The 72,089-nt window shown below is 42.3% G+C and overlaps 1 protein-coding gene across 1 annotated transcript; it reads left to right on the top strand.

Moving 5' to 3' along the window:
- Positions 1–17,594: 17,594 nt before the first annotated feature.
- On the top strand, positions 17,595–60,787 carry RGMA (repulsive guidance molecule BMP co-receptor a). Its single transcript, XM_066592831.1, has 4 exons — positions 17,595–17,737; positions 39,008–39,123; positions 53,855–54,372; positions 57,029–60,787. Exons 1-4 carry the CDS (start codon positions 17,724–17,726, stop codon positions 57,722–57,724), a joined length of 1,344 nt encoding a protein of 447 aa, XP_066448928.1. The 5' UTR covers positions 17,595–17,723; the 3' UTR covers positions 57,725–60,787.
- The last annotated feature ends 11,302 nt before the right edge of the window (positions 60,788–72,089 follow it).

Raw genomic sequence — 72,089 nt, 5'->3', positions numbered from 1 at the left:
TGACAAACAATCAATTTGGAAAATATTTCCATTTTCATTGATTTTAGGGCTCAGTCACACGGGTGCATCGGCGCCCGTGTTACTGCAGGGGGAAGACGGTCGTATTTCAAGACGGACGTCTCTCTGCAGCACCGGGAGAAAGAACATGTGACCAGCTTCATTGCCGGTCATGTGTTCTTTCTTCAGCGCTGCAGAGAGACGTCCGTCTTGAGGTATGGCCGTCTTCTTCCGGCAGGAAGGGCTCAGTCACACGGGCGCATCGGCGCCTGTGTATGGGTGCCGATGCGCCCGTGTGACTGAGCCCTTAGTCTAATGTGTATGGGCACCTTGAGATGAATGTTGGCGGATTGTGCAGAATGTAGGGTGTTATTCCATGAAGACATCATTTACGGTAACATATATAGTGATAAGATGTTTCGCAGTGGAGCAGAGTTCAAAATCAAATCTGCGGATCTAGTGTCTAGATAAAAGAGAGGGTGCACTATAATGAAGATCAAAAACGTCCCCTCATTATGGTACTTGGTTTTGCCACACAGAACAGATGGGCCTGGTCTTTGTGTTTCCTGCTTTACCTCTCTCCATGACCTTTGGGACAATTTCCCACCCCTCGTTTGCTAACAATGCAGTTTTTTCTGTAAAAGGGCGTTCTGCACAGATTTTCTGAACAGAGTAGGAAAGTAGATGGACAAGCTGTGCCCTATTTTTCTAATAGCCCCATATCATTTGCCTGGTCTGCCTCTATTCTATAAGCATCTGCGTTGAGATGTGCAGTGGAGCTCACATTGGAATATGGGCCAACTTCTTTAAAGGGCAATTCCGACTGCTTTCACATCTGCGACGTGGTGTGGGGGTTCCATCTTCTTGTTCTGTTCGGGGAACAGCCAAACGGATCTGTATTGTGATGGAACTGAACAGATCCCATTGACTATAACTGGGTCCATTCGGTTTCTGCTAAGCTGCCCAGCATTTTACTAGAAGAAAAAATTATTTATTCCGGTATTTTGTGCCGGATCTACAACGGAACCTCCGAATGGAGGTTCCAGCACAGATGTGAACCCGGCCTAACCTAAACATGATTGTAGTATAGTTGGAAAGATAGTAGGAGATGCTGGTCACATTGAAGCCCCTGACCCTAATGCTGTAAGGCTACAGTGCTAACCATTCATTCAATGTACTTCTCACTTTGAGAATACCAGTCATAGTGAAAATGTCATTCAGTCTGAACTAAGCTGAAAGTTGCCTCATAAATGAATGGGTTTAATTATGGCATGCTCATCTTGTCAGAGAGTTCTACAAATATTGCATCTGCTTTCCTTCTAATGGGGGATCTGGCTGCAAATGCATGCACCCTCTGTTTGGGTATTTATTTCATTTGGTGTTAAATGGCCTGGTAAAAATAGCAGATGCTTATTTAATGCAGAGTTTGGATTGAGAATGCACAAGTTGTAGAGCTCAGCTGTGGGCACACAACAATATACACTTTGTTCAGGCAAGTGCTTATTTCTACTAGACTAGTGGCTAATTCACAGTCTGCTATAACAGCCTGGGTCTGGGAATGTATTTTTTCAGGCTTACGCAGACAGGGCATGCAGTGGGAATAATAATAGCAGTGTCTAGTACACTATAAGAAAATGTTGCACTGACTTTACTATGTCACATTAGTTTCCAGTTTTGTCTTAGATTTGGGACAAGTTATGGAGACCACGTATGCCATCAATAACCAACCATTTATTACCATGGCCAGAAAAAGCTGAATGCAAAACGTAGAAAAGCAGAATAGAAACTTTTATTTACTGTATATAGTATCAACATATTCTACAGCTCTTTACAATCAGGGGAAGCAATGGACATACTGGATGAGGGGTGTCAAACTCATTTTCTCCAAGGGTCACATGAGCCTCCAAAGTGACAATTGTAATTGTAAGACTATATAAATGTAACTCCTCCTTAGCAGTGAAGCCGATTGCAGTCTGCCTTTTAATTCTTGGACAATTAGTTTTTCTTGAAGGCTATATCTAACATACTTGGTTCCGTGTTTGGTCTTAAAGTGCTGACGTATATTGTACTCTTTTACCGCCGACTATGTCTCATAACACAAAAGACATACCGTTTTTTCTCCTTGAAGCACAAACATGTATTTGCTTTCCAATCTTTCATTAAATTGCCTTCCTTCTGCATCAATTTTTCTCTCGTTGCACATTTTGGAATTCAAATTGTTCTGCCAGAGATGTTATGGTGCGTAAGTAAAAGACCAAGATGTCCTGTAGGACCTAGTTACATAAGAGCCAGTCCATTCCACCTTTTAGCACTGAGCTGTGTCCAAAATAAGGCCTTCCTTGGTGCCCTGCATAGTAAGAGTCAGTTGGGGAAAGGGGTAGGTGGATTGCATGGGGGTGGGTAGGTAGCCACTCCATTAGGTAGATGCCCCCAGTAGGTAACTCCCCCTCTCCAGTCTGTATTTACAGCTGCAGTCCCGCTCAGTTTATGGGACATCCCAGAGGCTGCAGCCAAAGCAATGGAGCGTTGAGCTCTGTTATTGGTTGCAGCCCCTGTAACGTCCCATAAACCACGTAGTACTGCAGCTGTGTAAAGACAGACTAAAGTGGGGGACTGAGCAGCAGCGCAGGACACAGCGGGAGAGGGGAGAGATGAGTATATCACTATTTGCTATTTTACGGCATGGGGAAGAGGTTGTCCCGAAATCTTACAACTCTGCCAACCCCTTAAAGTAGGTGCCCCCAGTGGGTAGGTAATTTCTAACAGTTGATAATCACCAATACCTATAAAGCAGTAATAATTACCCAGACCACCCCCTATGCTGTTTTATAGGTAGGTGCCCCTCAGCCCCCAGAAAAACCTACTGTTCACAGTGTGTACTAAAGTGCCAAATTATGGAGATGCCGACTGTTCTCCAACGCACTTAGTGGCTCCCAGCTTTTTGGCTAATCCTCCCACAACCAGAGACGAAAAGATAATGACGCCCACACGTTGATGACAGCAGTGCGCTGAGGCTCCAGACAAATTTCTTGCTTCTGTACACTTGTTAATCTAGTAACTAGATCACCAAGTGGTCAGAAGTAAGAAATGTATCTGATAACTAGACTTTTATGAGCAAAAGGTTTTACTTTTACCATATAGTTTTAACCCATTTCCACCCTGTGCTATAAATGTACAGAACTTACAGTACTAGGAGATAGCACTTAAAACCCACCTGCATTAATGGTGCTGCGATTGTGTGGGCACAGCGGTTGTGCCCATGCGATCACTCAAATGTTAGGGTCCATTTAGACAGGACGAATGTAGGGCAAACGATAACCGACACTGTTCCCCCCCCCCCACATACACTCGCTCCTGTGCTGTATAACTAGCTCACAGCAGGGAGGCTGCAGGAGATTTCTCTCCTCGCTCTCCCCCGCCCCTCTCCATTGACTTAACATAGCAACCGTTCAGTACTAAAGACCTGCTATTTACACTGAACGCTTATCGTTCAGCTCATCATCCATCCTTTTTTCAGCATAAACGTGTAAATAGCGGTAGTTCAGTATTGAACAGCCGCTATGTTAAGTCGATGTCATTTGCCCGACATTCGTCCCGTCTAAATGGGGCGTTTTAAACCACTGTGATGACAGGATCAACAGTAATCAGCAATTCCCCATTAATCTTAATAGATTTTTTAAAAAAGCATGTGCAAAAAAAAAACAAAAAGTAAGGAGAGGACCAATCTTTTCTCGCACGCAGGATATGCGCACGAGAAACACGCCTATGAGAATGGATCCATTGAAATCAATGGCTTCGCTTTATCTCTGCAAACACGTTGGTCTGTTTAAGCCCTTAGCATGGAGCCAAACTGCGTCCGTGCATTGCCGTACAGGCTCTGATGGCCGTGTGCACAGATATATTCTCCCCTAAAAGCAATCCGATGCAGCAGGGCATGATGGCACCTCCATATAATATCAGAGGCATACAGAAGTACAGAAGAGGGTTAATGCACATATCAAAGCTCTGTACAAAACAAAGCCATATTATGGACAAGCGCATGAGCCCTAAAATACGGCTTATCGGAGCGAGATTATCAAAAATGTATATTACAGGAGAGATACAAAAGGAAGAGAATATAGGATCTGGAGAAGCGGTGAGCAATGTAATGTGCTGCTAGCTATCATCATGTCAGGTTATTCAGCTGCTGTAAGGCTCAGCGGTTTATAGCGGTAATACATATGGATATTTCTATTAGGTTATTCCTCCTTTGGATTGCTGCGAGACACATTTTATTTTGCTTTGCATTCATTTAGTCAACTATGAAACTGATTAGAAGAACTGGTATGTAACACACAGTAACATAGTATGTAAGGCCTCTTTCACACGGTTGCTGCAGTTTTCAGCCGCCCGCATTACGACCGATAATTACATGAACAAGAGGCAGCCACGACCAAGTCGTGGCTGCATCTTCCATTTTCTCGCCCATTGAGCCCGGAATACCGTCAGCCAGGGGTAAAGAGTTCAGCTCTGCTAAACTCCTTCCCCCTCTCCGCCCCTTGCCGGCTGCCGGCAAAGGGATGGGGCAGGAGCTTAGCAGAGCTAGTCGTGCTAAACTCCCTCCCTTGCCAAAGGGAGCTGCCGGCAAGAGGAGGGGAAAAGACTTTAGCCATGCGAGCCGCTGCTAAACTCCCTCCCTCTTCCCTTTTCTGACAGTTCCTATGGGCTCCCAGAGGAGTCTATGGGAACGGCCGACGTATTCCCGCAAAACATAGGACAAGTACTATCCTTTCCTGTGCCGCGTAAAAACGGCTGTCTGGAATGCGCACAAATGCGTTGGAATCCAGTGCTTTAGATGGTCGTCATTCTTGGCAGGCGTTTTATCGTGACAATCTGGCAATCGGAATAATCCCTTGATCACCGGCTCTTCTGAAGTTATTAGTGATTATAGCATGTAATATTGTATCGCTCAAGAAAGACGTTCAGGCCATATCCCACATTTACTTTCAAGGATCTTATTAAGTTTTGCAATAGGAAACATGCATGTACAGCATTAGGCCGGGCTCACACGAACGGGTCAGATTCCACAGGCGTATCTGCAGTGGGAGACCTGTGCATGACCTCAGAAGCGAACTGCATATGGTTGCGAATGCGTGCGGGTTTCCACGTGGATGTACACTTAAGTACAGCGTAAAAACTGCATGGAAGAATGAACAAAAATAGGGAATGACATCAGAAAGTTGCCCAACCCCCTGGAAATACCCTTCTATCTTTCAGGCAACCGCCCAGGCGACATTCTCTTGTGCTCTCATGGTGAGAGCTGTTCTGAGAACGAGATACTGATCTCTAGGCTTGGCTAGTTTATACTACTTATTTTGGAAGTAGTATGAACCACTTTAACAAAAACACACTTATTCTTGTGGAGGAAGAGCCCAGAAGAATAGGCGGAGGTTGCAGACAGAAGGGTGGATGGTGTGCTGCTTAACAGACTCTGTCCTGCATTGTCTGCCCACAAAGTCCTACTTACTTTATGCCATTTGTTATCTGATCTCCTAGCAACTTGCATACGAATCCGTGTCCATGCGCAATGTAATTGCATATGAACTGCAGTTCGAACGCATCCATAGAGATCAATGAAGCTCATACGCACAGAAACTGCAGTAAAATAGAGTATGTCACAATTTTTTTTCCACTCGCAGAATCCACGATTTCTGTCCACAAATGGTTGAAGTCAATGCAGTTGATAGACCACGTATCATACACGTGGTCGGCGACTGCAGAATCCGCAATTTAAATCCGTTTGGGTGAGACCAGCCGTAGTGTACAGCATGCTCATGCCAGCAGCCTCATACTCTCGCAGGGCAGAGCTTATGATGCAATCAAGCACTAAAGGCCCTTTTAGACATAACAATTTTCACTCAAAAATCGCCCAAAGCCGTCTTCTGAGCGATAATCATTGTATCTAACTGCACTGACATCGTGCAGTTTTCGTTAAGCCGTCGCTGATCTTTCAGCATGCTGAAAGATCAGTTATCAGGAATTCACAGCGAGATACAGCTGATACTATCGTTTCAGCTGTATCCCGCTTCCTGATGACAGGCTGGGTACGAAGAACAGAGCGGTCCAGCTGTGTTCTCCATACCCCGGTCGGAGCGCTCGGCTGTATAACAGCCGGGCACTGTGAGCGGGGAACAGCTTGATGCAGAAGACAAGCGGGAACACCCCGCTTGCCTTCTGCATCCTCCACTCAGAGTGTAAGGCTGTATAATTGTCTATCTAGTATTGTATTAAGTAACTGTAAAACCCATTCCCAAAACGTATGAGCAACCGGCACGTTAACTAGATTTGCAAATGGTCTCCCAAAGTTTGGCAAGTTCGGAAACAATAGTTTGGTGGGAACACAATTTGCTTGATGAAAGACCTTTACTGCAGTCTCAACGAGAGAAAGCTGATAATTGCCCTTAGTGACCATCTCATAGCAGTGTGACCAGCGGGCAGGGTATAAAGAAATATTTAAATCTGTTTCCCACCGGGACATAAACGGGAGCAGGGAACCAGAAGGAGAAGAATTAAAGGGGTTGTCCCGCGCCGAAACGGGTTTTTTTTTTTTTCAACCCCCCCCCCCCCCCCGTTCGGCGCGAGACAACCCCGATGCAGGGACCTAAAGAAAGCTTACCGGAGCGCTTACCTTAATCCCCGCGCTCCGGTGACTTCTATACTTACCGGTGAAGATGGCCGCCGGAATCCTCTTCCTCCGTGGACCGCAGCTCTTCTGTGCGGTCCATTGCCGATTCCAGCCTCCTGATTGGCTGGAATCGGCACGTGATGGGGCGGAGCTACACGGAGCTACACGGAGCCCCATTCAGAAAAGCAGAAGACCAGGACTGCGCAAGCGCGGCTAATTTGGCCATCGGAGGGCGAAAATTAGTCGGCTCCATGGAGACGAGGACGCCAGCAACGGAGCAGGTAAGTAAAAAACTTTTTATAACTTCTGTATGGCTCATAATTAATGCACAATGTACATTACAAAGTGCATTAATATGGCCATACAGAAGTGTATAGACCCACTTGCTGCCGCGGGACAACCCCTTTAAATGTTGCATATGAAATAGAAATGTGTCCTCGCCTTGCAGGATCTGTTTGGTAGATAAATTCAAACTGAGTGGCTGTTGAGAAACCGTTCTGCAATATAATGGTTGAAGGAAAATGATAGAAAAGTGAAAGAATCCTTCCAGAGGAAAACTGTATGAAAAACATAGTTCCCCTGGCCCTCATAGTTTGTCATGGACAAAACAATTTGAGACAGATGTTAGGTGGTTGAGATCCCACCATCTAAAGGCTTCCGGCTGTAAACCTGGGTGAAATATAAGAACTGAAAGGATAGAAAGAAGTCTAGAGGCATTGGTTTGCAGGTTATACTGAAAGTAGAGAGACTTCCACACAAATGTAGACCAAAATAAGCTCCACAAAGAAAAGAATGAAAGAAATGCTGATTCCAAATGCACCCACCTCGTTGGAGAGACAGTATCATTAATTAAAGCCATCTGGGCTATCTGGTTGGCTTTTTTTCTGAAGTAAGGAGTAGAAAGACCTCCAAGATGTTTGTGAAAATGCAGAGTGGCCCGTGGGATCCCAGGCCATTTACCTTCTTAAATGAACCCAAAAATATTTTTTATGTAATCTGGGAAAATCCAAAAATGGAAAGAGGATAGGAAGGGATCTAAATAGAGAAAATGAGGAAGTGTCACTATTTTGAGAGAATGGATGAGGCCCAGCCAAGATTGCCCCGGAAAGTCTACAAAAAGTAGAAAAATTGACAAGTGTCCCCCGAATCAAGGGCTCATAGTTAAAGCGAAAGTCAGAGTCTCTAGAAAGAGTCAAATTAATCCCTAGATATGTCACATACTGAGTTCTATGGATAAGCCAGAAGCTCGATAAGTTAGTCTCTAACTGAAGGGGGCACATGCAGATTTATTAGCTTACACCCTCAGTCCGGACAAGTACCAAAATTATTAAGCAAAACAAATAGGCCAGGCAGGAAGATCAATGGTTGGGTAAGGGACAACAGCAGCTAGTCTTATAAGTTTGACTGCCCACTGGTTCCATGGCTAGGGTGAATAACATAGTGAAAGTGGGCATGGGTTCCACATCCAATAGATACAGGCAATAGGAAGATTGAGACACACGGGAAACGTACAGTATTTTACAAGCTGTGACCATCAGCCAAACTGTCTTAAAATAGAGAAAAGGTATGGCCAGGACAGACTATCAATGGCTTTCTCTATGTGTAATACTAGAGGTATCTTATGAGTGTGTTCAGGATATAGAATATTTAAATTTCACCTGATCAGATGCAGTATGTATGCATTTAAAGGAATCACCGAAAGTATCTTCTGACGTCACAGAGCCATATGAAAAGATGCTATTGTAGGGGATTTTTGCTCTGTGACACTGACAATTGCTAATTCTGAGCAGATCATCCTATTCCAATGTTTAGCAAAAATTGTCAAAAAATATCAGCTTTTTGCTTGGTGTAGAAAGGATAGGTGTGGCTTAGAACTGCTGCCTTGCAGTGCTGGGGTTCTAGGATCGAATCTGACCTTGATGCGGATTTGAACCTTGTACCCCACCACTGCAGGGCAATAATGCTAACAACTGGACTGACGGCGGGCCAGATGATCAGCTGACGGACAAGGGTCCTGAGCTGTGGACCACCATCAACTACTGAAGACATATCCAGAGTAAGGTGTCCCTGATCAACCAATACAAGAGGCAATGCAGCACCAAAAATCATTGGTGGTCAACACCGCACCGCACTGTATGAACAGATATGTGCTGCCAACAATAAAGGAACCACATGTGCCTGAACCATCGCACTAACTATCATTCAGGCACATACATGCAAATTAAACTAAACAAGCGCAGATCAACTTGTAAGGCTGATTTCTGGCAGAAAGTGTGCCAGTGTAAGGCTGGGTTCACACAGCGCGGATTTGCCATGGAAATTCTGTGCGGAATTTCACTGTGGCAAATCCGCCTGCGGCCACTAATCCCGGTATCAGCCAGCTATGTGGACGATATTTGTCAAAAAGCTTGTCCACACGGGACGGCCAATCCGTAGCAGCAAAGCCGTCATCAGCCAGCGCTGTGGCGCGGATTCCATGGCCACAGCATGTCTATTTATTTTTCCATTACGGCCGCGCTACTCTCTATGGTGGAGCCGGCCGCTATGGAAAAGCATGCCGCAGGTTTTAAAGCTGCGCTTTCCCGGCGGAAGTCTCGCGTTTTTTTGCTGCAGCCAAACATCGAGATTTCCTGTGGGATTCTGCCCTGTGAGAACCCAGCCTAAATAGACCTTTAGCTAAGAATGTTGCGTCGGATTTTCAATAAGATTAATCTGTGAGTAGTAACAAAGGGGTTTTAAGTAGCCTATTGTGTCCTATAATTCACTAGTGGTCCGAGGTCACAGACCAATGTGATATCCACACATGTGACTATGACATGTTAGATCATTTTAACTGGGTTTCCCCTTTAAGAAGATAGTTGGGGTGCAGTGATACTTTCTTTTGTTCTAGGTGTTAACCGTGAAGGTGATCTTTGTCATAGATACAATTTGTAGAACTAATTGCTGTTTTTTAGTTGATCGTTAAGCATAGGTTTAATTGTATCTTCTTCAAGCCACAGCTGGCAGAATTGTCTGTTCTTCCGCTCTCTACAATTGCATGCTGTCCATCATCTTCTTCTCTCAGCACGCCTCATTATGTTACCACAATCCTTAATAAGGTGTTACTAATTACTAATGGCATAATCAGTACTCCAAACTGCTTCAGAGATGATGTAACAAAACAATGGTGGCCCTTATGATTCACTAGAATTCATTAAATCCACAGGCTTGTAAGAGGCCTTGGCATCACTTTACACATTTTTATAGGAACTCATGACTTTGTAGCCTACGGGTTAGCAATTAATAAAATTCTGGATAAAATTCTGGATATACATTTCACAAAAACAGCATTGTATATAATACACAGACACTCTGCAATGTATAGCTTTTCTCAAATACATTATATTTTGAGAAAGTAAAGTTTACAAAATACTCAGTTCAGGGGCAGACATACTAAATCTGCCAGCTGTATAGGTACACGGGAGCATTACAAATGAGGGAGCACTGCTAACTTAAAGAAGTTGTCCAGTTGTAAACTATTAATCGCCTGTCCAATGTCAGATTGGTGGGGGTCTGCTGCTTGGTCCCCATCTGATCAGCTGTTCACTGTATCAGTGTGCTCATGCACTGATCTGATTCCTGCAGGAAGCAGACAACTCCGTTCCCGCTGCAGTGGCCAGACTTGGTATTACAGTCAAAGTTCTAATTCACTTCAATGGTAACACTGCCTGTAATACCAAGTCTGGCCATTGCAGTAAGAATGGAGGTGCTTGCTTCCTGTAGAAATCAGGTAAATGCACATCAACCTCATCAACCCAGGAACAGCTGATTGATGGGGTCCATATGATGGATTCCCACCAATCTGCTACAGTGTACAACCCCTTTAAAAATAGTAGTTTCTAGTGTCTATTAGATGACATGTAAGAGCTATGCTCCTTTCTATTCATGTATCCCAATTACTGGTGGATTGGAACAGCAGTGCGGGATTTTCAGGAGAGTCATGAATGGGCTGGCAATCAGGAAAGCTACTGTGACATTACAAATATGTTACCATCAAGTAATATGCTGTGACATCACAAGTGGATTACCTACAGTCAGGTAAGTTATTGTGGCATCATAAGTGGGTATTAGTTAGATGAGTTGTGTGACATCACCACTGTGCTTCTATAGGGTGACTGCTGTGACATCACAAGTGGGTTTTGGATTGGTAAGGCTTAATGGATCAGTCTTATGACGGAACTAAATAGCACCGAATGGACCCCACTGAGTATAATGGGGGTCGTTTGATTTCTGCTCAGCTGCCCGGAATTTTACCTGTTGTTGATTTGGCACAGTGTATCTGAACATGTGCATTTCATCACGTGAAACACTTTAATGTGTTAAAACCTAAGATTGCATATAACTGTCTTATGGTGGGATCCTCTACTCAGGATCCCTGTCTATGACCCCATTATCAACCCTTTAACAGTTTAGCCATGTCAAAGCGAAGTGGTGGCACATAGATCAGGACAAGGGATAGGTAAGTTGTAATGGTGCACTGTATAACCATCTTTGGTGGCAGCTCTCTCCACTGTAGGTTATGGGAGTCATGAAATGCTAAGCTATTACTGCAACTCAATGGTGGGTGCTACATGCATGCATGATCTCCTCTTCCTCTCTCGAGTGATGATTGGGGGATAAGGGGACCCCATTCTCCAGAAAGGTACAGCTTTCACTTCTAGGGCTCCCAACTATCAGACATTTATGGCATATACTTTTGATATGTCATAAATGTCTCAGATGGTAATACCCCTTAAAATTTTTATTGTGACCCTTCAGTATGACAATGTCATTCCTGGTTACAAAACTAAGGCCCGGTGGTTTTATTAAATAGGGTGATGGGAACGCTGTGACAGATAGAAAATTGTAGAGTAAAGGACTCTTACTGTAGTTGTCAGTTTTTTTTAAATTCTTTTACTATTTTTTTCTTTTCTGTGAAAGCAGAGGACATTACCGTATACCTTTCATACATTATCCTGACTTTGTTCTTGACATTCTGGCCTTGTCCTTCAGAGTGTGTAATTTCTCTTTGGTGCGATATATAACAAGCGAATGTCATATTAACCAATATGGCCATGAACAGTATTGTCCACCTGCTGAGCTGTAAAATAAAATTCCCTTCAATTGCATTCAACACAATGACAAATACAATATCTGAACCTACTGTATCTAATAGTAGTGTGGACATCGACTTTTAGTTAAAGGAGTTTGCAGGACATATAGAGGCTGAGACACCCACTAACCTGAAGAACGAGGGTCCCATTCCCCGTTCTCTCCACTGCAGGGTTACTGAATTCCCCTGCCCCACCCACACACAGTGAAGAGGAGACTGAATGAAGGACCAGTTGTGCACTGCATTCACTTTCAATGGGACTGTTGAGTACCTATACGGCGCCCGCTCAGGTATTTTTGTCAGCCCCATAGAAATGAATGGTGCATTGACTGCGCATGTACTCCATTCAGGTCCACACCCCATTCAGAGTGACGTCACTGCTTGGGGGGAAAACGACGCTTGGAGTGACGGGAGAACGGAACATGGGAGTTCCATTCTAAAGATTGGACAGGTTCTCAGCTGTGAGGCCCCCACAAATTAGTAAGTTATCCCCTATCCTGTGGATAGGGGATAATTTGACAGTATGGTACAACCCCTTTAACTATTGATGACCTATCCTCAGGAGAGATCATCGATAGTCAATCAGTGGTGCTCCGCTGCTCTGGATCCCCAGTGATCAATTGTTTTGGGGGCCAGCTGTCATTGCAGATAGAGCAGGAAGCTGACAGCAGCCGGGCTGGTAATCAGGCACATTAACTCCTTCCAGTGCCCATGACATACACATATATCATGGAAGGGAGAGGGTTACCACAAAAAGCCGCACATTTATGGCATATGGATTGCACATGTTCAGGAACTGAGCCTGAGTCATCCACAGCAAGAGCAAGATGTGACTAGCAAGTAGATTCGAGAATTGGAGAGTACACCGATCACCACCATTAACCCCTTATTAACTACATGCAGGAAAGATAGAGCAGGACCTATCTTCCCGCTGTCTTTTTTCAAACTCGCGCACTATAGAGCAAAGTTTGAAATGTCTGAGAAGAAAAAAATAAAAAACATAGTTGCACGTACAGCCATGTGCTTTTGCATTAAGAAAATAATGGTAATACACTGCAGAAGTACTGCATAGAGATTTTATGTTCTCTTTGTGTCTATTCTCCTTCTTCTCCTCCTCTGCAAAAGAAGAAGAAATAATAAATGTGGTGGCTCAGTTGTTAGCAACTGCCTTCCAGTGCTGAAGTTCTAGGTTCACATCTATCTAAGTGCAACATCTGTATGGAGATTTTATGTTCTCTTCGTGTTCTGCTCCTTCCCCTCTGGATAAGAAAGAATAAGTGTGGTGGCTCAGGTGTTAGCACTGCTGCTTTGCAGTGCTGGAGTTCTTGGCTCAAGTCTGACCAAGGGCAGCATCTGCATTGAGTTTTTCAAAGTGCATGCAGATGTTGTCATGAGATTTGAACCTAGGACCCCAACACTGCAAGCCAACAGTGCTAACCATCACATTCATCAAACTGGCACCACCATCACAACATGGCGTAGAGGTTTTTGAAAAATCGGCCTAGTTACTCTAGACCTGACCAATCCAATAATCGCTCATCACTACTCATAAGTACTTGTTGATGCAGAACAGTTTTGGTTCAGTAGAAGGTCTGTACCTGGAGTGGATCCTAAACAGAGGGGAAATAGAAAGACTTTGTGAACCCATTTAGATGCTTTTGTCTGCTATGGGAAAGGTCCCCCAACAATGTTCTGATTGTACCAGATACGAACAAGGACATATGAGAAGGGGGTCATCTAAATCAGACATTCCCTCTAAATTCAGACAAGCTAACTCAAGAATCATTGCCTCCATTATGGATAAGCCACTGATGCACTTTACAACATGAATTAATGTCATGAAAGTGACATTAAGGTCATGAAGTGAGGTTTCAAAATCCCACGCCTCTGAGATGGACAAAGGTGAACATTGTTCTTTCTCTGTCCAAAACCACCTGTCCTTACCAAAAGCTCACATGTTGGGCTAGACAACCATCTAACTTTTTCTTCAAGGTCCTTTTTTGTTCATTTCACCACTTAAGGACTTGAAGGAGTCATTCTATACCATACTGTAACTAAAGCCCCTGGCACATCACGTTCAGAAGATCAATGATCCTGTATGTCTTTTAAGGTTAAAAGAAGAATCGGATCACGGCACAAGTGAAACGGGGAACATTCCCTAGCTTTAACTAAGAGCATGTTTCCCCTCGCCTATAGGCCACTATCTGATCCTAATTTTGATCTAAAATGACACATTGGAAAACAGACCTCTGGAACAAGATGTGTAAGCAGGGCTGGCTTTTAGGGTGTGTGACCTTTTAGACTGCACAAGGTACATTACTCCACTAAGATGCAGGGGGTGCCGCCTGGCTCCGCTCCTGAAACGCCAGGGTCTACCAGAGGTTAACATCAGAAATATCCATTCAGGATCCCAGCTCTCAGGATCGGTAGTGCCCCTAGCAGTCAGACTCCCACTGATGTATCAGTTTTCAACTGCCCAGTGGATGGGTGAAAACTTGAAAAAACTGTTGCAGGGTAATGGGGGGTCCATCACCCCATGACAACCTTCATCAAATTTGGCTCCAGATTTGAATCTGTCAAGTGGGCTTTGTCCTCCGCTCACGGCCAATGGATGACAGATGCAATAAAACTGACATCACCCATTGACAGTTTCAAAGCACCAGGAGCAGAATCTAGTAGAGGTGGTTCAGGGGCACATGAGGAAGTGTACAAGGAAGACGGGTGGCACAGTAGCCCTGGCTTAACTCATCAGATGACATGGCAGGTCCTCTTTATAGCAACCCTCCAATTTCGGGACAAAATGGTGTCCCAGGACTGGAGGGGTATATTGCCTACAGTTGTTCTTCTCTGCAATCTCTCCGATCTGCCGGTTTCAGGTCCTGTTTTTGGCCATCCCAGATGGCCGACACAATCTACAGACTGCTTAATGCCCCACAGAGCATTGGTAGTGTTAAACTACCAATGCGCTACACTTGATCTCTGATTGGCCAGAGTTGCTCATATGATCAGCACTGGCCAATCAGAGAGCAACGCACAGTGTGCATTAGATAGCTAAGAAATTGTTGTAGCCACCTTGGACAGTTGAAAATTGGGTCTGGAACTGGTCGAATGGAGGGCAGACAAGAACAGCTTCAGGTAATATACTCCCCCTTCTGTCCCGGGACAGAATTTTGACCCAAAACCACAGGGTCGCTTAAAATAAACAGTAGAAAAGTGTGTGTGTGAAAAGCCGTACACCTGGAATCACATGCAATTTTTGTGCCAATTTGTAGTAGTTTTCGATACAGGTTTTTGAGTAGCTGGCTATTGACATGACATATTTGCAGCTCCTGCTTATTTTAGGTGCATATGCTGTAACTCAGATGTGTACGGCCAGCGCATACATCAGAGTGTCAGCAGATTTCATCAAATTTAGCTGGATCTACACATGTTCTGCATATCTCATATCTACGGTCAGTTTAAGGGACTTTGAACATAGGCAAATCTCTGTCTGTAACAAGCTCCATTTGTTTTACTCTCATTTTCACTGGCATTAATTAGAAGGCGTTGGAACGTTTGTTTCCAATCATTGTTCCGTGAAAACATCCCGTTGCTTGTTTGTCGCAGATTGCATCTTGTAGGCAGACATAAAAATGACTGCTGGCAGCATATCCCCCATGTAAACAGGGGATGTGCTGCCAACAACGATGGAAACCAACAGCCACATGAACAATTGTAACTCGTGAACGACCAGTGGCCATTCATCCTCGAAAACTGACCAAATGTAAAAGGTTTTTAACCTTTGTGCTGTTTGACTTGTTATATCAATGATGGGGGCCCATTAATTGCAATTTATCTGTCTTTGTGAAAAGGCCCTATAGCCCGTTCCTCCTTATACAAAGTGTATGTTCAGTAGATCATTAGCAATGCACAATCCAGGGCAATCAGAGCACACAATCCAGTATTAGACCCTTATGCCCTCAATGTCTCATAGATGGACCACTGCTCAGAAAAACTGGGGATCTCTGCAAACCGAGGCTGACAAGCATGCATACTAAGACTGAATGGTGATGTGGTAATGCAGGTGCTTGTCTCTCTCCACAGAAGTCTATGGGAGTTGGGGTGGCTTTATACAGGTCAACTATCAACTGAATACTCACTCGTTCAAAAGTTGCTGAAGCACACGGACAACTATTATTTGAGTGCTTTAACACAAAGTGATAGTTGTTTGTTTGTTCAATTAATCATTTGGAGCATTTACACGTGTGGCCCTAAAATAAGCCGCATTCCCTGAAAAAAAAAGGCATTCTTACTTAGCAGGCTTGGTCCGGGTCCTCTTGCTGCTGTCCGGAGCTCCGCGTGCGTCCTGCAGTCCACATTCGCCCACTGAAGATCACTTCCTAGTCGCGGGATTCAAACATCCCACCTCCAGGAAGTGATGGCTCTGATTAATTTATCTAACGCTGCTTAGCCACTCAATGCATCGCTCGCTGAACCAATGCGATGGCTGTGATTGGTTCATCCAGCGCTGCATTGATTGGCTGAGTAGCACTAGATGAACCAATCAACAGCCTGCGCTTGTGGAGGTGGGATTTATGAATTGGCTGAGCCGTGACATTGATTGGCCAATTCATAAATCCCGCCCCTACAAAGTGTGATTGGTTCTTCAAACTCTGCTTAGACAATCAATGCAGAGCTGGATGAACCAATCACAGCCCTCACATTAGTTCATTGAACGCTTCATTGATTGGCTGAGTAGCGCTGAATGAGCCATCGCTTCCTGGAGGCGGGATTTTTAAATCCCGCAACCAGGAAGTGATTTTCTATGGATGAATGAGGACTGCAGAACACGCGGCAGAGCTCTGGACAGCAGCAGGAGGGCCCAGACCGAGCCTGCTAGGTAAGTGTGCCTTTTTTTCTTCTTCAGGAAATGCAGCAAGGGCTTATTTTAGGGGGAGCGCTTAACCTTCTCATAATAAAAACTCGCAAGTTTATCGCTGGCAGTAGCAAAGCGATGCATGATTTTTCAGAAGAAAAATGCATTACTGATGTTACAAAATCGCGGATACACAGCTGCAATATCACTGCGATTCTGTAGCGGCGATATCGCTGTCGCCCGTGCAAAATATTTTTAAAAAATGTAGGGGCCAGTCTGTGTTCGGTTGGAGGCGAATGCCGAACCACCGCTCAACTACCCAGAAAATTGTTGGCTGGTCATTGAAAGCCAACGATTACCTGTTTACACCAAACGAATACTTAGTTGTTACCGGGCTAGTGGCCATGTTTACACGGAACGGTCCCTTGCTGTATGAAGCAACTATTCGGCCAACTGTCCCTTATAAAGCCTCCCTTGGGGATAGAGCCATGAAATTAATAAAAAAAAATTAAAAGCAAAATCTATAAACTGTATTATAAACTGTCCTCTATTGAGAATGCAGAGTTCTTCACTGTGTCTTATCCAGCCTTGTGCAGATAACAAACTCATCCCCACTATATTTTTCCAGCTCAGCCTTGATGCACTTGCAAAGCTAAACACTGCAGAATCAGACGAGCTCACCCCTGCAGCTTCTGCTAAACTCAGCTCTGCTGCATCTTTAAACTCAGTCCGTCTGCAGCTAACAAACTCAGCTCAGCTTCATTTGACAAAGTCCTGCTACATCATACAAGCCCAGCTCTGCTGCATTTATAGCTGTGCCGGCTGCACATACATGCAATGAAGCTACGAGCCTCTGTATGTCCAGTGAGTTATGTGTCAGCCAGTGCCCAGCTCTAGAAGCCTCTGCCAGGAGGAGGAGCTGAGGGAGTGCCCGGCAGCAGCAGCAGCAGCCGCTCAGTGTGTGTCGGGCAGACGGTGTCTGTGCTGCTGCAGCATGTGGGGGAGACGTGCGGTGCCCCCCATATGAGCGCTGGATATATCCTATGGGAGGGTGACCCCACGGCTTGGGCAGGCTCATGAAGCCGACAAGGTGAGAGACACATCCGACTTCTCATTCAGCTCCTCTCAATGTCACAGACCAGCAACTTTACTGAGAACTCCGGGCATTGCCATGTGTAACTTTCCGGGTGCAGGGCAGACACTGGCATGCATGGGCAAGGCAAAGAAGGGGTTATTTTTAATATACCTTTAACCCCTCACTTGCATTCTGTGTTTTAAGCTGGGGGTGGTTATATACTCACTTTCATCAGGGTCATCTTTGTTTGTCCATGGCATCAGACTTGACTTCACCTTTTTCATTGCTGGTAATGATAACATGAATTTTAAGGATTTGTGAAGGATTACAGAATTCACAGTAGATGATTGTGTCCAAATCAATTGCTTCTTTAGGATTAGTCGCTTCGCCTGTGTGTCACTTGGCGATATATATTTACACGTACAGATATCTGACCAATTTCTGTCCAATCTCACTCTCGATCGGTGTGTGTAAGTGGACGATTGATCTGATTGAAATGTGTCTTGTCTCCTAGAAAACTTATCTGAATGCATAAAAATCTGTCAATCACAATGATTGTAGCACCAGGAAGATAACTCCATTAGGGACCTTTCACACGTGCGGAATAATTCTGCAAGGCTCACCTAAAGATGCATCTAAAGACGCAGCTGAATCTGCTGCTGCGGATTTCTGCTCCATAACCCGCATACATAAATGTAGATTTGGTGAAGAATTTTCTGCGTCTTTGGGTGCGTCTTGCATTCTGCACATGTGAAAGGTCCCTTCTAGGGAATAGAAAGGTTTTACTTCAAGACAATTAATAACAAATGAGAAAGATGAGAACTGATTCTATCGTAACATAATATCTGTCGGTGTAAAGGGCCAGCTCTGACCAATTTCATCCTCTGTAAAATCAGTCCAAGTAGTTTTAGCTGGAAACAAGAATCAGTACTATGTGTCTGTCCTTGCCATCTCTGTAAAATTAGTCCAAGTAGTTTTAGCTATAAACAAGAATCGGTACTATGCGTCTGTCCTTGCCATCTCTCTATATATCTTTCCTGGGTTATTCTGGTAAATAAAGTTCAGCTTCATGTATGATAGATCTGCATTTCATCGCCATCATATAATTATGAATACTGATAATGTCTCAGTCCTCCTTATACCATCAGACCTTGTTGAATCATTGTTGTGTATTGGTGCATTTGTTGCTTGCCCCTAACAAGGTAGTGGCTGGAGACAATGGTAAACCATGTAATAAGTATGGCTTTCCAGGTTTCCACAATGTACTGCATATCATGCACCTGGCTGCAGAAATAGAATATATAATATATCACAATTCCGGCAAGAAGGTCTTATTTTATGCATTATGTTGTTTTATACCATATATATATATATAGAGGAATAAAATCATTGTGATATAAACTGACAAATTCAGCTCTGCTATATCTGTGTGTATACGGGACATTTTGCATACAGTATATACACATGTATATGACTTATTAGGTGTGTGTGACTTACATCATGGATACTATTGACTGTGAATAATCTATCTATCTATCTCATATCTATCTATCTCATATCTATCTATCTATCTATCTATCTCATATCTATCTATCTATCTATCTCATATCTATCTATCTCATATCTATCTATCTATCACATATCTATCTATCTATCTCATATCTATCTATCTCATATCTATCTATCTATCTATTTCATATCTATCTATCTATCTATCTATCTATCTATCTATCTATCTCATATCTATCTATCTATCTATCTATCTATCTATCTATCTATCTATCTCATATCTATCTATCTCATATCTATCTATCTCATATCTATCTATCTATCTCATATCTATCTATCTATCTATCTATCTATCTATCTATCTATCTATCTATCTATCTATCTATCTATCTATCTATCTATCTATCTATCTCTCCATCCATCTCTCCAGCACTGTACACTCATGTATCCAGTAAAACGGATGTATCTGTGCACTTGTTGCTAGTTTACTTGTGCTTATATAAACAGACCGTATTTGTCATACACTCATAATTACACACACGGAATACAAAGTAACCAGAAACTGTTGCTCAGCTGGAAATGTTATTTTACAACAGCTTTTCAAGAGGATCAGTGTCCATTTTTCGGAAATGATCTGGGTGATTACATACTGTATCCCCTCTATGCGCTTTATACACCTTGTTACTGTGTATCCCTATTATCAATCTATGTCTACTTTTGCTATCTTACAGCTAACGATAGACATAGACCCCCTCATCCCTAACAGATGCACTAGACTGATTAGGATCTTTCATTTGATACCATCATACATGTAAAGAGATTTTATTACAATCAAAATCAATTTCCCATAGTACAATGGATAAATTTGAAAAAAAAGTAATGTTTTTGCCCTATATGGGAGATTCTTGGCCAATCTACCCTCTACGGTTAGTTAATTGAGCGACATAGCTGTTGCTTTGGCACCGCTGTATCGCTATATCTATGGCTAATTACATTTTTTTTAATGTTTCTACTTCTTTCTGGATCCCTATTGCTTTTCTTGAGCTCAGAAAGCATATAAATGTCATTAGTATTCCTTTACAAGAGTTGTAATAGTCAGTATGGCTCTGCCCACTGCCCTTAAATTATAATAAAACCCTTGCCTGGGATTTTGGATAGACGTAATGACATGCAAATAATTCCTGTTCTAAGAATGCTATTTTGTACTTGATGGCTTGTGTATACATGTATATCTAGGGTTCTTGCCAGTATGGTAAGGTAAAAGCAGGTTAGGCTATAGGAGCGAGCAGTGTAGTGTCTGTGTAATGATGGATTGGTCTCACAGTATGATGGGAGCTAGCTGATGCCATATATATTATACCAATTGATTTTGGCTTTGGGTGAGCCAAAATTAAATAATGATTAATTTGCGGTATTAAATAGGTTTATCGTTAATCTGTCAGACTAATGGTGAACGCACATATGTATAACTATAGAGATAAAGTAGCACTAAATAGATGAACAGCCGCCACCTCCATTTATCTTCATATGTTATAATCAACATGTCTAATTTAATTACTGCTTGAAGATTGCACCATGGGAAGACTATATTCTATTCCCGCTCATATTTCCTATTGTTTTATACCCAAAAGCTTGAGAGTAAGAGGACGTCTGAGAATACATTCTGATTAAATGTGTTTGAGTTCCTCTTGCCCTCTGTTAATTGGTTGTACATATAAAGATTGCAGAATATTAAGAGAGATTATTCATATTTTTCAGTCACTCTTTGTTTTCCCCAGGAAATGTGCAGCAGTGGGTGGTGTCATTTGATTAATTGCATTCTGCATCCTTAATAATATGCTACGTGGAAATGTACAAGCTTCACAATATCTACATTCAGCTGTATGTATGATATTACAAAATCATAGTTTAAATATTGCAATTTGTTTCAAAGAAAGAGTATGGTTAATAGCGCCACCTACTGGGAATTATCAATCAATGGGATATTACATGTATATAGCTTACATGTTCACTAATCGTGCCACTTGTAGGTATCTGTTCATTATATAGATCTCTAGTGTTTAAAGCAGAATTTTGAGTCTATCTTCTAAAAAACCTGTTAGGAATGTCTGTAAGTAACACAAAAGGCAACATTAAGATTGTTAAAGTGCATCCAGCACTAAACATAATCAAACCAACATCATTTTCAGGCCTCAACCAATAATACTCTTTAGGACGTAGCTAATCAATACACAAGGTGCCATTGACAGCCTGTAGCAATGTCATTGCTTCTAACATGACTTGTAGGGTATATTTGCATGAATATTGATTATCCCACAAAGTGACAGCCAACACAGTGTCCAGGTGTCAAATGCACTTTAAAGATTAACGTTTTAGTCAAATGGATCGCTTAACGTATATATTTATCCTTCAAGTAGCAAGAGGAGGGTACAAACCAATCACTTGCAAATGTCAGAAGGTCATAAAAAGCCCTTAAGAATGTAATTGCTTTTGTGCTCTGCAGTTTGGATCCAATATTTAGCACTATTGCTAAGAATAGCAATTATTGGGAAGTTGTTCTCAGCCGTCCATTTAAACATACGGAGATTTAGTTAGTGGGAAGACACTAAAAATGAGTAAATTTAACTCTTGGTTTTTAATATAATCTGATCCAATTACTTTTTACACACCACTGTCATAAGCAACTTGTAGACATTTGGTAGGATTGGATCCTAGCAACACTCCTTGTGTCTTAAAAGGCTCAAAATTTACATATATATGCTTTCCTATAGGGTGACTAGGATAACTTCCAAAACAGTATTTCCCAAACTCCAGTCCTCATGAACTCCCAACAGCTCATGATTTGAGGATATCCTATACAGAGAATACCTAAAGGCATTTCAGCCTGATGAAGGGTTGGTTGATAGAAGACCCAAAAGCTCGCTATAACATCATGTATTTTTGTTAGCCATTAAAAGGTATCATAGCTACAAGATAACTTGGTTTTTCTCACCAAGAACATTCACACTAATATCTGAGGCACTGACAATAATTAAAACGCATGAGGCTATCCTGAAAGCCTGACCTGTTGGGTGGGGAGAGGCTGAGAGAATTGGAACTCAGGAAACACTGTCCTAGGAGAACCAATGTGGGGCATGCTGAATTGAAGATATAGTCAGTCTGATGGATAATAATCTACTAATATGACCAGATTTACAGTGTCTTGTAGACATCTCTCATTCTTCATATCTCTTGCAGTAATATGGCACATATGAAATTGCTCAGCTGCTCAAGTTTTATGTCACCATAAGTGATGAATTCTCTAGGAATGCCTGGGATATCTGATGTAACATAGTAACAAACTATGTAAGGCTGAAAAAAGACATATGTCCATCCAGTTCAGCCTATTATCCTGCAGTGTTGATCCAGAGGAATGAAGTAGAAGCCAATTTTCCTCATCTAAAACCTGTGAAACTCTGTTGGTTTTTATGGCACCATAGATGACCATACATGGTGCAATATTTCAACCCGACAATTAAGACTGTAGATGGACTATGCAGAACCGTAGAGCGTTTCTGACCTCCAACAGAGCTTGATATTGCAAAGAAATGATGTGATCCCTTTGGTTTGAAGTAGAAATGGTAGGATCAAACCTTTCACTGCTGTGCCAGTCATCTCATCATGGAGTTGTGTAAACTAGGAGAACTATCACCATCACACGTGACCTCTAATGTTTAAAGGCCATTTCTGATTAAAACGTTAGTCTTCATCAACTATATTATGGCATAGTAAGCTTTAGGGGTCCACCTTGAACCTCCGATAGACCTTGGACATCTAAACCCCACCCTACCTCCAATCAGTTTGTGTACAGTAGAGCTAGGTATGAAAAGTTATTGAGAAACCTCTTGGCATATACAGTAAGTACGCCTCTTCCCACCAATGTACAATTGTCATTAACAGGTATTGATTAGGTTTTGCCTTAAACTAATTTGGAGAACTGGCTGAGAAAGCCACTGACAATATTCTAGCCTTCTGTATTGCGTATTTTGCAGTTTTTCACAATTATAACAACAAACCAAGATCAGAAATCCAATAATAAACCGTAATCACATTACAGCTGTCAGGAACTGCTTCTGGCGGCATTTTACACTGGCTTAATGCCTTATCTTCATTTGAGAAAAACAAAGACTTCCCTTCCATGTACTGGAAAACGTATCAATACCAAAAGCCAGCACCTAGATATGTGAACAGATACCGCACAAGGCCAGATTACCATTCAGTAACATACGGTAGCATGCGGGTTCAGAATTCAATTGTCACCGCACTTTGAGTCAATGCGTGCTTATATGATAACCAAGGTGATAACAAAAAAAAGTGAAAATTACTTTAGTTACCTAAGATGATGTTTTTCTGCTGAAAAGTCCCCCCAAAATGCTGTCCACTAGGGGTCTCCCTTCTTTCTAATTTTCAAGTGTCAAGTGAAGTTCATCTCTAGTGAAAGACATAATAAGATGGAATACAGAAAGTGGAGGAAGATGCTGCCCATTGAAATCTATAGTGAGAAGAGGGGAGAGGAGGAAGGAGAGAGACTCAAACACAAACTTGCTGTTGGAGCTAATGGTGATTTATTTTCCTACAGCTACTAAAATTGCATCTCCACTGCTTAGTACTGCTGTTCCTACATGATGATGTTATGTCTGTGTGTGCTACAAAGTGACAGAGAGGAATATATTTTGCTATTCTGCGTGCACGGAGTATAGAAGATAGTATAACAGTCTCCTCCCACCAACTGAGAGGTAACCGAAAATTGATATTCGCAACAAATTGGGGGCTTTGGGAGAGTGTTGCGTTGCAAATGTAGTCTCCGGAGATGCTATTCTGTAAGCAGAAGCAATTATGCTATCATTTTTTTAGATGTAGAACTTTAATACTATCACCTGCACAGGCTGTCTGTGTGTGACACTCATCTGGTACAAGAATGCAGAACTGGGATGAGTTCATAGAAACTTGTAATTACTGCTTGTCAGGCAAAGCTTTTTTAATTCTGTGTATAGATAGCTTCACCCCAGAATGTGTCCTATCATCAGTAGTGGTCAACTGATAAGAGTCAAAAAACTAACTGCGCCCATGATCATTACTTCATCTCATAAGCCTCTAGTTTCGAGAGCCTCCAGAAACTGTTATATACATATGAGTGATATTCATATGCTCTTCTTATAAGCTGCACGTTGATAAGATTCATAGTTTAAGTTTAGTGGTCATTTTAAGGGATTAAATGTGGCGCTGACGACCCATTAATTCTGTGCCGTAGTTTGTATTACACGTCTTGTGATTTCAGGCAGCACAGCTCCATCTAGCGTAACACCCACACTCAGTAGGGGCCAAGAGCAGCGGCTCTTGTCGTACTTCCATCCCCTTCATTTTGATAGTGTTTTGAGATATGTTTCATGCACATATAAGGGTGTGATCTCCACAGTTCTGGCAGGGCTGACCGCTGCGTTCTGCCAAACCTTGTAGTATGAATCAAGGTACAGCATATTTATACAATATTCTGTGATCATGGAAAAACCACCGGGGTGCAGTTCCTGGAAGAAACAAAAAGTCTGATAACCTGAAAAACCTGTGCTATAATTTCAGCAAATCTGCTTCTTGAGTTTTGAACTTTTCCCAAACTCCAAAAATATTCTTTTGATTATGTAGTTTATTATGTGTGATGGAGATAGAGAAATCAGATGAGCTCCATGAGGACGGGAACAGAGGCAACTCATCTACATTCAAGTAATAAGTACTTATAAATGCAAGATCTGGAGATATGTACAGATGGTTGTAATGTAGAACATGGACCCCCAGCCTAAATCCCCATAGAACCTTATAGTAATCTAAGTTCAGTTCAGCAGAACCAATGGTAGTCCAGGTCTAACATGGACCATACCAAGCGGTCATATAAGTGAAAACAGCATAATTAGTATAGTAAGACTACCCAGAGCCAAAAAAATGACCAATTATATCTACCATTCTGCAGTTGTGATTTATGTGTCCTTGTTTCAGTATGTGAATTCGTTATCTTCGGGTATAACTATTATTACCATACGGTTGAAAGTCCACCTTATCTTTGGTATCACTGACTTGTAACTAGATCACACAGACGCGGGTCCATAAAACTATATGAGTCTGTTTCTGAAATGCTCAGCAAAGAGAAGATCAAACTTACAAAGGAAACTAAAGTGCCAAGTGTCAAACAAAATGTGACACACTCTACCTGTTCTGCTTTTATGGGACAATTAAATCCACTGTAGACTGCAATTATTTTATACATACAGTGCATATAAGACGTCTGAGCAGACTTGTCAAATTAATTTTGCTTTAAGTTGTGGTTTCAAAGATCAAGCTAGTGGCTCGAAGATAATTACTCATTTGTAAAACTCCCAGAGTAGTAGACAACCCTATCAACGCATTAGACTGCTTTGTATATTGAAGAGAGACAGACGTGCCCTAGGTGTTCTTGTGTGTAGAAATACTTTAAGGCAAGATTCTCCACCAGTTTTCATTGCTCATTCACATTCTGACAAGCGTATAAATGGGGCTAACCTCTAGTTAGTAGCCAAAAATATCTAACCTGTGTCTGGAATTTTCCTGAGCATTGACTATTCGATTCTGGGCCATACTTTATATCAGAAGTATGCCTGAGCAGTCCATGTAGCAGAAAAGTTATGGGGCCACCTTATAGACTTCTGTACTCTTCTAGCTACGCCATTGTTAGTTTGATGTTAATAACATGGAAATGCTAAATGGTGGAACTAGGAGCGTAACTGTAGGGGATGCGGTTGCACCCGGGCCGAGGAGCCTTAAGGGGCTCATAAGGCTTCTCTTCTCCATACAGGGAGCCCAGTACTATGAATAAAGCATTATAGTTGGGGGGCCCTGTTACAGATTGTGCATCGGTGCCCTGAATCTTCAAGTTACGCCTCTGGTGGAAACCCTAGGTATTTACCAGGAATGGGTTAGAATTGTCATCTGTGCTGGTGGCTATCAATAGCAAACTGATAAGACAAAGCCATTCCTTCTAAATTAGATCACTATTGCATTTGGAGGGTGGTAAGCTGCATAATATGAGTTATTTGGCTTATTTCCTTGGCTGTTGCCATTCAGCACTGTGGTTTTCAATATTTGGTCACATTTAGACTCAAAAAAACTTTTCTGAACTTTGCTGTACTAGTAAAATCAATACAAGACATTATGTTATCATTCCCTCACACTTGTTAAAATGATGGACACCATGATGAAACCAGCATTGGCGTTCTTTGTGTGATGGATCCATGGGTATCATGAATCGGGGACTGGTATGTACAATGCACCCATGTGCGTTTTATTCTGATACACTGTGGCGTTTCAGAATATCTATACTTTGATGATGCTGTCCCAACAGCATGAAGCTGGTGAGAGGTTTCCTTTAATACTGTTTTTCTCCCTATAACAGAACAGAAAACAGTATTTGCAATGTAGATGTCTATACCGACTTGACGAGTAAATTTTAAAAAAATCCTCATGAAATGTGATATTATTTGGACAAAGCTATTATCAAAAGTCTTTCCAGCAAATACGTTACATTTTCACACAGCACATCATAAATTTGACGCAACTTGCCCCTCATGATGGGGCTAGGCTGCTGTAGGTGTGTGCAACCTTTATGTTGGTGATATGGGGCACAATGTGGTAAGAAGTACGAATAGCTTACACAAATTTGGCAAAGCCAACAGCATCTGGCCCAAAAATCTGAACCCTTCCCCTCTTTTTGGATAACTGCCTTGACAGCTAGAAGCATCCAACTTTCTGTTGCCCAAGCCTTCCAACAGCCACCCCAACTAATCAGAACATTAATAGCCTCCCATTCCCTTCAGAAATAGCACATAGTCTAGGGATTTGATTGTGTGGGCAAACCTCAGGGGTGTTTAATCCCCACCGCCTTCAGTGCTGAAAACCCTTTTAAATCCTATTTGATTATGTGTGGTCCTTGCAGAATTACTGAGATTACACGTGAAACAACTTCCCATAATTTCTCAATAAGATTATCCAGCCACTGATTAAGTCACTTCTGTTTAAGAAGCCTTAGATGTAAAAGTCCTGGTCTAAATCACCCACATTCTATAATTCTTCTTAAATGCAATTTGTCTTTTACCTTTCTATTAAACAAGTTTCTTATATCCCTACCATCACAAGTTCTTGGAATGCCCTCAAAAGAGAGACTCATGTATAGTATTGCATTGCATAAAAGAAACCAGTAACATAAACCACAGAAATTATATTTATTAGTTTGTGGGAGCTCTAATCTAGAGCGTTTAAGTCTTACAATTTGTAATCGGGCAGCTAAATGGAGGCTTGTAAAACCCGGCAATCAGAAGTCATTTGTAGCCTTTCTTTGCATCTCCTGCCTTTTTTTTTTCTAGAAATAGAGATAATTTTTTTCCTCCTGCTAATATACTAGAATTCAATGTATTTTTACAAGCCTCATAAACCTCACCTATGTTTTATGAGAAGATAGATCCTGTCAAACTTCCAGATGGCTTATCTCACTTATTTTCTGCTTTATGTTTTTACAAGAGGTTGAGCGTAGGCACTTAAGGGGTATGTGCGTACACACTAATTTGTCTTGTTGGAGATTTGTTTAATTTTACACAGAACAGGACTTGCCTACACCTTCCTCTAACCCGCTGTGCTCAGTGGGAGAACTTATTAAGCCATGAAGAACATGAGACCATGAAAGGTTCCACTTATGACAGATCTACCGAATGCTTTATGTTCCCGTTCGTAGTTGTGTGATGTCAGACATGTTAATAATAATAAATAATAATCTTTATATAGAGCTAATGTATCCCGCAGCACTTTAGAAAACTTGGAGGGTACTTATAGAGACAAAGTCTGACATAACATACAGTATAGAACTGATAAATTGAGCAGTAGCAGCGAGGGCAATGTCTACAATCTATGAGGACATCGTATATAAATAGGATACCATACATAATATCTATATGAGCTGGTTACCAGCCAATAGCTTACATATGTTCATATATGCATTCATATGTATAGGGGAAGGTGGATCTTGTGATCAGGCTGGGACGGAGAAATAGGATGAATGGGAAAGAGATTAGGGGATGTGATATGCCTCTCTAAAAAGATATATTTATAGGAATGCTTAAAATTGTGGGTGTTGGGGATTAACCTAATTCGTTGGAGTAGCGCATTCCAGAGAACTGGAGCAGCTCTGGAAAAGTCTTGGAGATGGAAGTGTTAGGAAGTGCAAAACTTCATCTAAGGTCATTAGCAGAATGGAGAACAAATGTAGAGTGGTAGACATAGATGAGGGAGTAGATATAGGGAGGTGCAGCACTATGGAGAGCTTTATGGATGAGGGTTCAAATAATTCTGCGCTATATCTGCCCATGTGGATGAGGACATTCATGTCTGAGAAGAAGGTTTCTTAAGGCATGGGAAACTTTCTCATTGACAAGTATAAATGCCATGTTTTCTGGAGATTTGGAGAAAAAGTAATGAATTTTGTCTTCCTCAGAATGTACAACATTGACTAGGACAATGCTTTTAGTTAAGAATATTAGTTTTTGGTATGATTAGAAATCTTAATTAGAGGATCACAATAATTAGATGCCATTTAAGTTGTCCATATATCTTATAGAGCTGTCAGACAAACTTTATTTTATCCAGCAGACATACCTTCTGACCCTCTCATACACATCCACAATCAGCTTGACAAAGTGTGCATGAGTTTTTAATCAGAAAGGAATGAGTTGCTGCTAAATATCTCTGGTTCACGGCTTATCTCCAGTGAAAAAAAAGGATTGACCATGTTGAAATCAAACAGCCTGATCCTTCTTTACCAATACATTTGTTATCGGGGAAAAGTCCAAACTCCCCCATACAAATTGGATGGTCTGCTGGGCCACTGAAATTGTTAGGCTTGACCAACATTAGTCTAATATGTATGGCTACCTTTAGACTATCCAAGAGGAATAAATACCTTTATAGGCAATCATACCCCTGAGTCCCAGTGCAAAAATCTTTAACAGGGACATCACCTACCAAGTGCTATTTCTAATAATGTTATCTTCTCATGTGACAGTGGGACCTGTGAGGCTCTTCAAGTACTAGGGCCCAGATGCAATACTTACCTCTGCACCATCTATACCTACACCCCTGTAGGCGCTATATATGATGATATCCCCAAGAGAGAAATAGTCAAGTTATGATTCAATTTCCTTGAGGACATACAGTCTTCATCCAAATATTTTACATGAATTTGGTCCTAAAACACATTCCAATTGCAGTCGAGTGAAAGCTTCTATACCTGATTAATCACTCATGTACTTGTTAATGGAATGGGATGACATGGTGATTATCCTTCCTCACCATGGACTTGCTTTTATCAGTTCTCTGTATAACATATTTATAAATGTTTATGCTAAAAGCCTGGTAAAAATTATTCATCTTACCTTGATTTGACATTTCTCTTTGTTAACCCTTATATTTCCAAGGGGCCATGTAGGAAGATTGCAGGGATTACAAGTCTTATGATTACCAAGAAATGTTTGAAAGGAAGCTGCCTGAAGAATTGCAGTCATCCGGAAGGTTACTGGAATATGCAACCAAGTTAGGGCAATGTAAAAGTCAACTAAACACACCTCCAAAATAACAAACATTGAATGGAGATAAGATGAAATAATGTTTGAAGGGGTTCAGCATAGAAGGGCAGAGCATGCCCATTTACCTAACACAGATCTCGCCATCTGCTTTAACTCTCAGAATAAGTTTTGCTGTCACCATATAGAGTATCCTTCCATTTGCTTAAAGGGGTTGTACCAAAATTGCAAGGTAACCTCAATCCACAGGATAGGGAATAACTTGCTGATAGGTGGGGGTCTCACCGCTGAGACCCCCACTGCTCATGGGAACAGAGGTTTTGTTTCCCCTGTCCTCCTCAATGTAGGGTTACTGCACTCCCCCGCAGTGAGGAGGAGATTTATTGGAGCGCTTGGGTATTTCCATCAGCCCAATTGAAATGAACTCCATTCACATTGACGTCACTGCAGGGGTAGAGGCAACCCTTGCAGTGATAGTCAGAGCGGGTCACAGGAGTCCCTTTGTAGAGACCGGCAGGGGTACCTTAATACAGTGCACACTCAAGTTATAATGGCTCTAGGTTACAATATTTTAGACATTCAGTGCAATGTAACTTTGAATCATACACAGCCTGGATCTGCAGCACATGTGATTGACTGGAAGATTCAACCAATCAGCATGGGTCTTTCACTATAAAACTTCTGTATTACTGCAGTACATGCACTGATTGGCTGTCTAATAGTACCTCTCCATAGCACTGTGCTGTACTACATGTTCCATACTGATCTTTACTTGGCTTGGATGAGCTGCTCCTTTGGATACCCGGTGAAGGCTTTTTCCTGGCACACAGTATATCTTGTACAAGACCCCAAAGAAGCTCCTGTCGTAGAAACGTAGAAAATTGATAACAGAAAAAGCCCACATCTAGTCGGCCTTAATATTATTTCCTTTTTGTGTCTCTTTTAGGATAGATCTATGCTTATTGCAGGCAGCTTACATTAATTGATTGGTGATTTTTCAACCTCATCTGCTGGAAATTATTTCCAACTACTCTACTACTAAGCAAAATATTTCCTGACGTTGCATCTGATTTCCTGATGTTTCTTCTGTCCTCTACTTAGAAATTAATTTACACAGCAGCTCTCTGTGACTGTTTTATGTTAGGAATTGCTTTATCGCGTTATCTATATCAACTTTATGTTAATTTTTCTTCAATCCACATGTTTTCTTATTTTGGGATGACATTTCAGAAGCTTGGAAACAATTACTAATTTTCCATACAGTTATGGTCTCAAGTTTCAATTTCTCAACTTAAAATGGTTGTCCAGTGTTGCATGGAAGGTGTATCTCAACGCAGATTCTGGATACAATGTAGACAAAGAAATATGCAATATTTATTTTAGAAAATAATAGTGCAGGGGATAATGGTTAAGTAACAAATAAGCAATTATTTTTTTGCCATAAACTTTCCTAATGCTATCTACGCTAGTTAATCCTATGGCTACTGATACTTTAATGCATCATCAATAAACAAAAATGATAAGAAAATAGTAACAAAAATGCTGTACTACAATCAGAGCCATTGCCCAGAAGGTTCGATAGGTAGCATCAAAGGTTAACACTCCTATACAGCTTTGCCCCTGTGATTGAACCGGGTTCAAGCATCCGCAGTTCAACCAATATTCAATGTCTGAAATGTTAGCCCTAACTACTATAGCAAGCCTGATAACTAACAAATGTGCACAACTAATGTATGTGTCGAGGCTGGCCTCACTTACAATTCAATTGCATAGTCTTCTTGCTGGATCAATCAGCCTTTTGTCAGTTAGTCAATTCCCAAGTTCTGCAGTACTCATTCTCAGTGTCTCTGGTGCCGTCTCCTTTGCTCTAAATACTAAGGTGACAGTGATTTTCCTGATTAATACCTGGAATAAAGAACTCGTCGTAATGGTGTCCACTGGTATTGGCATTCTGGCGCTTCTAGTTCCTATTTTCATGAATGAAGAGAGCTGTAAATGTACTCCTATTTATTGCCACTTTTGGCTTAACAGGTTGCAGACTAGGGTTGCCACATTTATCACATAAAAGTATCGGCCAAGATAAAAAGGGGTGTGGTAAGGGGCGTGGCCACAGGTGTAACATGAAGCTCCTGGGCCCCAATGCAAAACCTGTAACAGGGCCCCCAACTATATTGCTTTATTCATAGTACTGCAGCTTTACACAATTCAGTTCCTCTCTGATTCTGGACTTCAATCACAACAGATCCTCCTGTGTGTGGGTCTCATCACCCGCCCAGCTAATCCAGCAGTAGCATCTTCATCAGCCCCTCTTCAAGGCTTTGGCCCACCTCATACTACCTGCACACTGTGCTCCTCTTGTGGCACTGCAAAAATTTCCCTTTTACAGGTTTCAGCTTATCACAGAACAGTTCTTCAGACATGTTCAATTCTAAAGCGCTAACATTTTCTGCAGTTTCTGCAGCACGTGGTATTTTTGGCTCAACTTTTAGCGCATCTCTCAGTCCATTGCCACAGTGAGCTGTAAACCCTTTAGGCTAGCCCTTTACACCAAAACCAATTAATATTGCTACTTAAGGGACCACCGTAGTATATCAGCTGAGCACTCTGTGTCCTGATCTTAGCAAACCACTGCAGCCATTTAGATGAATTGCCATCCATATAATAGAAAAATAGATGAAGTCCACCAAGGAATCTCCCTTTAATCATGTCTATATGACATACCGAACCTTTTCAAGCTGACTACAGCAGTAGCAAAACCATAAAAATTAAGGATTAGGCTGCATTTTGAAAGGGTTTGTCTCTGATGATACAACATAGCAAAAGTATTGTGCTGTGCTATCATTCAACGATAATGTTAAATCATGCTAACGTTAATGAAGAGAATTCCTAAATGTAAGGCTGGTCTCAGATCTGCGTTGGAACGTCCGGTTACAGGTTTCGTCACAGATCCAGCTCAAAATTCCACCCAAAAGCTGTCCAGCTCAGCACAAAGCGGATGGACCCCATTATAGTCAATAGTCTCCATCCAGCGCTGTTCGGTTCCATCCAGAGACGGAGACATTCAGCAGCGGGGGTTCCCCTTGTCTGCTCCCTGAAAGGAACAGGAAAGCGGAATCCCGAGCGTAGGTATGAAACCACCCTTAGGTGTGTATTGGCAAATGCTTATCAGATATAGGGGTTATTCGGGCTTTAAAAATTGATAGCCTACCATTAGAATAGGCCATTAATATACAATCCTATTAGTAGCACTGGGGCAGGGTATTACAGCACCATCTCAGTCAGGTAAATGAGACAAAAAATGCCATACCCTGCACTACTGCTACTACCGTGTTTCCCTGAAAATAAGACAGTGTCTTATATTAATTTTTGTTCAAAAAGGTTGAACTTTTTTTACATGTATAGCTGCCTGGACACTATTTAAATTGACTTTTTTAATTAACTGTTATCAGGGCTTAATTTTGGAGTGGGGCTTATATTTCAAGCATCCTCAAAAAGCCTGAAAAATCATTTTGCATCCTCAAAAATTCTGGAAAATCATGCTATGTCTTATTTTCAGGGGATGTCCTATTTTCAGGGAAACAGGGTAATAGTACAGCAATCGGCAGTACAAACCAATTTCTGAACCAGGCTGCAATGCCCACCTGAGCGCCACTTCAAACAATAGATGATTGGGGGTGCACAAACTCGCACCCCTACGAATCTAATATTGATGGGCTTTCCTAAGGATAAGTAATTAATTTTAAAAGCTCAGATAACACTTCAGGCATCTCAGGATGCATTCAAAAGCTTCTATTTTTTGTCAATGTTCTGTCCGGATCACACCAAGCTTAGGCCCTATATTTGGCGAATATGCCAGGAATTTTTCTTACTGTATAAGTACAGATTTAAAGCCAAACAAAAGTGCAGACGAGTTCAACTTTTAATACAACTATATAAAAATTATATATGTGCAAGTGTATGCCAAGGAGAGTGCGTTCAGTAGAAGACCTCAAATAGTGCTGCCAAGGATAATGCCCGCACACGGAGAACCTAGCGTTACAGCCATAGATTTCTTGCAAAATTTAGGAGTGTTTCCTATCAGAAGGAAGTTCCTGCTTCTGGATAGAAATGTATAGACCTAACAAAGACACTGAAAGGGACAGTGTAACAAACTAATTACACTTAGCATTCAGCAATGAACTTTGCTGATAATAGAAAATTAATGTCACGTGGTTGTAGCTGTAAGATGAGAAAAAATATGCCAAGCGTATATTGGGACCCTCCTGAAAATGATCTCACTTATTCTGCCTTTGTGCATACATATATACGCTTCCTATGTGCCAAGGCCTGTGCCCAATATATAAATTGTGACCTGATGTCATTTGTCTGTCCAGACCTCAGGCTGAGACATCTTACTTCCAAAACTTGTGTTTTCAGACCCTGAAGGGTAAATATGTATTTGTGTATGTGCAGGAGGTTATGAGGATGGCTTATTAATATTAAAGGCGTTTTGCCGTTTAAACTATTGATGGCGTATCCTCATTATAAGTCATCAATAGTAGATTGACGGGGTCCATCACCTGGGACCTCTGCCGATCAGCTGTTCGTACTCATGTACTAAACTGAATTCTGCAGAAAGCAGACAGCTCCTTTCTTACTGTAGTGGCCAGGCTTGGTATTGCATGTCAAGTTCCCAATGAAATGAATGGGAACGTTGCTTGCAATACCAAGCCTGGCCACTGCAGTGGGAATGGAGCTGTCTGCTTCCTGTAGAAATCAGCTTGGTACACAAGTGTGCTATCCTGGAAAAAAGTTGATCTCTGAAGATCCCATGCATCGGACACCCATCAATCTACTATTGATAACTTTTGCTTAACTGGAAAACCCCTTTAAAGCTTTTGTTTCACTTCTATGTTACGTTTTATCTTGCATTGTATTGGTGGAGGAACATTGACATTCACCACTAGCAGTATTTTATCCATGATGTAGGTCACTCTTCATACAAAGCAGGTTTTCAAATATATGGCTGATTATAATCAGAAATAACTTAAAGGAAATATATGTGATGGATATTTGAACAGTCCTTTTAATGTACAAAATTGTCAAATGTGTTTCTTTATATAGACTTTGATATAATCACTTGAAGTTACAAGCCCAACGCCTAAGGCTGCACTACTGAGAAAATGTCATTCAGTGCATCCAAATCACCAAATGCAACACTATCTGCATTTCAACTGGCTGTGTCTGTGTGGGCATCAATGTATTTGGTATTCAGGACCCCCACAAGGTCTCTATACAACACTACACTTCACAGAAATCAGGAGGGGACATATTGTCATCAGAATCTCTCAGTGATTCAGCCTGAGGCATTAGGCTGTAACTTAAAGGGGTATTCCAGTAAGAATAAGTTATCCTCTATCCACAGGGTAGAGAACAACCAGCTAAATAGTGGGGGTCCAGCTACTGGGACCCCCATGATCACCAGAATGAGGTCCCGTATTTCCCTGAGAAACTAATAAAGTGAGTGGAGCAGCAGTTTGTGTGCTCAGCCCCGCTCCATTAATTTCAATGGGAGTGCCAAAAATACCCGAGATGATATAAAAGTATAACCAAAACTCCATTTAAGGGGGCATTTGTGAGGTCTATTCCTGCTGTGGCACATTTATGATCTATTCGTCCTGCAAGTCAGCTTCTTATCCATATGTTATGGCCTGACCACAATCCTGTATCACGCCTGTGGCCATGGCTTTCCTCTATTTCTATTGAAAGTTAAGTCTTACCCCTCGCTCCAGAGAGAAAACATGAGATTTCCAGGATATTAATGGAGAAATCAGCCATATGAAATCACTTGGCTGCAACTTAGAAGAGTCACATGTATAATTGGAAAAAGAGGAGCAATTACAATGTGAGGTAAAACAAACACATCAAGAAGTAAACAGGGTGCTCTAAATTAAGAAATCCCAATGTATCAGAGCTGAATTTGTCATTTAAACTTAGGGTTAAGTGAACTGAACCAGTAGAAACTTGTTTCAGGTCCAACTTTGCTCAAACCCAAACCGAGCTTGTAGCAAAGTTTTACCCAAAACAGGGTTCTACTGGTTTGATTTGCTCAACACTAGTCCTGAACACTGTTGTGTTACACTATCTAAGAGCCAAAAATACCCTATATAATACTCTCAGTGTTATACATGACTTTCATGGCTGTCAGATAGTGTTATGCACCAGTTTGGGGGATTTTGGCGGATTATTTTTCTGCATAAACTTTGCATGGCTAAATTGGTTGCAGATTTTTTTCTTCCCCGCTAAAGTCAAATTAGCAACAAATCCACAAACAATCTGGGCAAATTCATGGGTAAAATCCTCATCATTTTCCATGCCGTGTGGACCAAGTATGAGACTGGCTTCTTCAGGCTAGTTGCACACTTACGTAAAACAAATTGCCTGTTTTAACATACGCAAAAAATGGACATTTTTCTATCCATTGTTCATTATGCAGTCCATGTGTCCATATTTTTGCTTCAGTATGTCATCTGTATGGTATCTGGGTGCTGTCCATTTTACTTCTATCCATAAGGCTAGGCACACACTTGCATTGTGTGTGAGTTGTGCCCAAGACATTTGGGCGCAACTCACATCGGAAGCCCGCTTGTGTTCTGTCCGATACACGGACAGCCCGCACATTCACATGCATTTGCATGTCCTAATTGTCTTCCGTGATACAGACAAGAATAGAACATGTGATAAGTGGTCCGCATGAAAAATGGCAGTGTGCATAGCTCTATAGGCTATAATAGGTCCATGTGCTGTCCGTTAGTTAACAAATACAGCACACAGACCCAAACATATTGGGGTGCCAGAGGCCTAACTTGGATCAGAATAATGTATGCAATGATTATTTTCATGCAGTCCATGTGTGTGTGTGTGAAAAAACTCTGCGATGTCTGCTGCCCCCTAGAATAATATGCGTCCGTATACTGTCCATGTGGAGTCCGATTTTTAATTAGACTCCACATGGACGTAAAGACGCTAGTATGCTGGAAGCCTTAGACCACGCCTGTATAACTTGGCAAGTAGATAGGCTCCCCAGGATGCTCTGTCTGCTAGGGACTGTATATGAGCACGGAGCTCTGTTGGTTCATGCCGCTATTTAGCCACAGAATATGTATGCAAGTTTTTTGAAAAACTATTATAGTCCACACTGCTGTACTATATATACTTAGGAACCTAAGAAAAAGCCCAAGCAGAATCACATATAACTTATTACACAACGCACTTATGGTAGGTTGAAAGACTCTACTGCACCGCCGTTTCTGGGGCCTACAGGACCTTCCCTGACTTGAATGACAGTCATGTCACGCTCGCCGCTACCGGTAAAGTTTAGCCTTTACTTCCAGCCGCTAGTGTGACATGACTGTATCGTGGACTGTGACATGACTAAGAGGTAGCGTCTAGCCTCTTGACATCATATTTTTGTCACAGTCCGGGAGCTGCCAGAAATCCTCTGTTGTGCAGGCCTGCCTAAAGCCAATCTCACACGACCAGATTTCTATTGCAGAATCCACGACCATCACCTGCGCGGACGATCAGCAGTATTTCGCACTCATTGATAAAATAGAACATTCGCATATCTGCTCAGATGAGCTGATTGTGATTGCGATTTCCACGAACGGATTTAAAATCACAGCATGTCTTATTTTTCGGTGGAATCCACACAGACGGCTTCCATTGAAGTGAATGAAAGCCGTCTGAACTCTCGACCCGTCCAGAATTGATACTGCGGATAGGCCACAGATATCTGCATCATCGCCTATGGACAGTGCGGGAATATCAAATATATATTTTTTTAAATCTGTAATGTGCATGGCTGGCGGTGAGCATCTACGGTTATCCCAGACCCAGATTCCACTTTGGGTTACCACATGTGGAATCCGGATTGCCCGTGTGAGACCGGCCTTCGACAAATAAGTTCTGCCATAATTTCATATTTAGTGCACACTAGAGGAGACTGGGCTGTGTTGTGTTTACCTAGTGCTGTAAAACCACTATAAATATATATAATAAATATGTATGTTATATATATATATATATATATATATATATATATATATATATATATATATGTGTGTGTGTGTGTGTGTGTATATATATATATACAATACACACACGCACACATATATATATACTTACATATTTATTATATATATTTATAGTGGTTTTACAGCACTAGGTAAACACAGCACAATATATATATATATATATATATATATATATGTGTGTGTGGGTGTGTATATATATATATATATATGTGTGTGTGTGTGTATATATATATACAATACATACACGCACACATATATATATATATATATATATATATATATACTTACATATTTATTATATATATTTATAGTGGTTTTACAGCACTAGGTAAACACAGCACAATATATATATATGTGTGTGTGGGTGTGTATATATATATATATATATGTGTGTGTGTGTGTGTATATATATATATATATATATATACAATACACACGCACACATATATATATATATATATATATATATATATATATATATATATAACTTACATTTTTATTATATATATTTATAGTGGTTTTACAGCACTAGGTAAACACAGCACAATATATATATATATATATATATATATATATATATGTATATGTGTGTGTGTGGGTGTGTATATATATATATATTTATATACGAATTAGGGCTGAATGCAGCAAACCAATTTGGTGCTAATTGTTCCATCACTTTGTTGGAAGAGTGTGACATGTGGTGACGATGGGCTGTCCATAGGCACAGTGTGTGTTTATTTTCCCTCTAGGGCTTTACTTATTATGCAGCTCAAGTGTTTTCTCAGTTGCTGGATGTGTGAGGAGGAATCTGTGCTGGAGCCTCCTCCTTGCTGGGCCAGTGTAACTGGAGTAGAGCTGGGAGGAGGATCACTCCTGGGGGCTGTAGGGGGAGCTATGCAGTCATTGGAAGGAACCCGCAGTGATTGATGGCTGCTGTGTTGTGCAGGAGAGAGGGAGGGAGGGTGTAATCCTTCATTGCAGTGTTACTGGCTCAAGCTCTTTGCACAAGTTGATGTCTGCTGGAGTGTGATATATTCTCTCTCTTTTCTTTTTTTTCCTGACTGTTCGTCCAGGGCGAGGGTGGTGGTTAAAGCCCGAGCTGGATGGATGGGTATGGGGAGAGGGGCAGGACCCAAAGCCCTGGGACTCTTCAAAATCCTCACCGTCTTCTTGTGCACATTCCACACAGGTAAGAAAATCCCTGTCTTATTTTTTTTTTTTGAAAAGTCTATTAGAAGGATCTCCTGTCCCCGTTCGAGGCCCCTGGATAGAAACCACATGTGTGTACCAGACCGGCACTGTGCAGTTGTATTATTTCAGCAAGTTTTTGAGAATGAATTGTATTGGAAAAAGTTTCTGGAAACAAAGTATTGATGTTTTTTGAATTATTGTTACTTTTTATCTTAGTGTGTATCTAATGTATCCAGTAAGTTGCAACAATAAACAGCTTTATTTACTTATGCAGCCCTCAGTTTTTAACCCTCCATATAATCTGTAGCTGCATTTCCTTTGTATCCGGGTTCTTGGCCCAGCTCTTGCCCGGTAAGAACGCTGCTGGGATCAGGAAAACGCTTGGCTTATTTTTGGTGTCTCCCTGTTTATTGCTTTTCAAGGTAGGGCTACAGGACCTATAGAATGAGACCCGGGACAGGCATCTGTTTCCAATGAATCTTAGTGTTTTGCTGGCTTGATCCTTGCCTGCAAATTCCTGCCAACCTTGTTTTTGTTGGGGGAGGAGGGCAGACTCCACACTGGGGGTTTTGTTCCTTGCAAAGGCTCAAGTTTCTGCAGACTTAAGGTTTTTATTCACCTGGAAATGTCGTACTGTTAAATCCTTAAATAATTGTATTATTGAGACTCATCTGTGTATATTGTATCCCGTAGGTGAAGCCTTTCTAGCTACCTGTACAAGTATTCGCCATGTTCTGTACGGTGGAGTTAGAAGTCTTTCTTTTCCCATTTAGGCATTACTACTTTTTATTAGTACGGGAAGTAAAATAATTCATTTATGACATGCAGATTCATTTAGAATGAAATGACTGCACATTACTATTTTTATAGTACTACATAATGTTGCTAATTAGAACCGGTTTGAATGTAATAAAACAGAAATCCTGGAGCCATTCTCTTCCGTCAGGTTGTTTAAAACCTTATTAATCGGTTACTGGAAAAGCTGGGTGACAGCCGGTTGTGGGTTTCAATGAGTCTGAGGTGTACAGCAGACTGGGAACAGATGATGTTCCATTGTATAGTTGGGCAAAGTTTTAATTCAGAACCCTAGGAAAGCTGTATGATTACTTTTTTCTTTTGAGAGCTGTAATCATGGCAGGTTTTGTCATCCAGCTTTCCCAGGAACATATATGAATAAGAAAAGGGTGCTTTCACTAGGGCAGGATTTTGCAACATGCAGCTTAATCCGTCGCTGTGGAAATCCGCACACAACCTGCAGGTCTCCTTATGGATTTATATCCAGAATTAAGCCAGTTTCAATTCTGTTTCAAAATCCGCTCGTTCGGGTTTTAATGCAGAATTTTCTGCGTGTTGCGGCAAAATTCCACCCGTGTGAAAGCACCTTTTTAAGAGTAGCTCTATTAATATTTTCTGGTCTTTATCTTTTGCTACTTGAAAGCTGGATTGCTTTGCGGCAAGTCTTTGACCATGACAGCCAAGTCGTTGAAGATGATACACTAATTGATTGGAGTGCTTTGTAGAAGGAGCTGCACACCTCAGGCCTCATCTGTAGCTCTAGGTGAACATCTTGCTTTTCAGACGATTTGTCAAGATAGTTTGACGAATTCCCTTTGTCCTGCAGAGAGGGTCACATGAAATATTTGGGGGAGTAGGGGGTCTAAGGGTTAACTACCCCCCTCCTCTTGGAATAGCAATGTCTCTTGTATCCACAGATGAAGCGCAGATGTGAAAATATTTTCTTTGCAGGCCATGTGTCTCCAAGCTGCTCACATTCTGCTTATTGTATTTGTTACACGTTGTACTACTTTGTATATAGTTTGTTAAACACATTGGATTGTGATTATATAGACACTAGACAGATTGCAAGCTCTTGGGAACAACTGTATGAAGCCTCAGACTATGAGATTTTAAACCTTATTTACCCATAAATCCCAATCTGTCAGATTCTTATTTGCTCCACATGCAATAAAATGGAAAAGAACAACTGGATTTTTGTAGCGCAGCATTAAAATGTTAACACCTGAAGCTTTGTGGACTGTTTACACATCTACATTACTGCTTGTATGTTCTATTACTACTATAGGTTAATCCTGTGATGAGGGTTGTTACTATGTTGTAGGTGCAAAGGCAAGGTATAATGTGACCTTCTAGCAACCAGAAATCCGTTTTTTTAATCACGGTTAGCCAGGTTTCAGAATTGGAGATTAGGGCGTTAAGTAAATTTACATAGCAGGGACAGATCAATCAGGTCTGGGTTATCTGTCAGCACTACTAATGCAGGTATTGCTTTAGAGGTCACTCATAATACATACAGCTCCCTGTGCATTCATGCACTCCCTCTCTAAAGTTTAATCCAACATTTGGGGTTATGTCACTTTTTTGCAAAACTTTGCCCCTCCACCCTGCCCATCCTTTTCATAAAAACACAATATATTTTCTTAGTTACATCTGTTCTTCAGCATAGCCAGGTGACAACCCGATCTCATTCTGGAATATAACCCACCATTCTGCAGCCTTGGAGAGTTGGAAGGCAGCCCCATGGGAGCTGTAACAGTTGCCATTGGTAAGGTGAGGGTTGTGTCTATTGAAATCCACAGCCAATTTCGAGTCTAAATCCGCACGATTGTTGTGGATTTTGGCTCTGTTTTGGATGCGGATATGCTGTGGAATTTGCCATGTAATTTTCTGCTGTGGACATTCCGCAGCATTTCCACCCTGTGTGAACATACCCTAAGTCTGGTATCACACTACGATTTGTGCGACTAGCGCTGGTTTCATCCTCCATGCAGAAAACTGTATGGAGGATGGAAAGCACAATGGCACCGTAGAAGGAAGAACCTCTTTGGTCTCCATCCCACAGTTTCTGTCCCTGTCAATCTTTTACACTCGATAGAAAAGCGATGTACTCGGCACTATTCTATCCAGTGTAAAAGAATGGCTGACAGACTCCAAAGAGATCTCCATCTCACATATTCTCCCCTGTGGTGCTTTCCACGTTCCGTTGTCCTTTCTGTCCCCCATGCAGTTTTCTGTATGGAGGATTTGACCTAGGAGGGAACCAGCATTGGCTTCCCAAGATGTAGTGTGAAACTAACCTAAGAAACAACTGAAGAGTAATAAAAGTTTTACACTAGATGACATCTGAAGGATGTATATGTACTTTGGCTTTAGTAGGCATCCTTTGAGAAGAGGGGAAGCAATAGACCAACCAACATCATACCCAACCTGGACTGAATATAGTTGGCAAGAGTTTGGTTTAGGGGGAAGAATGGGGAATTTATTGTGGTCAGCGTGTTACAGACCCTTCTTTCAACAAGGGCTGCATTTAGTTAGATGGATAATTAGTGGCGGCTTCATGAGTTCCAACACCTGTGTACACGGCATGCTGAACCCAAACTAGATTCACTTCCTGCGTTAACACATGGGGCTGTGTATACACCTGGTCAAATAATTGGTCCTATTAACAGGCAATTATTTCAGTGAATTGTAAGTGCTCAGATGCCCTTAGCCGTACAGATGGTGTGGTTCATTACAGTTGCTGGGGGTAGGGTGGTGACATCATCCGATGTATATGCGAGAGATCATATTTAATTAATAAACCACAGAGATCCATGACTGCTGGAATAGTTTGTTAGAAGAACTGTATTCAAGTTCTGCTATACGTTTTAAATTATTGTTTAGGGTAAACCTTATCTTTGGACAGTGGCTACTTGCATACTGTTTAAGTCCCCATTACACAGCATGACTATTGGGAGTTCCGGCCCGCTCGTCTCCATTCACGGTGAAGGGGCAATTGTTCATACATGAACATCTGCCTGTTTGCATGGGCCGATGTAGCGGTAGTCCAGCGATCTGAAGCTTTGTCCAACCACTTGCATTTGGATGTCACTTATGTGTACTGAGATAAGACGTATTGTTGTAAAGAAGTTACAATTCACTGTAGAACATCGTTAATGTGTATTACCTGGGGACATACAGGGTATATACTGTACATCATCATTTGCCACTGGGGTAGTTGAGGTATGGATCAACAACTACAAACCTCATTTGTGGTCCCATCCACTTATCTGTCGCTTTGTCTTATATAACATCGATATATTCCACATCAGAGGTTGTCCTCACTCTGTTCCTTATTTCCTCATCTCAAACACAAACATTGGGGTCAGATTCATAGAAAGACAATTAACCTATCATTACGTTCCGGGTGGAAATAAGAGTAAAGCCATGTAAACACAAGTAGACATACAAACTCCATACATATGTGGTCCTTTGGACTCGTTCACATCAGTACAAGGGGTCTCCGTTTTCCTACTGCTGAGCAGGAAAACAGCACCTCCTGGTCAAATGGGTCTCTGTTATGTCTTAATCAAATGGACCCCATTGATTATATTGGGGTCTGTTTATTTTCTGGCCAGACAGCCGTCCCTTTGCAAAAAGAAATACTGCAGCATGCTGCACTATTCGTCCAGGTTCTTTTTGTCTTTTTTTAAGCAGAAATTGGTAATAAGGGCTCCAAATGAAACATCAGATGCTGATGTGAATGAGCTCTTAGTTGGAATCAAACCTAGGACCACCCAATTTACTTGAAGCAGTGGCCAGCTGCCACCTCACAAGGTGGAACAGAGGTCTATGGGGGCTCAGTTGTGAGCACTGGCATTTATGGGAAATCCTCTGAATGTGCCATAAATATCTAAAATTAGAATATATTTAAAGGGGTTGTCCAGCTACCAGACAACATTTCTGCTATGGGTTCAGTTGCACTAAAATAACAAAAGAAGCTGTACTTACCTGTCCTTAGTCCCTGAGATCCAGTCCTGCAGCCCCACTGTGCTCCCAGTGTTTCTTGTGAAGGGTGACATCACTAGGTACAACCTGACTGTTGCGGCCAATCAGAGGCTGCAGTGTAATCGTTCTGAACTCCTGGCATTAGTGCTCACATCCTGGGTGCCATGATGCCATGAGTTCAGAATGATGACACTGCAGCAGTCAAATGACATCCGGTGACGACCTCCTCCACAGTGGACGGCATGGCTGCAGCGCTGGATTGCTGAGGACAGATAAGTACGGCTTCTTTTTGCTAATTTTTGCACAGCTGGACCCATAGTGAAAATGTCGGACAACCCTCTTTTATTTTTTTTAAAGCAGCTACTTAGCACCATCCTAGTGTCCTCATGTAATGTATAACCACCACATCCCAGTAATTGCTAAAACACATATATGAAAACCATATCACACAGTATATACAGAATATCTTGGGCATACAGGCGTAAAATAACGTTGTCGGCTATTTATTATTTGTGTTACATTAAATTTACCCGTATATATGGTTGACCCTTCAAGATCATCGTGTGGAAACTCACCTTAAGACCTAACTGAGTGTGAAGTCCAACTATCGGAATATGATGACAGCTTTGGGAAGATTGTTTCTTATCTCTAGATAAGTCTGTCATGTGGGATTTGTACAAGCATTATTCAAGACCTTCATGCTTTACATGGTGAGAAGAACAAGCTGTTAGGGCTGGATTCTCTCTTATAGCTCTTCAGATTCCACTTTGCTGTTGTCTTGTCATTATAGACTTGTAATGGCATTTTATGGCTTTAGTGTTGGAGGCGTAAAGTTGCCTTTCGGTTGGCAATGGCTGACGCTGTGTATTGTATGTCTGATATGCCCCAGTTATTTACAATACAGCAGTCGGTGGCGATGACCCCTCTTACATGATAATAATGCTTAGTTGGTGTTTTGATTTTATATTTCCCTTGCAAAAGATTCTGGGACAGGATATGGGTAAGATGATATTGCTCACAATAGAGCTGTTAGGCTTGCAGAAGCTCGGGCTCCGGTTACTTGGATGGAGCACTGTTTTACAAGAGAGATATTTTTCAGCTACTGTCACATAAAACATATTTACAGTGATGTCAACCTGATCCATTCCATGTGGTTTCTTCTCAGCGGCTCATCTTTTTCATGAGTTATTTCGGGATCACTGAAGTTAGTTGTCTTTTTATATCCATTATTAAAGTACATCCTGTACTAATACAAAAAAAAAATCCTATAAACACAAGTCCCTGTATGAAGTTCTAATATTCCATTCGGCTTTTTCTATGTTGTCTTGTACTCCTACGTTGGTAAAATGTCTTGTAGCCATTGGAGTGATTTACCAACTTTTCACAGATCCTGGGTTGGGAAGAGTATGGTTCCTCCTTGACTAGAGCGCCTAGAAGGCATAGGGAAGTTTCTGAGGCATGTATGCTGGGAAATTTTGGTATGTAAATTGGAGATGGTATAATGCCTGTATAGCGCCACCTATTGGGAGGCACCTTCCCTATAAGTGGATGTCAGACCTTGTAACATGACTGGAATCATGTCAAAACTGGAGTCTTCTCCATAAGGAAAAGATGACAATGTACAGAAAGTGTTTTTTTTTTTTTTTTTTTTTTTTTTTTGGGGGGGGGGGGGCGTTCATAAGTGCAGATTAAGTTTTCTGGGTGAGAGGCCAATGGGAGATGGTACAATGCCTTTGCAGCACCACCTGTTGGAAGACAACCTTTGGTTTTATTGCCAGTCATGTTAGAAGGTCGGACATTGACTTATAAGCAAGTTGGCTTCCAGCAGTTGCCACTGCAGAGGCATTGTACCATCTCTTATTTGCAGACCAAATTTCCCAAGGAGCATTGCAGGCCTTATAAGTCGCCTCGCTCTCTACACCCCTCTCAACCCACATTATAGGCCGCTCACCCATCCAGCCGCCTACTACATGAGTGGCTAAAACCTTGAAACAGTCTGTCTATACATGGCTGTCTTTGGCTTCTTGACCAGACATGTTACAAGGCCTGTTAGAATTTCTTATATGGAAGTTGCCCTCCAATAGGTGGCGCCGCAGAATCCTTGTATCCTCTCCCATTTGCGTTCACAAATCCTGACATGCGCTTGATCTGTGTGGGTATGACATGATGGCTAACAGTACAGACATGTGATATTTAGCATCTGTTGGGTCATAACCCCATATGGGCACAACTAAATAGACTAATAAGACTGCACAGTAGGGTTCTATCTTTATAGTTTTTTTTCTTTTTGCTCATTAGTTATTTCATGTAAATTCTGGAGCTGACATAATTCGGAGGAATGTCGTTACCAACATTGCGTATGATTAAACTTTTCATATACTTTTTATGAGAAGAAAACTATTTTCCTTGGCAGTTTACGATTTTTGGATATAGACGTGATCTTGCAGATGTGTTATGCCCAAACACATGAATTGAGGCATAGAACGCTTACCATATATATTAATTGAGCTTTAACCTACAGGTCTCCAAAGATTTCCTGTCTTGAAGGCTTTGCATAAAAGAGACTCTGTATCTTTAAGAGTGTGCAACTTTTTTTTTTCCTTCTCCGCCCATCCCCCTTCTGTGTCACTGAAACCTGATCTAATCCCTTTGCACATGGAGTAATTTATTGGCCTGTTGGGCTTTTCTTGGTGGCAAATTGCATTGTCTTTATTCTTGAGTTGGAGCTTTAGTGAAGCTGCCACATTCCACCAGCTCTATTCTCAGCTGATCTTTCACACCCCTCTGAGTACAGTCAAATAGGTTTTATTGGGCCGCTTTGTTATGCAAACAAGACAATAATAATCAGACCATTATTCCGCAAGATTGCTTGATTAGCAGTTCAAAGGAGGTCACTGGAAGGACCCCGCAGCTCACAAACAAGTTCTTCCAACGTATGCCTGTCTAGAGATTTTATACTTTATGATACTTGTAGTAGTGTCCTTCCTATGATAAGAAACCACGTAAAACTTCACGGCTCAGAAGTAGGAAATGGTTATATATCCATGATAGTTTCTGGGTAACCAATCAACAACTGTGTACAGAAGTAATTATTGGGACATTGAATTGCAAATCCTTTCATTAAGATGGTGATGATTGAGGCTGCTGATTAGCTAAGTACTTTTTGGGGTGGAGGAGGTGAAGCTTGCTGTGAAATTTTCAAATGTTTAGACAAGAGCTGCATAAACAAAATTGCATGTGAGAAGTACATTGTTATATCACATCCCAGAAAATGGCATGTGCAAATTCGATTTTACATGCAATTTAGGTATGGGGCCAAAGGTGATTATTTAAAATCACAGTTTCAAGTTATTTAGATAGAACCCCACCACCGCCACCGTAATTTCTGATTACCACCAAAAAAATCCTAGTTAGATTTTTCGTGACCACAGTATGGCACACGCCTGATGTAAATGTAATCTAACAGCATAGGTACAGTTTCTCCTTGGGGAGAGCACCTAAAAGGTGTGAGGAGACTTATAAGGTCATGCATGCTTTTCTGGGAAATTTATGCAAATCCAACCTTTTAATAGATGGCGCTGTAGAGGCATTGTTTATCTTCCTATTTGCATACATTTCCCAGAAGAGCATGCATGACCTTATAAGTCTCCTTGCACCTCCTAGGTGCTCTCCCCAAGGAGAAACGTCATCCTTCCTGACCCACATCATAGGCTTCTCACCCAGCCAAGCCAGCAAGCTACTGTACACTGATGATAGACAAAAATCTCAAAACAGTCTGTGTAATTTTTCTGTCCTTCTGGAGAAGACTCTGACTTTGGCTTCATATTCCCAGTCATTGTTACAAGGCTTATTAAAAGATCTGACATTGACTTGCTACCTTCTAATAGGTGGCGCTGCAGAGGCATTGTTCCCTCTTCCCATTTGCATGCAACAGCATAGAAATCATTACATATGATATTGCTATGCGGCCTGACACTATTCCATCAGTGCAATACTTGTTTGCCCTGTTTTTAGGAGTTCTGTGGGATTGAATAAAGTTCATTGATTCATTACAAGTCACATGGGATTCTCACAATTAAAGCGGCTGATTTCGTTATCAGACGGCGGCAGATGAAAGTTATTGGCTGGACCTCTGAGATATTACAACCTGCAGCCGGCAATTCTCACATCATAAAGTTGTATGTTTGTTAGTTTATCACTGCTCGGCCTCACTTGATCAGGTTGTTAAATTATTAAAAGTGCATGCATCTTTTATTATAGCCTAGAAATCTATCTTTGTGTTGGACTGCTGGCAGCCAGTTGGTAGGGAGCGAAACATTATATTCAGGGAAAATCTGCTTATGTGCTTGTTCACACTGGGCTGAACTGTGGTGTAAAATTGCACCACTACTGTACTGAAAGTTGTTAGTATTTACTATTTTAGAACATGGTTCTAGAGCTCTAGACGAAGGATATGCAGTTCTGCTTTTAAGAAAAAAAAACTGTACATACACCTTTTACATTCATTGATTTACACTGTTTTTATCATTGAAATCAATAGAGATGCACACCTATAATATGCTCTAAAAGTTAGTGAAACTGGAAATGGAAGTTTTCATAGATATATTGTAATTTTTCCATTGGTTCCACTTAGTAACACTGCAATACTTTGCATTGCAGTGTTAAACATAACAAAACCTCCTATGAGCAATGCCCCCTGGCTCACTAAGACAGTGCATTAACATGTTTTTTATGGTTTTTTCACAGTTTCTAAAGTCTATTGTATTGAAAAGTCTACATACAAAACCTTTAGCTTTTTTAATTTTTTTGTTGCATTTTTAAAGAGCCGTTCCAAGAAAACTTTTTTTTTTTTATAATTTTCCCCAAGGGTGTAATTACAATGCAGTACATATTGGGCAGTTAATCTGCTTATCTGCTGCTTAATATTTCAGGAGATTTTGGTCTGAACCTACCTGACTACGATATGCTGAGCTGAATCCAACAACAGACTGAAAGTCACTATCTCTATTAGTTCCTATAAGGCTGCTCTCGCATGTCCAAGAAACTCGCGTGAGATTTGTGACCCACAAATCTCATGCGAATATCAACTCTATTCATTTGAATGGAGCCATATACACGACCCATGCTCAGTCTTTTGCATGTTCCTCGAACGCATCACCCATTTATTTCAATGGGACCTTGAATGTCTCTCATGGCTCTTGCATGCTGTGCAATGCGAGAGTTACCATTGAAATCAATGAAAAACCCTTCCAATTCTCTCTTGCGCATGAAACTCAGAATATCACAGATGCAAGGCGGTTTTGCCTGAAAGTATTGCGCTCGCCCGTGTTTAGGTAGCCTAAGACTTGCATCGTGGCTTTCTGGGGAACGAGTAAAAAAAAATGGCTTCTGGTCCAAACAACAAATACTCTAGGATTCAGCTAGCCGCACCATGGGTCATAGAGGACCAGGCCAGAGAGGTATCTCATCCATGAAGCAGTAGATAGATTAACTACTCCCAGATGCATTGTACCCGGGGAAAATAATAAAAAGTTTCCCTGGAGTTACTTTTTAGGGTCAGTGGTTAGGCTGCCACCTATCCTTCTTTCTGTACTGAAATAAACCTAGAAGCTTGGCCAATCTGTGCATGCATATTTATGTGGAGAGGGGTAACTGTTGCCCACTTATTAAAGTATATGGCCCTAAGTTAGTCCAGATGACATTTTCATGGCACCATATTTGACAAGGTTATTAGGATGTATGAATCAGGGGGATTGACTACTGAACCACGGCTTATAATGCTGCAAGAATGTAAACACCTACATTTTAAGGAAATGGAACTAAATAAATATTCTGAGCACAAGCTCTTTCCCTTTTGCTGTATACATATTTAGCAGGCCCTCTTCTATATTAATATGAATGCAGCCTAAGACATTTGAGAAGGTCACGGGTGAAGAATGATCTTTTAGCCAATTAGCTTATTGAAAGCAAACCCAGTTTCGGAGCCCATTAGACATGGCTGCACTTTGTCCCATTTGCTTGGCGAAGGGAATAGTAGAAACGTAGAATAAGTCTTTAGTGTTCATTCCGATCAGGTAATTTTTCAATCTTCTGATTGCCGTGTTGAAAGATCTGGCAGCCGTAAGCCAAGATATGTTGGCACTTTGTCGTCTTCTTTTTTTTTTTCTCTCCCCCTCTGGGTCAAAACCAAGTAAATAAAGTTCTAAGGGTATGGATGCCAACAATACCAACATCTCCTGCCAGGCATGAGTCACACAGAAAGGTTTTGTGATTTCTCCAGGTTTTAAACAACTGTGCCATTGAGCAAATGTCTCACATTAAACTCTGCGTCGTATATATGGTGGCTCGCTAGGTTTCTGAATCCTGCTGTTTGTGTTCGTTTATTCTAAGGTATACATGACCTAATTTTAGTAATTGCCATTTCTCATCCACCCCTTCCTCCTTTTATTGTGTCTGATGAAGACATAACACAGAAAGCAAAACAGGTAAAGGTTATAATAATGTTGATCGCTAGGTAGTAATCTATTACGCAATGGTGAAGTATCTTCAGCCAAGGTGTTTGAGTAATTTTGAACATAAAATGTGCAGATATGGTAATAAAATATGTATTGCTATATGCAGTATATGCTTTCAATATATTTTAAGGTTTGACTACTTCAAATAATTACTAAAGATAGCACTGACTTGGGGTAATTTTATATGGGATGACTGTCGGGGGCTTAAGTACATGACAGCCGACCCAACAATTATCGCTCCTGCGCCTTCACCCAGGATTGATGATCGCTCACCGAATGGAGACTAAGCCTGCAGGAGACCTCTACTGGCCATCTGCCTCTGTACAGAGTAAACAGGCAGTCGTTCATAGATGAACAGCTCGCTCGATTGTCCTTTTCGGGTCCCGTGTTTACATGGAACAACCGACGCCATTAGTATGTCTTCGAGCAATTACTTATTAGGCGAGTATTGGCCTGCATAAAAGTACCATAAATCCACAGATCTCTAAAGGTTTAACTGTCTCGCCGATGGGAATGATTTTAGCTGTCAAATCATTTCTCTGTACAAATGATTCCACAGATGAGTAATTTGCCAAATTGGCTAGCTTAAAGAAAATGTTTCTGCATCACTCCTTGTCCTAGAGTCTTAATTTCCCAATCTCCGATGAGTAAGAAGTTAACCTTGGTATGATTTTTAGACTGTTGAGGTGAACCAGAGCACCTAATGGAACACCATGTGAGCGTGATAAGCAAAATAGCCTCCATGCAGATGTTGCTCTTGCTTAAACCCAATGCTACCAGGCAATAATCTTAGCCATTAATGTTCTGCTGCCCATCCACATGACTCCCCTAAAACTGAACATGAGGTATAACTTGGAAGATCCTGGGCCCCAATGCAAATGACAATGGTAACAGAGTTCTATACCAGCCATGTTCCCTGGTCCCAGTGTCTTGTGTGGCAGAAGGACCTCTGGACGTGGGTACTACTGCTACCTCTGCTAACTACGCCACTGAAACAACTGTTTACAAAATGTGTCCTTTTGATAAATTGGAGAACTAACAAAACCGGTCATCTCTGCAGGTTAGGACTAGGGATGAGTGAGTATACTCGCTAAAGCACTACTGGTTCGAGTAATGTGCTTTAGACGAGTATCTCCCTGCTCGTCCCTGAAGATTCGGGGGCCGGCGGCGGGCCCCGAATCTTCAGGGACGAGCAGGGAGATACTCGTCTAAAGCACTTTACTCGAGCGGGTAGTGCTTTAGCGAGTATACTCGCTCATCCCTAGTTAGGACCCAACTATTTCTTGTATAGCATCCAACGACTCTTTAAATGTATTTACTTTTTGGTGTGGACCATTAAGACATTTGCTTCCATTAATAAATGTAAATGTTCTTAGAAATTTTTTAAAGTTATTATTGATGGCAAGAGTAGGAAATAAGGCTCTGGCACTGAGTAGTTGTAGATCATTGACGCCACCTCTACAGCTACAGAGTTAAGCCTTAATTTATTGCTACATTTCTATACACTGTTGGCTGTATGACTCCTGTGTTTGCTTGCTGGCTGAGGTGGAGAGATGCCAAGAACTCAACTGGATATAATGCAATGAAGTCCAAACTATATGCATAACCCCGGAGAAGATAGATGAATACTTATCTAGGACTGGCTCTAGAAAGGGTTTTCTAGGAGTTGTAGTTCATCCACATTGCTCTATTGTACTATATTATGGGGAGCTACTTCCATCAGTCAACAAGCTTGATGTGCTGAATATCCTATCAGTTATTTAGTTGTTTGGTTTATTTTTTGGCAAGAACATAGCCATTCATTCACTAGCTGCAAGACACGTAGACGCGTCACTGCAGCATTCAGACATATGCTTTTAATGCCTGCAGCCAATATGTGCTCTTAAATACTGTGGATGTTTGAGAAGGGAGGTGGGAGGAAATGAGACTCTAACAGCCTCACCTGGGAACACAGCTGTCCTGCATCGCTCCAGGGTTGTTTTTCACAGCTCAGCCAAAGCACAAGTTAATACACTGAGCGCAAAGCTTTTTTTTTTTTCTTTTAAGTTTTTTATCGTAGGCCAAGGAGAGTTTCTAAATCTACAGAATACAGTTTCCAGCCGGTGTAGAAATTAACTAATTAATTTCTATTGAGGGTTTGGAAAAAGCAATGAATAGGGTTGTCTGGTTGCTATGGGTTCTAGTTTGCTTAGATTCCTATAACTTTTTAAAACCCTATGAAGAGTTGAAGCAAATACATCGTCAATGTAGCGGACTGCAAAATATGGCCCAAGTTGAGTAGGGAAATTGGTGCTTGGGATGTGTTCAATGAATTATGCCATTCCTTTGAATACCTACAAATGACTTTATCTTTTGCTGTTGAGTAATCTATGGTTACACCTACCATATGTACCAATGTAACATATTTATCAATGTAGTACACTATGTTGTTCGGCGAGTTGGGCCTTTTGTAATCCCTGTGCACAAGAGAGTTTAGGAGCCTATGTCACACTCTATAAAGCCTCATTCACATAAAATATAGTATTTGTATGTACTTTTTTTTCTCTTCAGAATGTAAGGATATTATTCTTTTTGTCTATATCCTTCCATTGTTTAGACTCTGTGAGGTTTGGGTTCCTACGAAAAATGGTGTGATTTTTTGGCTTGATCACTTGCTGGTGAGCGTTAAAGTCTCATAGGGTTTTTATTTAGTGATATATTGCAGAAATCCAAAGAGCCCCAGCTCCTCTCCCCCCTCCTTTTCACAAGTATGTATCTCATAAACATCTGTATCTCATAAACATCAAATAAATTGTGGTTGCTGTGTGGGTGTGGGGACTGGTGTCAGGATTAGTGAAGCACTTCCAGCTTGTACTGTGTTTTACTGCCTGCTATGTGATAGCCGCTCACTTTCATGCTCCACTTGTACTTTGTTGCAGTCCAATATAAACCTCCGTCTTTTGCTTTTTCTGTAGCCACCACATAAAGCTGATAATGCTACAGGACTGCAAATGTGTAGCATTACTTGCAGGATAATGGGGGGGGGGGGGGGCACGAAAACTGCCGAAGAGCCCTTGTAAATGTTAATGTGTAACATGTTCATAAACACTGGAGGTAGATTTTCGTCAATAGTCAAGAGATTGTACAAACATCTAAGAACTAGTGACGTCAAGGAAGTATGAGGCACCTCATATATGAGTTCTGGTGCTTCTGTGTGCCTGGCCAGTGTTACTAGTGACTTCTTGTGCTGTTATGTAAGTGTGTATAAGTCAGAGCCTTATGGTTAGTTCTTGTTCAACTTTAAACTTCTTATGCCAAGCTGATGGGCTAAAAGAGGGTCATTCTTAAAAATGGTGTAGGCAAAATGTGGAGGAGCTAGATAATGCTAAAATTACAGTATGAGGCCACTTTAACATTTTTTAATACTTTTCTTCTTTTTTTCTTTCTCAGCTTTCAGCTCTTCCTGTAAAATTCTAAAGTGCAACTCTGAATTTTGGTCAACAACCTCAAACTCCCATCATCACACCGGAGCAGAGGATTCGGTGGAATTTTGCACAGCCCTGCGAACTTATGCTCATTGTACCCGTCGTACAGCTCGCTATTGTAGAGGAGATTTGGCTTACCATTCGGCTGTCCATGGCATTGACGACCTCATGAGTCAACACAACTGCTCCAAAGATGGCCCCACTTCCCAGCCACGTGTTCGTACCCCACCACCATGGGACAGCCAAGAACGGTCTGACAGCCCTGAGATTTGTCATTACGAAAAGAATTTTCACCGGCACTCAGCAACTCCTAATTACACCCATTGTGGGCTCTTTGGGGATCCCCATCTTAGGACGTTCACGGACACTTTTCAGACCTGCAAAATACAAGGGGCATGGCCTCTCATAGACAATAATTACTTGAATGTACAAGTCACCAACACTCCAGTACATCCAGGATCAACTGCAACAGCTACCAGCAAGGTAAATACAGGGTTTATACTGAAACAATTACTAGATGAGCCTTTAAGGATAAAGAAAATGTAATATTTGAGTGTAACTTGTTCTACAGAATTGCTTTGCAGCAACTCTGGTCTTTGCATTTTGAGTTAACATAAAAGCACTTATAAAAGCACGAAGTTTACTTTTAGATCTAGTTTTTCAACTTTTAATCTAAGTATCTTTCAAATATTATATTACATAACTATATTTGTTTTGGAGGTTAAACGTAATAATCCATTTACATAGAAGGATGTGTAGATGCGTATGGTAAATGGCAATAAAAATAACTACACAATTGGTGGCAATTGGATCGCTGTGACTATAAGTAAACATAACAGTGGAGGAAATAGATGTAGTGCAAACACAAAAAAAATCCAGTAATGAATCAGTGGGCCCATTAAACCAGAGGGAATAGCAACCTGGGACAGTAATCATCAAGTAGGACATGTAGCATCAGCAAATGGGAAAATGGGGCAACGCCTTTAGAGCGCTACCTATTAGAAGGCAACATTCCTACAAGTCTGTGTCAGACCTTTTAACAAGTCTTGTAACAGTCAATGAGAAATGTAAGCCAAAGCCAGAGTCCTCTTCATAAGAAAAAGAGAACCATGTACACACAGTTTTGGGGGCTTTGCCACTCATCTATGTGCAGTATGTTGCTGGCTTCTAATAGGTGGCGCTGTAGAGGCATTGTTCCACTGATTCATTTGCATAAATTTTCCAGAAGAGCATGCATGGCCTTATAAGTTTCCTCACACCTTCTAGATGATTTGTCTAAGTGTCCTTTTTCAACAAACCAATCCTCATTCAAGCGAGCGAGTGATGTCACCGCTAACTTGTTCCTACTCATGCAGCCTGTTTAGACAGGCAAACACATTGTTGGCTGTTTAAGCAAATAGGGGGGCTGAACGATTGCTGTTTAAACCAAATTATAAGCGAACGAGCCATTGATGATTCTTACGCCTGCAGAAACTGAACTATGAACGAGAAGTGAAAACTTCTCGTTTGTCACTCAATCGTTGGCTTGTGTGTAGACTGAACGATAATCGTTCACTTTCGCTCGTTAGAACGATTATCGTTCAAAAAAATCAAAGAGAAACTATACCCTTCCTGACCTATGCGATGTCTGGGCGCACTTACGGACTACAAAAATAAGAGGCTATGCCAGATGTAGAGATGCATCCATTGCTGTTGATCCTTAGTTAACCACACTGATAGTAAATATATAACTGGTAGCTGCTAGTCAAAGGGTTTGTCAAATTTTAGTCAAAGAGTTAGTCTGCTTGGGACAATCCCCTTTTTGTTATAGGGGTTCCTAATGAGAAGTTCAGCACAACATGTCCTGCTCCAGGATAGCAAGTGTTCGATTCTCCTGCAACGCTACCACAGGGAAAGTAAAGAATTACACAGTGCCTATTGAAATGTCCATATAAAATATGTAGGTACCAGTTCCTCCAGATCAGGAGACACTCTGTAGCTGCTGTCTTTTAACTCACAATCCCCTAATAAAATATTTGATAGTGGATTTTATAATCAAGGCCGCTACTGTTAATATTAAAATGTCCATATTTTGGGAACAACTGTAAAGTCTCACTGCAAAAAGTCTTTACGTAGCCTCTGCTTCCTAGGTTTCATCAGTTAAATCTAGTAGAAATCGTGAGAAAATAATAACTTGTAAGATGTAATTGCTAGATGAAAACAAATAGAAGTACTTAAAGAAGTCACTTTTTCTACACTTTTACTATATGGTGCTGCTGATACAGTTTTGTCCTCATTATCCAAGACCTTGTGAAACTAGTTCGACCTTTTGTAAGGATTACACGTGTCCTAGTAGGTGGAAGCATGTGGTTTTGTGTTGGAAAACAGACTGTAAAATCATTGCCGCAGTCCTATCTGTGTTCATTGAACTTGATTTGAGAATTTTTCTGTTTTGGTATCTTAAACTGAAAAAAAGAATCCAATCTTGTCTTGTGCTGCCATTGGTTCACTATCAGTATACCTCGAAAGGACATGCTTTGTTGTGAACCATAGATGGAAGAACATTGTTTTCTTGAGTGATGCTTTCTGTGTGTTTCCGTACACCTCTTAGATTCTCAAAACCTAAAGGCACTTTTACACGCAAAGCTAATCTTTCAAACAACTGAAATATTGAAAGATTAAATGACCTATTTGCATAAAGTGTTAATGGACATTAACGCTTTATCATCTTGATTTGCATGTCAAAGGACCTGCAGGAGTTGTTTGCAAAGCCCAGTGTGTAAGCACATGCCCAGCTGTGCAAACAGCTGCAAATACATTCCATTGCTCTGCTCCTGGCTGCCAGCAGATCGCTTTGTTCTCCTCGAGGCTAGTGTAAATATGTTGTGGGGAGAACATCCTGTAGTTTATTGAAAGATGAGTGAAATACATTCAAATGGAATGCATAGCTCAGCCTTTCAGCTGCTAAATAATGAATTTTAAGTGAACTAAAATCCACCATTCAAACAAAAAGTGCACGATGCCAGCATTTACATGTCATGATTATTGCTCATTTTCAGCCATTTGGATGAATTTTGAGGGATAATTGTTGCATGTAAAGGGGCCTTAAGAAATGATACTTATGGATTTATGTTTATTGCTTTCTATTTTGTTTCTGCAGATTACCATAATCTTCAAGAACTTCCAGGAATGTGTGGACCAGAAGGTTTACCAGGCTGAAATGGATGAGCTTCCAGCTGCTTTTGTAGATGGATCTAAGAATGGTGGAGACAAGAGTGGAGCAAACAGCTTGAAAATTATAGAAAAAGTGTCTGGGCAGCACATAGAAATACAAGCCAAATATATTGGTACTACAATAGTGGTACGGCAAGTTGGTCGCTACCTAACCTTTGCAGTGCGCATGCCTGAGGAGGTGGTGAATGCGGTGGAGGACAAAGAAAACCAAGGACTTTATCTCTGTCTCCAAGGTTGTCCTCAGAACCAGCAAATTGACTTTCGAACCTTCCACTCCCAAACCCCAGAGACTGGCTCAAGGAGACATGGGACTGGATCCAATGGATCCTCTTTCACCCCTCAAATGGCAGGAGCCAAATGCAAAGAAAAGCTGCCCGTTGAGGACCTCTACTTTCAGTCCTGTGTCTTTGACCTTCTTACAACAGGGGATGTGAATTTCACTCTAGCTGCTTATTATGCCTTTGAGGATGTGAAGGTATTGCACTCCAACAAGGACAAACTCCATTTATATGAAAGGACCACCTTTGGGTCTGGAACTGCAGCTCCTCAATCAGGCCTGGGGATGGCCATGTTCTTTGTGGCTTTTGTGTATTTGTTTCAATGTTGCACAGTGTTGCTGTAATGTTATGTTTACTGTGTAAATCTAATGAGTTGTAGTGAGGCAGTTGAAGAGGTACGGGCTCGGTTACCCAAGATGCATTTGTTTCTGTGAAAGCACAATGTGTGACACTGCTATAATATTTATTTGATCATGGACAACAGTCACAGGAACTGGGCTTTTGGAATGAACATCACTTCAGTGGGTTTGTTCTAGTGAAGCTATGCCATCCTTAATCCAAAGCCTACAAAGAATGAAAAGGTCAACATGGAAATGTATCTTTCAGCAAGAAAGGTGTCTCGTATTGCTGTAGGACGGAAGTCTAATTCTTTAGTATGTGGATTGGGAGAGCTGAAATGAGACCTCTTTTAACAACTTTTTTTTTGTGCATCTCTTTTGATGCACAATTAATACGGAGCACGAGAGTTGCCTGTCCATCAAATCTGCCTAGTGAAGCTTACGTGAATCATACCTCATCTATAGAAGTCACAGAGAGAAGACCGCTTCCTCTGCCTGACTTGGTACTGCAGATATCCTGGTGGCTGTGAAATTTTAGTATTTTGTGAACGTGGCTTTCGTGATCCATAATAAGCTGTAACTGCATGATCAATTTTATTGGTGCTCACTAGTATCAGATGGTCTATTAACAATGACCAGTGTTTATGTGGACATGTAGCAATAAGCTTTTCCATATCCACTCTACATATGTAGCTGTGCTACATACATCAAAACCTGGATTGAAACATGCTAGTACCAAGCAGACGTTTGTGGCCAATAAAAAGAGCAAATTGTTAAAACCTTGCAGACCTGTTACCATGTTGCATTTTACTATGCCAGATCTCACTGTTAGGAGAGCACTTTTATGAGTCTGTCGGTCAAGGTACATGTTGCTTCTCTTTAGCTACAGATGCATCCAGATAAATAGAAACTACATGACAGGTAATTCAGAGAGCCTCTGGGCTGGAAATTGGAGCGCTTAGATCATCATGATGCCACATCTAGTGGGAAGTGAAGCAGCAGCTTGTTTATACTATGGCTATAAGTCTAGGGGGGGAATATATAGAAGACCTGGTCATTAAGGTGAACATACATATTAGATACATATTGGTTGAACTCGGCAATTTTAGTGCGACTGGCCAACCACCTATTAATGTGTGTGGTTACCCCTCGACTCCCCTCCCCAACTGGAGATGTTGGGGGAGATAAAGATCGAATGGTTGGACTTCAACTGTTTGATCCTCTTGTGATAGTGCGATAAGGCATTGCTGGATTTCTCCCCTCTCTATGTTCACAACACACATGTGCTTGGCCCAACCAAAGGTGCATGTGTATGGGGTTATCGGACAAGATGGTCATCAGCTGGGCAAGCTTCTGGTTAACCGCTGTCTAACATGTATGGCTACCCTTAGACCAGTGATCATAGTACAGGCTGTTTACTGGTAAGACACTGATTACTGGAGCAGATGTATAGTGTAAATAGAAACCTTTAGGAGTCAGATGTAAAGCAAAATAATGCAACTTGTGTTTGATATAATTTATCTGGTCTGTAATACGTGGAACTTTTGTAGTTCTGTTGTGTGTTTTTTAATTGTTACTGTAAATAGGAGATACGCAATGTGTTTCAGTGTAATAGATGTGGTAACTACTTTTCATGTCATGAAATTGAATTTTGCCCTACCCTAACGTGCTGCAGACATCTTTAGGCACTTATGGGTAACTTTGTAGTTTATACAGAAGCAGAAATTTTCAGTAGAGGTAGCAATCACGTGGTCCCCATTAGCAATCAGCCAACCAATTTATGTAGGCACTAAGAGAAAACGAAGCAGGAGACATATCCTGCCTGGAACCTCCAAAATGTTACTAGTTGCTGGGAGAACTTTAATGGAAGAACTGAACTGGCTGTATTATTAAAAATTGCCAAAAAAAGTCCATAAAATAGCTACTTTTATGGATTTTACTTTGGTGTTTCTACAGCTGTCATCCTACATTAATGTTTGTTGCAAAATGGGTTAATGGCATACAGCATCATGTGGCGCAGAGTGCTAAGGCAGCAGAATGCAGTCCTATGTTCTCGCTCACGACCTGAAGGTTGCAAGTTCAATCCCTGAATAGTTCAGGTAGCCGGCTCAAGGTTGACTTAACCTTACATCCTTCCGAGGTCAGTAAAATGAGTACCCATCTGATGGGGGGTAATAAATATAAGAAAAATTACCAGAAAGCACTGCGGAATGAGTTGGCGCAATACAAATAACAAACCTCTCCCCCCCCTCCCCTTCCTATCTGAATGATGACCCTATAGTCATACCAATCAGCCTTTGTAAATGAATATGGAATCCATCTTGGTCCACCGATTTTATGGATATATTTCATAAACCCATCTAGCTTGCTTTGAACTTTTAATGTTAAATTGCCAATGGTGGGCTGAGGGTATAGCTGGATTTCTATAAGGTAGTGGTTTTCCAGATGCTGTGAAGTTACAGCTTCTTTAGCTTTCATTCTGTAGTTTCACCGCAGCTGATGAGCCATTGATTGCACATCACTCTGTAATAAACCTATATTCGACATCTTTGGTTCCAAAACTTTTCCCACCAACATTTACTAACTCCCGTAGTCCCAATGGTTGGCTTGCTGAATCATCCATATAATCATCCATTCATATAATAAGTTCAATCAATGGCATCATCTGCCACATTTCCTTCCAAATACTAGTAGTTAGTGGTGCTGCAATCTGTATCCCAGCAAGCATGTTGTTATAAGGTGTGTCTGAATGTGTGTAGTTTGCTGAATATTACATATAGATAGGTTTCTAATGCCTCTTTTGCAGATCACATCACTGTCATTATGGGGGTTAATAATAGACTGTCGCTGGTAAATCAATGCTCAAAGACTTAAGTGAAGCACTTTATTCTGGTTTTGCTTAGCAAGTTTACTGTCTAAAATCTGCCAAGATCCATCTGACAGATGTAGAGATACCGCACAACAGCAAAAGGGAAAACACGATAAAAACACTTGTTCTTAGATATGACATTGACTCGTGTAGATACTGTAAATTATTTATTGAAAATGCAAGTAAAGTTTTTAACATTATGTCAGCCTTCTTGTCTTTATTTCTTGAAAATATAATGTTGTTGCCTGTTTAAAGGGGTTATCCCAAAATCAAGTCTTATTCCCTATCCACAGGTTGGGGGATAAGTTTATGATTGGTGGGGGTCTCACTGCTGCGATTACCACTGATCCCAAGAACGGGGGTCCTGTGTTCCCCTTCCTCCTCACTGTGGGCTTACTGCACCCCCTGCAGTGAGGAGTGGATTGAAGGGAGCAGCGGTCCTGCATCTACGCTGCCACTCTATTAATTTTCAATGAGACTGCTGGAGATGACCAAGTACAAGCACTTAGCTATTTCCATCAGCCCTACTAAGTATGGTAGATGCAGAACTTCAATAGTAAAATACTTACTTCTATGTCAGTGTAGAAACCTTCTTTCCTCTAGATGTAGAGGGCGCCCTCTTGTTCCACTCACAGTCCTGGGTATAATAGATGATGGGAGAGATCTCTGTATTGTCCCCTGATATAGTTATACATAGTTATTAGGTCGCCCCTCGGCCGTCTTTTTTTCTAAATTTATTAACCACAATTTTGATAATCCCTCTGGGTATTGTAGTCCACCCATTCTGTTTATTATTTTAGTTGCCCGCCTTTGTACCCTCTCAAGCTCTGATCTGTCCTTCTTGAGTATTGGTGCCCAAAATTGTCCACAATATTCCATGTATGACCTGACCAGTGACCCGTAAAGAGAAAGAACAATGTTCTTTATCATGCGCCCCTAGACCTCTTTTGATGCACCCCATGATCCTATTTGTCTTGGCAGCAGCTGCCTGACGCTGGTTGCTTCAGTTAAGGTTACAGTTAACTAAAATCCCCAAGGCCTTTTCCATGTCGGTGTTACCCAGTGGTTTCCTATTTAGTATGTAATGGTGACTAGAGATGAGCGGGCACCAAAATGCTCGGGTGCTCGTTACTCGTGACGAAATTTTCGCGATGCGCGAGGGTTCGTTTCGAGTAACGAACCCCATTGAAGTCAATGGGCGACCCGAGCATTTTTGTATATCGCCGATGCTCGCTAAGGTTTCCATTTGTGAAAATCTGGGCAATTCAAGAAAGTGATGGGAACGACACAGAAACGGATAGGGCAGGCGAGGGGCTACATGTTGGGCTGCATCTCAAGTTCCCAGGTCGCACTAGTAAGCCACAATAGCAGCAAGAGTGGCCCCCCCCTCCCAACAATTTTTACTTCTGAAAAGCCCTCATTAGCAATGCATACCTTAGCTAAGCACCACACTACCTCCAACAAAGCACAATCACTGCCTGCATAACACTCCGCTGCCACTTCTCCTGGGTTACATGCTGCCGAACCCCCCCCCCCCCCCCCCTGCACGACCCAGTGTCCACAGCGCACACCAAATTGTCCCTGCGCAGCCTTCAGCTGCCCTCATGCCACACCACCCTCATGTCTATTTATAAGTGCGTCCGCCATGAGGAGGAACCGCAGGCACACACTGCAGAGGGTTGGCACGGCTAGGCAGCGACCCTCCTTAAAAGGGGCGGGGCGATAGCCCACAATGCTGTACAGAAGCAATGAGAAATTCAATCCTGTGCCACCTCCATCTGGAGCTGCAAACGTGGGCATAGCAATGGGGAACCTATGTGCCACACACTATTCATTCTGTCAAGGTGTCTGCATGCCCCAGTCAGACCGCATTTTTTTATAAATAGTCACAGGCAGGTACAACTCCGCAATGGGAATTCCGTGTGCACCCACAGCATGGGTGGCTCCCTGGAACCCACCGGCGGTACATAAATATATCCCATTGCAGTGCCCAGCACAGCTGATGTAATGTCATGTTAAATGCAGGTGGGCTTCGGCCCACACTGCATGCCCCAGTCAGACTGGGGTTCTTTAGAAGTGGACACATGCAGTTACAACTCCGTGTGGACCGACAGCATGGGTGGGTGCCAGGAAGCCACCGGCGGTACATAAATATATCCCATTGCATTGCCCATCACAGCTGAGGTAATGTCATGTTAAATGCAGGTGGGCTTCGGCCCACACTGCATGCCCCAGTCAGACTGGGGTTCTTTAGAAGTGGATACATGCAGTTACAACTCCCTGTGGACCCACAGCATGGGTGGCTCCCTGGAACCCACCGGCGGTACATAAATATATCCCATTGCAGTGCCCAGCACAGCTGAGGTAACGTCAGCTTTAATGAAGGTGGGCTAAAAATTACTGGATTACAATGTAGGCGGGGGCCCAAAAAAATTGGTGTACCAACAGTACAAATGTACTTCAGAAAAATTGCCCATGCCCAACCAAGAGGGCAGGTGAAACCCATTAATCGCTTTGGTTAATGTGGCTTAATTTGTAACTAGGCCTGGAGGCAGCCCAGTTAAAATAAAAATTGGTTCAGGTGCAAGTTTCAATGCTTTATTCAATAGAGAATTGAAACGTATAAACATTGTTTACAAAAGTTATATGACTGAGCCTTGTGGGCCTAAGAAAAATTGCCCATTCGGCGTGATTACGTGAGGTTTCAGGAGGAGGAGCCGGAGGAGGAGGATGAATATAATACACAGATTGATGAAGCTAAAAGGTCCCCATTTTTGATGGTGATAGAGAACGATGCTTCCATCTGCGGGTGCAGCCTACGTATTGTTTAGGTATCGCTGCTGTCCGCTGGTGGAGAAGAAAAGTCTGGGGAAATCCAGGCTTTGTTCATCTTGATGAGTGTAAGCCTGTCGGCACTGTCGGGTGACAGGCGGGTACGCTTATCCGTGATGATTCCCCCAGCCGCACTAAACACCCTCTCTGACAAGACGCTAGCCGTAGGACAAGCAAGCACCTCCAGGGCATAGAGTGTGAGTTCAGGCCACGTGTCCAGCTTCGACACCCAGTAGTTGTAGGGGGCAGAGGCGTCACGGAGGACGGTCGTGTGATCGGCTACGTACTCCCTCACCATCCTTTTACAGTGCTCCCGCCGACTCAGCCTTGACTGGGGAGCGGTGACACAGTCTTGCTAGGGAGCCAGAAAGCTGTCAAAGGCCTTAGAGAGTGTTCCCCTGCCTGTGCTGTACATGCTGCCTGATCTCCGCTCCTCCCCTGCTACCTGGCCCTCGGAACTGCGCCTTCTGCCACTAGCGCTGTCGGATGGGAATTTTACCATCAGCTTGTCTGCCAGGGTCCTGTGGTATAGCATCACTCTCGAACCCCTTTCCTCTTCGGGTATGAGAGTGGAAGGGTTCTCCTTATACCGTGGGTCGAGCAGTGTGTACACCCAGTAATCCGTAATGGCCAGAATGCGTGTAACGTGAGGGTCACGAGAAAGGCATCCTAACAAGTCAGCCATGTGTGCCAGGGTACCTGTACGCAACACATGGCTGTCCTCACTAGGAAGATCACTTTCAGGATCCTCCTCCTCCTCCTCAGGCCATACACGCTGAAAGGATGACAGGCAAGCAGCATGGGTACCCTCAGCAGTGGGCCAAGCTGTCTCTTCCCCCTCCTCCTCATGCTCCTCCACCTCCTCCTCCTCCTCAACGGGCTGAGATATAGACAGGAGGGTGCTCTGACTATCCAGCGACATACTATCTTCCCCCGCCTCCGTTTTCAAGTGCAAAGCGTCTGCCTTTATGCTTTGCAGGGAACTTCTCAAGAGGCATAGCAGAGGAATGGTGATGCTAATGATTGCAGCATCGCCGCTCACCATCTGGGTAGACTCCTCAAAGTTTCCAAGGACCTGGCAGATGTCTGCCAACCAGGCCCACTCTTCTGTAAAGAATTGAGGAGGCTGACTCCCACTGCGCCGCCCATGTTGGAGTTGGTATTCCACTATAGCTCTACGCTGCTCATAGAGCCCGGCCAACATGTGGAGCGTAGAGTTCCACCGTGTGGGCACGTCGCACAGCAGTCGGTGCACTGGCAAATTAAACCGATGTTGCAGGGTGGCAGCGTCCGTGTGGGACTTGCGGAAATGTGCGCAGAGCCGGCGCACCTTTCCGAGTAGGTCTGACAAGCGTGGGTAGCTTTTCAGAAAGCGCTGAACCACCAAATCAAAGACGTGGGCCAGGCATGGCACGTGCGTGAGGCTGCCGAGCTGCAGAGCCGCCACCAGGTTACGGCCGTTGTCACACATGACCATGCCCGGTTGGAGGCTCAGCGGCGCAAGCCAGCGGTCGGTCTGCTCTGTCAGACCCTGCAGCAGTTTGTGGGCCGTGTGCCTCTTCTCTCCTAAGCTGAGTAGTTTCAGCACGGCCTGCTGACGCTTGCCCACTGCTGTGCTGCCACGCCGCGCGACACCGACTGCTGGCGACGTGCTGCTGCTGACACATCTTGATTGCGAGACAGAGGTTGCGTAGGAGGAGGAGGGTGGTTTAGTGGAGGAAGCATACACCGCCGCAGATACCACCACCGAGCTGGGGCCCGCAATTCTGGGGGTGGGTAGGACGTGAGCGGTCCCAGGCTCTGACTCTGTCCCAGCCTCCACTAAATTCACCCAATGTGCCGTCAGGGAGCTATAGTGGCCCTGCCCGCCTGTGCTTGTCCACGTGTCCGTTGTTAAGTGGACCTTGGCAGTAACCGCGTTGGTGAGGGCACGTACAATGTTGCGGGAGACGTGGTCGTGCAGGGCTGGGACGGCACATCGGGAAAAGTAGTGGCGACTGGGAACCGAGTAGCGCTGGGCCGCCGCCGCCATCATGCTTTTGAAAGCCTCCGTTTCCACAAGCCTATACAGCAGCATCTCCAGGCTGATCAATTTGGCTATGTGCACGTTTAACGCTTGAGCGTGCGGGTGCGTGGCGGCATACTTGCGCTTGCGCTCAAACGCTTGCGCTAGCGACGGCTGGACGCTGCGCTGAGAGACATTGGTGGATGGGGCCGAGGACAGCGGAGGTGAGGATGTGGGTGCAGGCCAGGAGACGGTAGTGCCTGTGTCCTGAGAGGGGGGTTGGATCTCAGTGGCAGGTTGGGGCACAGGGGGAGAGGCAGTGGTGCAAACCGGAGGCAGTGAACAGCCTTCGTCCCACCTTGTGGGGTGCTTGGCCATCATATGTCTGCGCATGCTGGTGATGGTGAGGCTGGTGGTGGTGGCTCCCCGACTGATCTTGGCGCGACAAAGGTTCCACACCACTGTTCATCGGTTGTCTGCACTCTCAGTGAAAAACTGCCAGACCTTTGAGCACCTCGGCCTCTGCAGGGTGGCATGGCGCGAGGGGGCGCTTTGGGAAACAGTTGGTGGATTATTCGGTCTGGCCCTGCCTCTACCCCTGGCCACCGCACTGGCTCTTACAACCCGCCCTGCTGCTGCACTTGCCTCCCCCTCTGAAGACCTGTCCTCAGTAGGCTTAGCAAACCAGGTGGGGTCAGTCACCTCATCGTCCTGCTGCTCTTCCTCCGAATCCTCTGTGCGCTCCTCCCTCGGACTTACTCCAATTACTACTACCTGAGTGATAGACAACTGTGTCTCATCGTCATCGTCCTCCTCACCCACTGAAAGCTCTTGAGACAGTTGCCGGAAGTCCCCAGCCTCATCCCCCGGACCCCGGGAACTTTCCAAAGGTTGGGCATCGGTCACCACAAACTCCTCCAGTGGGAGAGGAACCATTGCTGCCCATTCTGGGCAGGGGCCCGGGAACAGTTCCTGGGAGTCTGCCTGCTCCTCAGAATGTGTCATTGTAATGGAGTGAGGAGGCTGGGAGGAAGGAGGAGCAGCAGCCAGAGGATTCAGAGTTGCAGCAGTGGACGGCGCAGAACTCTGGGTGGTCGATAGATTGCTGGATGCACTTTCTGCCATCCACGACAGGACCTGCTCACGCTGCTCATTTTCTAATAAAGGTCTACCGCGTGGACCCATTAATTGTGAGATGAATGTGGGGACGCCAGAAACGTGCCCTTCTCCTAATCCCGCAGCAGTCGGCTGCGATACACCTGGATCAGGAGCTCGGCCTGTGCCCACACCCTGACTTGGGCCTTCGCGTCCTCGCCCGCGTCCACGTCCTCTAGGCCTACCCCTACCCCTCAGCATGGTGTATTACCAGTAGTGCAGAAACAGAACGCTGTAATTAAATGTGCCGCTTATTGGCCTGTGGTTGTAGGCTGACTTCGCTTACGGAACGCACAGCACAGCCAGGAAAGAATTTTGCGCAAGCCCGCTGTAACACTTAGCTGGCTGCGTATTAATTAGGACTACTACCCCCAGCAGAGACGCAGTACAGTCAGAACGGTCACAGGCAGCCCAAATAGATTTTTTTGTCCCAAATGTTTTTGGAAAAGCCCACTGCCTATATAGACAGTATATGTCTTTCACGTTTTTCACTGTCCCTGCCTCAGCATTACTGGCCCTACACTATGTAAAATTACTGCAGTGCAGACTGTTTCCCTCTGGACAGGATGACAGCAATGATGTAACGGGCAACGCAGAGCCAGGAAAGAATTTTGCGCAAGCCTGCTGTAACACTTAGCTGGCTGCGTATTAATTAGGACTACTACCCCCAGCAGAGACGCAGTACAGTCAGGACGGTCATAGGCAGCCCAAATATTTTTTTTTTCCAAAATTTTTTTGGGAAAGCCCACTGCCTATATAGACAGTATATGTCTTTCACGTTTTTCACTGTCCCTGCCTCAGCACTACTGGCCCTAAACTATGTAAAATTACTGCAGTGCAGACTGTTTCCCTCTGGACAGGATGACAGCAATGATGTAACGGTGTGAGGATATATATATATATTGCCATATGTTTTTTTTTTATGCTTTATACCTATATGCAAGTTCTATTCAATTCCAAATAAGAAAAAAAAACTTAATCTGTCGCCTTAACATCAGATATTCCAAGGCTTTACAAGGCTGAGAGAGATGTTCTAGAAATTCAGAGATGATACCGAACCAGACATGAAGGCCGCATGTACTTGTCCGTTTTCCCAGAAGCAAGATATCAAGATGTTCCACTATGTACATAATTTTCACTGTCTCAGGCCGGAAATCCGGACTTCCCATATATGGTTATGAGCCCATCACCCCTTGATGGTGATGGGACAAAGGGTATAAGATCTCATGTAATCTGTAATAAAGCTCGGCAAAGCGCAGCCATGCCCCGTGTGAGGAATTATACCAGACCTCCCTGTGTGGTGTTTTTTTCTTTACCGCCGGCAACGGGGCAAGTGGGGTGGGCCCGATTGGTGCTGTACTTAGAATATATTACCCTGACAAATGGCGCAACCAACTGGGGCGGTAAAACCAGGAGCTTACAGCGCAATTCACCCGGATCCACGCCACGGGGAAGCCGTCCTGCTGCAAACCGAGCCTGATCAACTCACTTAGAACTCCAGGTAAGGCCAGCATATATTTATGTTGTGTTTTACACTGAGAGTTTTGCAGCAGGACTGACTATCTCTGGTTTGTGACCGGACGGGTTGGGTTAAGAGTTCTACACGGTAACTCGTGTGGGCTCCGGGTTTGCCGTCATGGACCATTGACCGTGATATGCGCACCAATCGGTCACCCGGAAACTAGTCTGTAGTCTATTTGTACTTTGAAGTTTTAACGTTTTAATAATAGTGGAGATTGTTGTATCTGCAGAAGTTTTTTTTTCTCTTTCTTTTCATTTAGTCTCACAAGAGAAGGGACCCTCAGTTTAGTTTAGTTAGTTGTTAATGGTTTAGCAGAGAGGGATGCATTTTGTGAGATAGGCTTCATGGGAGAAGGGACCCTCGGTCGGTTTGCCTTATATATGGGGCTAACGATTTGATTTCAGAGGGATGCATTCTGTGAGGCTGGTTCCATAGGAGAAGAGACCTTCGGTTGTCTTGCCAGTATATAAGGGCCTGACAATTTGGAATTAAGAAGGATACATTCTATGGAGCGTGTTATTATTATTATTGTTGTTGTTGTAATATGCGTAAGATCTTATTAAAGAAGATAGAGCCCCTCAAGGGCTGCCGCCGTGTGGATGAATCTGTAAAATGTAAGAAAACTCTAATGAAAATGTGTGACACCGACCCGCACGGCAGATTACAAAATGGTGTCTGGGAGGAGGTCTTTAGGACCGAGAGGTGCCTTGGAAGACCAAGGTTTGCTAGAAAATGCTGGAGGAGGAGGAGAGAGAGAGACAGTCAGAGAAAGTTAGGTATGTACACATTATTTGTTTAAGAAAGTATCCGTAAGTGAAATGTTGAAAAGTACAGTAAGTGATCAAGAGGGCGTCAGGAGAGTGTCTATTGAAGCTTATATTGGCAGTTAGGTAGGGGAGAGAAGTATGAGGAACAAGCAAGTCGATAAGAAAGTTACAATGCATGTGATTTGTTGGCAAAGAGAGATGAAAATGTGTATAATACAAGATAGATAATAGATATAGATATATATGTGTGTGTATATATATGTATATACTGTATGTGCAAATAGTTAACTGAGCTTGCTTTTAGGGGAGAAGAGTTTTGTTGACATGTAGCTGCGAGCTTGTGTTTAGTCTTCAAGGTCAAGAGATAACGAAGCGAGAGAAAGAATGCAATAATAACCCTGGATAATATCTCTGCTTGCTGTAAAGGAATGAAGGCTTGAAATGAATTTAATTAATTATAGTCTTAGTAGGCAGGAAACCTAGCATTCTAAGGTATATTCTTGCTTATACAGGGGTTGAAAATGAATGTTGCAAGGTCCCAGCATATGTGTTATTTATGAGTTCAAATGCAGGGAATAGTTAAGCTAACATAACTTATTCAGTCTGTGTTTCATATTCGTAGAGAGATAACAGTTTGTTTTAAAAAGGTGGGGGCTTTCAGATTCACTCTAAGCTTAGGGTCACAAGGGGGGCTGAAAAATACCCACGTATTCTAAAATACTTCAGCGTTTAATACAGCATATAATAGCTTCAGTAGATAAGAAATATAGAATATTTCAGTCACTCAGCAAACTTTTTCACATAATTTGTCAAAGATAGCGCTCATTCACAATCTCATCTCAATAGAATCATGTACTTTATAAAATTAAAAGCACTCACCTCAATGTTTTTCAACTGATGTATGTTTGTTTGCCAAACTTTTTTTTTTTTGCCTGTGCATCTGTATGTTCTGGTACACCTCCAAGGGGGATGACGGAGCAGACTTGAGAGTATGGATGGATGAGAGTTAGTGACCCGTGTTCGGGCTGTGTGGAATGTGTGATGCAGGTAATGACTGGAGATAAAAGTCCTCCCCATGCATGGGACTTTGCTTGGTTGAGATGTGGACGTGTAGACTGTTACGCTGAAATGAGCTGAGAAGACGGACGCACGGTGCCAATATCGAAGGGGTGGAGCTAGATGATGTAATTGTACGTAATGTTTCATCCTTCTTGTCCAAGGGAGGGGGTGAGGAGCTTGAACAGCTAGTAAAAGTTTTTGTTTTGTTTGTTTTTTTCTCCCGTCTCAAATTTTGATAAGACATTGCATGCAGGAACAGACTAATAATGAATTCACTTAAAGGGATCTCACATTTCCAATATTAATAGATGTTTTGTAGGTTATTCTTCCCCGGTGTAACTCATGTCTCTGTTATTGGTGCTAACATCTTACAGGCCTTATCTGCATCCATCAAATCTTTTTACAATGTTGTACTACCTTAAACCGGATACTATTGTTCCAATTGAGTACCCTGGTTTAAAGGGGGGGAGGAGAAGGCATAGGTGATCTAGGTATTGCAAGTCAGCCATTTTTAAATTCAGCCATTTTTAAAACTTTTTTGCAAGCCATTTTTAAATTTTTAAATTTTTTGCAACAAGATTCTGATCTTTTTGAAATAGAATATCAGTCTGATTGTCTAGCATTGATGCAACAAGAAAATTTAAGTTTTAAAAAGTTACTGAAAGCCCTTGTTAATAATGCATATTTTGAGTTGTTTTTTATAGATGGTACCAGGGTGATTGACGACTCCACACTGGATATGCAGTGGTTACACAACAAGATGTCCTAAAAAGCAGAATGCCTCCGCATGTCGCAGTACAAGAAGCGGAACTAAAAGCCCTCACTGAGGCGAGTAGAGTGACAGAAGGTAAGACGGCAAACATTTACACTGACTCCCGGTATGCATTTGGCATAGCTCATGATTAAGGCCCAACATGGAAGGCCAGACAGTTTTTTACCTCAGCAGGACAGCCAATTAAGAATGATGCAGTGGTGCAGTCTCATGGAGACCCTACTTCTACCTGACAAAGTGGAAAGATCACACCAATTCCTACACCAGAGAAGCGAGAGGTAACACCATCACAGACCAAACAGCAAAAGCAGCGGCCCTCAAGCCGTGGAAGAAAAGAAGAAGAAGAATTTAATAATAATTTTGGACTTTGATAAAAACTTGGACTTTGACAAAACTTGGACTTTGATATGAACTTGGACTTTGATAAGGACTTTGACATGCTAAAGACTTTACAGTTAAGAAAAAGACAAATGGACTAAAAAGGGACGGCGTATGGTGAACAGTCAACAGAACTTGCTTACCATAGTCCCTGTGCCCCATGATGGCCCAGCTGACGCACGGAAAGACGCACCTCTCAAAGCAACAATGATGTTGACGCTTGAACAAGGACGGGTGGCTCCTGGGTTTTCTGTAGCTGCTGCATCATTTGTCCAGTTTTGCATGATCTTTGCCGTAAGCAACAGGGCAGAAGTAAAATTTGCCACACAACACTTGCCTAGACCACTCTACCCATTTCAGGGATTGCAAATTGGCTACACTCAGCTCCTACTTGTTGGGAAGCATGAAAATGTGCTTGTTGTTGTTAATGTTTTTCAGGTTGGAGACCTACTCTGTTACTAAAGTAAATAAGCAGGTAACCGCACAGAAGCTCATGAATGAGGTAATCTGCCGATATGGGGCACCGGAAGTGATTGAGTCAAACAAAGGTACACACTTCACAGGTGAAATAATGCAATACATCATGTCTGCTTTGGGTATATTCCAGGCTTTTCACACACCCTACCATCCACGGAGTTGTGGGAAAGTAGATACAAAAGGCAATGAAGAAAATGGGTAAATCTTGAATTGAGTGTCTTCCAGTAGTTTTTCTTTTTTTAGGAGGGTACATGCCTCAGTAGCTGAGTTTGGGGAATGATTTTCTTGTTAATGTTGTCATAGGCCTCTCCAAGGAATTGTTAGTAATCCATTCTGCAGTCTCTGCTTTTCTCCCAGGTCCTACAGATGAGTGTCACAATCTGAAACCAGGTGACAGGGTCTATGTAAAAAAGTTTGAGCGAGAAACCCAGTTTAAAGGTCCTTACCAGATGTTGCTCACCATCCCAACTGCAGTCAAGCTCGAAGGAAAGCCCACTTGGATCCACACTTCGCACTGAAAAAAACTCATGATCCT

Source organism: Eleutherodactylus coqui, chromosome 2 (assembly GCF_035609145.1).
Source record: "Eleutherodactylus coqui strain aEleCoq1 chromosome 2, aEleCoq1.hap1, whole genome shotgun sequence".
Lineage (NCBI taxonomy): Eukaryota > Metazoa > Chordata > Amphibia > Anura > Eleutherodactylidae > Eleutherodactylus > Eleutherodactylus coqui.
This window is presented reverse-complemented; position numbering and strand designations above follow the sequence as displayed.

Excerpts from the sequence above, each read along its gene's own strand:
- RGMA (XM_066592831.1), top strand. Across the intron at positions 39,124-53,854 it reads CTTGTGCACATTCCACACAG|CTTTCAGCTCTTCCTGTAAA; the intron begins GTAAGAAAATCC and ends TTTCTTTCTCAG. Across the intron at positions 54,373-57,028 it reads CTGCAACAGCTACCAGCAAG|ATTACCATAATCTTCAAGAA; the intron begins GTAAATACAGGG and ends TTGTTTCTGCAG.